We start from the raw sequence: 61,380 nt of genomic DNA on the forward strand, positions 1-61,380 counted from the left end.
ATAAAAGAGTAGTTTGAATGGTCTTTAAGATGCCGAATGGCTATAAAATTATAAAGGGTATGTTAGTATTTTGTAAGTCGATTAAAAGTGTGCACAAACACTTTTTATGTAAAAATTCATACTTCACACATTTTCTGATTTGTATGTGATTGTTTTAATTTTTCAAGTAAAGTTTCTCGTCATGTATTGTAAGCACTATTTACATGGTATCACCAAAATGCAGATGTGATTTCAATAAAATCTCTTGAGACTGATTTTATTTACTTATTATGTAACCTCTTTCATGAACTTTCGTTAAGCAATATGCTTTTCTTTTAAATTTATATATCTTTTTTGTGTGTCCCCAAAGCCACGGTGGTTACCTTTTATTATTTATTTTGTTTTTAGTAAAGCATGAAAATATGAAAAAAAATCCACGATCTTTATTCAATATGTAGCGAAAACCCGGTCATAAGAACAGTGTTTGTCCGAAAGCAGCAGTTTATGCATATTAATAACACTGTTATTCATGCAATATATTTTAAATCCTTAATTTACTGAAAACTGTTTTGTTCTTATCCCAGTATCGTCCGTCGCCTTTATAAAAGCGCGGCGGTAAAATGGTAGAATGGCAGAATAGTAGAAGAGTAAAATGATAGGATGGCGATGGTAGGACTGTATGTTTACCGCCCGCTTAGCTCAGTAGGGAGAGCGTTGATCTACGGATCGCGGGGTCGAGTTCGATCCCCGGGGCATAAGTGCATATGTTCTCCGTGACGATTTGATAAAAGACATTGTGTCTGAAATCATTCGTCCTCCACCTCTGATAATTCATGTGTGGAAGTTGGCAGTTACTTGCGGAGAATATGTTTGGACTGGAACAGAATCCAGGAACACTGGTAAGGTTAACTGCCCACCGTTACATGACTGAAATACTGTTGAAAAAACGGCGTTAAACCCAAAACAAATAAGCAGTATGATTGCGATGGTAGGACAAAAGGATGGCGATATTATGATAGTAGGATGGTGACAGTAGGATAAAAGGAAAGCGAAGCCAAAACTATGCGCTTATATTTGATATGCGCTTATAGACAAGCCGTGTGCGCCTATTTGTGATATATTGGGAATATTGAAAGTGCTAACCTTGGTTGAGAAAACAAAAATAAAACATGGTCATGGACGTGCGCAGTGAACTACTTCCTTTTATTGCCTAGGCCTACAGTATTTTTACATAATGAAAGCATAATAAACATCATAATTTGCAAATATGTTCAATTCTCGGATCATTCAATAATTGTGTAACACTAAGATCGTAGAATTTTGTCCATACTCTTTTCAAAAATTTACAAAAGAATGACAAACTGTTATGACAACGCAAACAACTTTTCTGGCATTCAAACTTTGGAGGCAGTAAACAGTTTTCAGAGCTTCTCGGCCTAGAGTCGCCTACCTAACTTTCAAAACCTCACACAAAAGTATGTAACCACACACCTGAAAAAAAGATATTGCAACATTAACATCACTGTATGTCTATCGTTACAAACCATCTGCAAACCATCTCTAATATCTAGTTTTCTGTTTACAAGGCCTGAATTTTGTGCTCTCCCGGTCGCGGAAACTGATGATGAAAAAAGCTAAATTTGCCAATTTTTCAATCGCTGCAGAAAATTCCCTGAAAACGATAGCCCCAATTACTACACTGTTCCATACTCCAGTAACACTGTAAAATCTGAAAATAAGCCGAAATATATGGGCCATCCGTACCGTTTTTTCACTATTCCACTTTTCCTGAGGCCCCTGCTAAAATGACAACCCCACTTTAAGCTAGCTCAGAGGAAGCATGTATACGCTCCTGCAAGTCATTACGTCATACTATCAAGATCAAGGCTACTCAACTGATTTTCTTTAAATAAGTGAAACTCAATTCTAGCCGCTGAAACTTCAATTCTAGCAATAATTATTATTTAGAAGTTCAAATATGCACTTCATTCCGTAAATTGCCTCTTATTTGTAAATTTGAACCAATTCGACACTAACAGCTGAAAACTGTTTACTGCCTCCTTTTACTTTCATTTACTGAAAAGCATTATCGTAAACAATTATCGTTTATCAGACAATAGACGTTATAATCTTTAACACCCATCAGCTATTCAACAGGTTAACACACTCACCTGTATTTATGATAAACAATTATCATGGTATAATACCGTTAATTACGTCTTTTTGATGCATCTGTTGTTTGTTTACCAGTAATCGGATATGCGCCTACTTTCGAGATAAAATTATGGTAAGGGCATGACATGCGCTTATTATCCCATATGAAATAACGGTAAGGCCGTATATATGCGCTTACTTTTGATATGCGCTTATATTCGAATATGCGCTTATTTACCAGATTCTACAGTATGGCCATCCTACTATCCTACTAATGCTATACTATTATCCTTCTATCCCTATCGTTCAATCCTACTATCATACCATCTTACCATCATATTATCTTACCATCACTGTCCTTCTATCATACACTCTTTCCATCGTATTATCATACCATCGCTATCTAACCATTCGATTACATTACCATTTTACCCTTCTAACATCCTACTATCATAAAAAAAAATCAGGTTTAAACAATCAAATGCAGAAATCCAGTAATAAAAGAATTATTTTACAGTTCTAATCGGATGATTCTAAGAGACGAAAGAGCGATGGATATCATGCAGCTATTAACTAGACGATGAGCGATAGTGGGATATAAACATAACAGTATTCCGCAGGGATGTTTGTTTGTTTTGGGTTTAACGCCGTCTTTCAACAGTATTTCAGTCATGTAACGGCGGGCAGTTAACCTAACCAGTGTTCCTGGATTCTGTACCAGTACAAACCTGTTCTCCGCAAGTAACTGCCAACTTCCCCACATGAATCAGAGGTGGAGGACTAATGATTTCAGACACAATGTCGTTTATCAAATAGTCACGGAGAACATACGCCCCGCCCGAGGATCGAACTCGCGGCCCCGAGATCCGTAGACCAACGCTCTTACCTACTGAGCCGCAGAGATGTATGTCACTTGAAGATATTAATGAATGAATAAAATATATATAGAGGATATTGCATGAGTGTCTTTTCATATTGAATTTATCAAACGAGCTGAATAAAATAATAAAATGCGAGGCTCTGCCGAGACGTAAAAGCTTTATTACACTAGTTTATTTTATGTTTTTCGGTGGTTTATCGAAATATAACGGTGAATTATATCCTGATAAACTCATTGGCCACTCAGTGAAAATTATCAAATCTGATACCCGGATTAACGTCAAAAAGTTTACCGAGCGTACTGAAAGCCGGAAACAATATGACGATGACGTCGTTAAAATGACGTCATCTTTGCGATGCTTCCTGATAAAGTTTCCCGCAAATTTCAACATTTTATTGAAATAAACACAACAAAAGTAGAGTTTTAGACATAAAATAAACAGAAAAATTGTTGGTATCGATGTAATATCACGGTAATTTCACTCGTGAACACCAAAAGTTGTTATTTTCACTCGTGGCTGCGCCACTCGTGAAAATATCACTTTTGGTGCCCACTCGGTGAAATTATAACGTGATATTACACCGAAACCAACAATTATCCTCTATGTATTATCATTTTTATTCAATGGCTTTATTACACTCCCGCAACGTCAAGCATGTGATAAAAGAAGATACAGTCCAATCGAAAAACATAATAGCAGACTTTTTTTTATTGCGTCTGTTCGTCTTTCTTTCAATGAAGTGATGAAATGCACAACACCACTGTTCATGTCACCTTGCTTCTCATACGAATATATGTAGATGTTTGATATATTGTTGATCCTTGCCATCAACGTAATACTTATTTTAGCAATGTCGAAACGTTTGTTGAAGAAATAAAGACAAGTGTTTATTCCGAATATAGTTGGTTTTATATAGTCGTGCAACACAATTCCGTTGACATGGTCAAATATTTAGTGAAGGAGATCAAGTTGCCGTTAAACCTTGGAAACAAGTTTAGTTAGTGACCAAGTGTCATTGCGTGTGAAAAGGGATACTGTGATGCTCTTTAAAGTGTTGAATAAAAAGAAAAGTTGTCAGCAGACAACGAATTTCGCAACAGAAAACGAACAGTTCAGCACATGTACATTCTGAAAGGATGTTGGGGTTGTAATGTAGGTGTAATGTATATCGTTAATATATATATTCAGAGAACAGGAGAATTACAAAGCTAACTACATTTTCATTCAACGTTTCGACTATTTTTATTAGTCTTCTTCAGGAAGTAAACAAATATGATATGAAATAAACAACGTCATGAATATATGACGTCATAAAAGATGACGTTACGTTACAGACATTTTGGCGTAAAAAATACAATGTACAATAGGCTACATAATGTTTACACAAATGTATATCTAAAGTATTGTTTAAAGTATATTATGTCAAAAATTAAAATTAAAAGTGGTTATACTTAATACATAGTAAGATTATAGACATTATTTAAAATAATAATGTTAATAATCATAATAACAGTAAGTACAGGATCACAAAGATACGAAATCACTAATTGTGTTATAGACAAAAAAGAAAATACCAGCAAAAACAGTACTAACTGACATTAAGAAAACCACAGTTTGTGTTACATAACAGAAAACACTATGAAGTGAAGAGACTTATGAAAAATTATACATTACTTTTGAATTCATTCCTTTTGGAAAAATAGTATCTAGTTTGTGAATCCAGTAAGTTTCCTTTAACTTGTAAAAGTTCAGATGTAATATATCTAATAACATGTAAGAAGTGTAAAATGCAATATGTAGGCCAAACTAGCCAGCAAGTTTCAAGACGCATGAATAAACATCGTTTTGATATTACAAGTTTTATCGATCCTGCATTTTCTAGTCACGTAGCAACTCATTTCAATCAAAATGGTCATAGCTTAAATGACTTTAGCTTTATGCCTATTGATGTTATCCATGATGATATGAGGAGGCTTCTAAAGGAAACTTATTGGATTCACAAACTAGATACTATTTTTCCAAAAGGAATGAATCCAAAAGTAATGTATAATTTTTCATAAGTCTCTTCACTTCATAGTGGTTTCTGTTATGTAATACAAACTGTGGTTTTCTTAATGTCAGTTAGTACTGTTTTTGCTGGTATTTTCTTTTTTGTTAATATATATAGTTATATAATACTGGGGTTCAGGAAATGTGGGAAGGTGTGTGACGGTATGTTATGAAACAAAAACAATATCAAGACATTTACGTAACTGAAACGTTAGTTTAAAATGGTATGTGTGTGTGTGGGGGGGGGGGGGAAGCGGGGGAGAGAGAGGGGTGGGGGGGGAGTTGCGGGTGTTGGGGGGGGTGATAAGATACTACAAAACGGGAGATAATTTCATCAAAAATATCATTATGTCAACTTAGTTCATAATTTTTGAATAAGTGAATTATGGTGGCAAAGACAAATGTAAAGTAATAGACATAAACTGGTAGTGAGCGCATTACAAATACTTTATTATAAATGGCGAAGAAAACTGTATGTCACAGTACAATTTGGTAAACGTATTTATAACGTTACGGTTACATAGTATTACGTATGTTATGTGTTAAATGACATGCCCCACGATTTTACTTATTTCAGTACATGTTTCAGTGAAAAAGGAATATCATAGAACCACTACCTAATAAACGTGCATATATGCAACTAACGTATAAAAATACAAATCCGGAAACGTTTTGAAGTCTTTGACAAAGAAACGTATGATCCTTACACCTTTTCAATAGTTTGATTATATTTTTTGTTTTTGCTAAACATACATATAAGTTATCAGTTCAAAATTAATAGGTAATCTGTAACTTACCAGTAGTCAAAATTAAAGAGACAAGGGGACCATAATGGCCCTGTTTCGCTCAACTGAGTTTCAGGGCTAAAACAGGCTAGAGACTGCAACTTTGGAAGAAGAACATAGTATGCTTTAGGTGGCAAAAGTTCCGGAGGCAGTATAAGTTGATTATATAAATACTTTTGACTGATAACAAATAGTTCAAGCACTATATGCTTGTTCGGTCGAAAAACACACACATACAATGGGAACAGGCCGAGGGTGTTTTGGAAGGTCTCTATATAGTTCTCTTGTTACCTCTGTTGGCCATAAAAGGGGCCAATCTGCACAAAACTGGAAGATAATTTAATAGTAATGCTACAGATTGCCAACAAAAACTGAAAAAGCCGTAAGTATAAGAATATAAAGTTATAATTATAAATTCAAACGAAGCAACTGTCGTTTTGTATTTTGTTTCCAAATGCAATTCGGGTTAAGGTCTGTAAAAGCGTTGATAGAAAGAAGTAGTGCAATTCATCTAAAGCCTTATTCGACTGTAGAACATACTTCAACCTTTACCCTGCTAAATTCTACCGGTATATCATTCTATTTGGGTAGTACCATTTATCATTTGAACTGGTGTTTAATGTACTTTTACTGACTGAATAGCGAACAGTGCAGACCATGATCAGACTGCACGGATGTGCAGGCTGATTTTGGTTTGCACTGGTCGCAAAGGCAGAATCACATGCCGCCCGCAACACACTGTATCCCAGTTTAATACAGTTTAGAATAATCAGTCCATAAATAATGCTGGGAAATCATCTATTTCATGTTTAGTTCAGAGATAACGTAACGACTATGATGTGTTCGCAAGCATCAATTTAAGGACCCATTTTTCAGATCAAATAACTTGGCTCTTAATTCTGGGGTTCTCTGTAACTGGTCGTTCCAAAATGTAAGCTCAAAAAGCAAATTTTCCTACCGACCAAGTCCGAGTCAACTATATTTGGTCGGTTTCCGTAATCTTACACAAAAGGTTTTATAGGCATGTATTTAAATGTGATTAGCAAGTACTAAAAAGTTGTCATTATTAAACTGACTACCATATCAACATCGCAACACTGCCGTCGTAATTTGACTTAACATTATTATGGCAGCAGTCATATTTTTACCTTCAAAATTCAAAAGCTTTGACTCTGACATAAGTATAGACGTGAATTTTGAGGTAACGCTCACGATCTAAAAAAGTATGTGGCCAGAACCACAAGTAAATACATGACTTACATGTTAAATTCCGTAAAATCAATGGTACTCGCGGAGATTAAGTTTTCACGGTTTTCAATATATTAAGCTGTTTTGCTAGTATTAGAGATTTTCAACTTACTTCGACGCAAACTGCGGACAGCAGACTGTGTACTTACAGTAGGGTTTTTCTCAAAATATTTAAAGGTTCGCAAAAGAGAAAACATACTTGGAGTATATATGTTTCTTTTACCTATATGTGTAGTAACTTTTGCCTTCATTGTACAAATTAGTGTATTGTGATATAATTGTCTGCTATCATACAATACATACGTTTGAAAATGCATGGACAGTGAACAGGCTACACTTTAGGTAACTCTGCACGTTTGAAAAACCGGAAGTGATGGCGTAACGTCACTTATCCGGAAAACGTAGAATAACGCCTGGATTCGGCGTACGGAAACGAAAATCAGTTTATGAATTAACGGCAGCCTGTGAGTAAATGTATTAAAATGGCACTGTTACTATCTTTCTAAAGTTAAAATATGATATTAAAACATCTTACACGTTAAATAATTCAAAATAATGTCTTAAAGTTAGCTTGAAATAGGCGGTTCACTTTAATCGTAGTCAAATATCTCAAAAATAAGCACACGGACCTATACATTTTATTTCACCATATTATAGGCCATATGTTTATTTACGACTGTGAGAAGTTTTATTAAAATCTACATTGTGGAAATATTTCTATTCGCGAAAATGTTATGAAAATTGCGTTTTTCCCATAGACTCCCATTATGAAAACTTGCGTGAGGTCGAATTTTTTCAAATCAGTCTAGCAAAAAATCAGGCACACGACCCTATCTTTTTTATTTGCTGAATTTTCTTAGTATATTCCGAAGTTTTGAAAAATCAGAGTTAAATCAAATTCTACATTGTAGAAAAAATTTCGATCCTAACATGCAGAACTACCTTAAAACACGTAATTGCAATTTTCAGATGTCATCTAAATACTCTGTCGCATTTTACTTGCGTTAAGTAAATTTATGTTCTCGTATGAAATAAATTGTTTTAATTTTGGTGGGTATCGTCTTGTCTAACATAACGCCTCACTGCTAATCCGCACCTGTATTTGTATTTATAGTCGTATCAGTTCAAATACTAGTCTGACAAGTTTTAATCCCACGGGATTTTCATGGGCAAATTTAGTGCAGTGACAAGTACATTCTTTATCGGAAATCCGTAGAGGACAGATCGTTTACAAAAATTTAAAGAAGTTTACGACGGAAAACTGCAGCGCTACTGTTTCGCAATTGAGATGAGTATACATTATATATTTTCTTTAGATGTCTGCGCTTATAATTTTGATTGCTGAACTTTCTGTTTATACGGCATTTGAATATGTCCTCTGGAAAGTAATGGAGACACGTGTTCATCGTACAATCTGCAAGATATTTGTTATTTGGTTTTATTCAATCACTGACTGAATCAGTCTCAAGTGAATTTTAGTTATACAAAAAAAAAAATAAATAAATAAATAAAATTAACAGACATAGTGAGCTGACAAACACTCACAGGTAAAACATGGGTGTGGTCGAGCGTTTTTTTTTTGTTTGCATGTACATGCGCAAAAATGCAGTATGTTAGTTCCTGTACATTATTCTCGGTCATTATTATTTATGGACTTTAAACATATGTACAATATGCAGGTACTGGTTTCAACCGAGGTGTATTGAGGTTTATGCATTTCTAACGTACATTGTTGCGGAACTATTTTGTAACATGATTTAGTATCGCTGGGATTAATCAAAGAATTTTGCCTAGTAGCAAAATATAATATAATTTCAAAAAAAAAAAAAAAAAAAAAATACAAACTATTATGTCATTAAATCAAATAGAAATATACATTTGGTTGTTTCTTACCAATTGTCAAAATTATGCTTTAAATATCTTGGTTCAAATGATAAAAAGCATGCTGCATAGTCTAGTTACAGCTTAACAGATCCGATGAGAAAGGAGCGACATACAATTAATTGGTTCCATGCCGTTTTTAACAGTATTTCAGTCAGATGGTTGAAGTGTTCGTAGAGACTGCACATAGGAAAATTGGTATGTAATAAGGTAATGTAAGCTTACGCTTTTTACGTGCCCAGGAACGAAATTGGCTATATTAACTTGATTAGCTGCACTGGCAAGAGAGCGTTCCAGTTGGGTTCGTACCATGACATGAAACATTAACAGCTGACAAGAAAGATACGTGTATATTGGATGTTTTCATAATGTAACATATTGGTTAGCTGCTGTTTGTTAGATATCGACAGAAATGTAAGATATATTTTTATTTTATACATCAGCAGGGTAACCTAGATCTCAACTGTTGTAATGTATAACAGTAAATGGTAAGTGATGCTTATGAAAATTAATAACATACTGTCACAATTCTAAGTCGTAGAAATATTTCTTAAAGCACGAAAGCGTCATGCTTAAATCAAATAATTCACGGATTTATAGACATATCATTAATTCATTGTAATGAAATTACAAAGCTCTTTCAGAACTGTTAAACAATATAATGCGGACATGTTCGAAGTAAGGTAAGATGTGCTTTTCATACTTAAGTCTGGTTCTTGTTTCTGGGAGTATTTTACATAAGAATAAAATCCAGCAAAACAACGAAACTTATGGAGAAAGGTGCTATAGAAATAAAAACACAAACATGCTGAGCTAAATGGAATAAGCCACACTATACTTGGGAGTGCCACGAGTGATTTCCCATGGACCAAGTTAATCGAACCGAATCTGCTAATACTTTGCATGGTTCCGTTCTGCAAAAGATTATCATATACAAGGACTTATATAAATTAATACAGATTATTGTTATATTTTGAACAATGTTCAGCTTTAAATGTATTTCTTAATGACTAAAATATGGATCTGGGTTATCAATTTTGTTACACGCTAATGAAATGCATACACATTAATTTTAGACGCAGTTCTAGCCTGTACGCTTTGGTGCGGATAATCTATTACGTCAGCAACTGTAACACCAGCATTAACACGGTCAGTCTCTGGTATAAGGGGCTGCAGAAAACTAATGTCGTCAACCGGCTATTCTCCTAATGTCTTTAAACAGTTTAGCTACAGGAGCGGCGTGGCATGGTCGGGGTCGGCAGCTATTGGGGCACATTGTGTTGAAAGGTAACTGCTGTTAATTTTATTAGATCCGATTTATCTAGGTCCGTTGCATGCATTACTTAACTGCCTGAATGTAAAAGAATAAGTTATAAAAATGCATTGATATGGAAAACGAAATAATCAAGAAATATCGAAAATAGGTGTAAAACAGAATTGAATCAATTATGAGAATAATGTTAATAATAATAATTATAATAACAATAATGTTATGAATAATAATTTCAATAATATGAATGCAAAGAAGGCGTCACAGGAAACTGTTCAAGAATATACTGTTTATGACGTAACAAGTCAGTGACAGTAAGACTTCTAATTGAAAGTCTTATGGCTAATGGTTTCCTATTCGTCCGCCCGTCCGTCCGTTCGTCTGATGTTCGTTCAAAATAAATAGATAATACATTTTGACTGAAACCTCAGCAAAAGGTTTCATGATGACCCTGGCTTATAGTAATCGAACTATTGGATAATATGTACATGTACCTGAATGACATTGTAACATTTAAAGATATACAATATGTAAAGTATTCAGCGAGTTTCATAGATTTTGATACATCTTAAAAATTAAGGTACATAGCAAAAGGGAATTTCCAGATCTTGACTTTAACGGTTTGTCAATGACCTGCTGTACCTATTGAGTAAACGTGTATTCACTGCATACCTCGTGTTGGCGAATTTTATTTTCATAAAATGTTGAGTGGCCCTCAATACACGTAATGTGCATTTCGGTATGGCATATTGTAGATCTTATTAATACTAAAATCTAAAATGCATTACATTCGTTGAAATCTATAGTTATCATCTTATATCATAGAGATCGGTGAAAGCATCTTTGCCTCGTTTCTCATTAGTGCGAAGTACTAGAACCTACAATTTCCTATTAGGTCTGGTATGTTCTGCGCTTATTTTCATAGTTTTCTGCACCTTCGCGCTGCTATGTTGCTTCCAGGCATTTTAGCTGGAGCTTTGTCTTTCATATTTTCTCATCAATTTCATATATATACCATACTATATATTTCAATATGCATAATTTTCATTTAAAAATTTACATAAAGTCACGGCCTTATCCCACATAATTTTTGTTTTGTTTTTGTATATTACTGGTACATTCACTTTTGTTTAGAACGATGAACTCCCTTATGCAGTCAGACCGTACTGTAGACAGCCTCCAAAAATATAACCTGTTTTACTATGGTCACACGTCACGGTCTTGATAAAATATATGTTTTCACAAATACCGGTATTTTTCAGTCCCCAAGGGAGGTTTTGCAGCCGGGTTTGACTGTATATATATATAAAAACCCTAGCACCCACCCATAAATTAAGTAAATTTGTGTTCTCGTATGAAATAAATTGTTTTAATTTTGGTGGGTATCGTCTTGTCTAACATAACGCCTCACTGCTAATCCGCACCTGTATTTGTATTTATAGTCGTATCAGTTCAAATACTAGTCTGACAAGTTTTAATCCCACGGGATTTTCATGGGCAAATTTAGTGCAGTGACAAGTACATTCTTTATCGGAAATCCGTAGAGGACAGATCGTTTACAAAATTCCCTCCACCCTTCCATTACAGTAACTTTGTTGTTTTTAACATATTTCTGCGCCAAGTTTAATCTGTTTCAGGGTCACAATGGTGAATCATACTGCTGATCTTGCCACAAATGTACTGCTGCACCAGACATGTCACGTCGCTTCTGTAATCTATGGTCTCTTGGAGAACAAACTCTTTACAGTGTGTGTGTATAAACTCAATTTTGCTAGTATGCTTCTATTGGTACATTTAATCATCATGGAACAATACGGTTGAATGAAACGGGCTTAAGTTTTAACTGCATGTATTCATTTATAAACATTCCAAATGTCACTGTCTTTTTCTTTTTGGTACTCTTTTTGTTGTTTTTTGTTAAATTTCGTTTGAATTTAAGCACGAAGATAATTATCATGAATTAGTGCGGGTTTACTACACAAAGCGATAGCATGCAGGTTCGCCAAATTCTGGCATTGTATTTGCAGAAATATGAGGAGATGGTCTTAATGTCATTTATTCTTTAAAAAAAAAAACAAAAACAAACATAACTGAAATATTTTTGTAGGACATCGTTTTGTACATCGATTTATAATTCGATGACAGCTCATGAACATTACCCAGTTTTTTCGTGTTGTTTTTGTTCTGTTTGGCACATTTATTTTATCTACTAGAAACATTGATGATAGTAAATACTCGGAAAGCAGGGGGTGGAGAGAGCCTTTTCGCTGGTCAGAGCCTCGGATTCTCCCTACCTCCCCCCTCTTATACAAAAATATCATAAAAAAATAGAAAAGAGTTAGGGTTGGGGCAGCCGGCTCGCAGCATACGATTAACCTGTCTTTCTGGGTAGTTTTTAGATGAAATTAAAACAAAAAAATAATAATTATAATACTAATAATGCGTAAAGATTAAGATAACATGACAAGTATTTGTCATATTACATATGAATTGTCCATTCTGTATTCTGTCTTACTGCATATGTTCATAAATAGTCCGGTATATTTTATGTTTCTTTCAGCATATTGATTGCTTAAGTACATGCATATTTGGAAAGAATTATTATATTTCTGTCTATATATATTTCGAAGGCGTTCTACTGATGCATTGTGTTATTGGGATATTGATTGCTATATGAACAGTAGTTAACCACTATCTTTGAAACCAGTTTAAGTTGTTTGTTTGGTATTAGTTATATAGTAAAGGAAAGAAATAAGGCGTGTATGCGTATATAAACTTGTGTTATACTTTAACGTTTACCCAGGTCATTATGATATCTAGCATTCCATCTTTCATGTATATTCGTATATTTCAGTTTATACATGAAATACCTTAACCGGTCACACAGGTATACGCGTGACATTTAGTTGACCCGATCAAATGGGCATTGGTCAAACATATTTTTAGAAAGAAGTTAATAATAACTATGTCCTCATGTCTAGACAGTCAAAGGTCACATAATTGTTATAAAACCCATAGACCACGGTATCGTGGCGCGCACTGTTAGATACTTGTAGAGTACACACATTATTTTCCAGCCACCAATTCTGCGTCAGGGTGTGCTGTATTGAAAGACATTTTGGGATTATATTACTATTAACTGTTTCATCTAGTTTGACTTGTATATACGTTGATACAGAGAGAGGCTCGCGTGTGATTATTTCTGCATATTCTAGTTAACAATTAATACATTATATAAAACCGACAGTGTGTTTGTTTATTTTCCATCTCTTCTCGTTTCACATACATATGAGCTCTTGATTACCCACCAAAGACACAACGCGAAGGAACAATATTCTATACGATCACGTAACACCAGCCGTAGGGTAACAAGACTCGTTTTGGTGCCGTGACCAGGATTACGTAATCATTACAAGAACTGTGATGGACACAAAATTACGTAATTAACAAACAGTTTCATTAGTGTCAGTGATTCGGGAGGAATATTGGACTAATTACAGACCATCTTCACGTAAGTTAGATTTTTATTGCTTGAATTTCTAGAATGGCGCAAGCTAACCAACAAGCACCGTTACAACAGGGTCTAAACGGGATAGAAAATGAAATGCAAACTCTTAATATGATGGGGCACGGGGAATAGATAGCATCATATCACCTTATGAGGGTGATCCTTCTAAATTCAGGCAGTGGATGAAGGAAATGGACAAGTATGCCATACTTGTCTCCGCAAATCAAGTAAGAAGAAAAATGATTGCTTACCAAAGCAGTAAGGGTGCTGTTTCAGATTTTATTCAAAGGTATCTAGAAACAAACCCTACACATACTTGGGATCAATTAAGAACTGAACTCAGAAATAGATTCAGTGAAATCACTGACCCTCAACACGCATTACGCCTGTTGCGTGATGTGCGGCAAGGCAAACATGAAAATGTTACGGTCTATGCCGAATCCTTATTAGCCCTGGCAAAAGAGGCTTTCACAGGTCAACCAGGTGGTTTAGCAGCGGTAGAAACGCAGCTAATAGGTTTCTTTATTGATGGCCTCGCCCATGACTATCTAAAATTCAAGGTCATGCGCGAAAACCCCCAAACATTACAGGCAGCCGTTCAGTCGGCAAATCAAGAACAAAATTTAAGGAAGAGGTTTTCACTCCGATCTGGGAGAGATTATTGTCACTTTGATAGGCGACTCTCACAAACAGCTCAAAGGCATGAGGAGCCTATGGAAATAGATCATGTACGCCCCACCCGTAGATGTCAGCTATGCAACCGAAAAGGTCACACGGCGAGATATTGTCGTGTACAAAGAGCCCCACCTAATACTGTTAATGCAGTACAATACAAGCAAAGGTTAAACAGAAATGCAGACATTGAGTGCTGGCACTGTGGTCAGAAAGGACATATTCGTATAAGGTGCCCTCAGTTACAAAACACAAATAGACACGCACGACAAAACACACAGCAGCCAAAATACTCACAAACTACACAACAAGCAACCTCACATTTAAACTAACACGCTCCTCACGCTTTGAAGCCGGCTTGGGGAGCTCTAGACAACATAAGCAACTAATTCAAAAATTACATATCAAGTTAATATAGCAGGCAATCCAAATTCATGTTTAGTTAAGATAGGCAAAAATAAATACAGAGCTCTAGTAGATTAGCGGAAGTGAGGTAACACTTATTCATAAACGAGTTTACGACTCGCTACCTTTTGAAACAAATTATCTAAAAAGATCAATATTAATTTGCAGTCAGTCAATGGAGGTCAATTAAAAGTTTTAGGTCAAGTTAATATTCCATTTTACATTGGCGGAACAAAATTAAATCACAATTTCTATGTAGTATCTGATATGACCAAAAATGTTATTTTAGGAAAAGATTGGATGTTTAAATTTGGCGTCCGTATTTACTGCGACTTACACCGTCTCCGTATAGGTAAAACTTATGTGCCTTTAGAATCTGACATACATATTCATTCGATTGCTAGGTTGCACAAAAAGGTTATATTAAAGCCACAAACTGCATACCAATGTATAGGTAAAACTTAAGAAAGATCCTAATTTTCCCCGGCAACATACGAAATTTCACCAGTAACAGAAGGTTTCATAAGCACTGAACCGGGACTTTTGGTAACTACCTGTGTGGTTAATGTCCGTAAAGATAGGAAATTCCCGCTTGTAATTGTAAACAGCACAAACAAGACGATTTGCCTGAAGAAAAATTGTATTGTCGCAAAAGCTGAGGAAGTTAATGAGGTGGATATAATTACATTTGAAAATCAGCAAAATCAATCTTGTGAACCTGACAAAACAAAGTTTATGTCTGAATTCGCTCCGGGCGATATCAACTGTCCAGGTAAATATGCAAAATTGATTGAACCGTTGATAAAACAAAACACTGATTTATTCGCAAAGAGTGATATGTATTTAGGCCAGACTGATTCGGTTACGATGAAAATAGACACTGGTGATGCTAGCCCTATAAAAGCGAAGTCATACTTTACTCCTTTGAAAAATAGACCCATTATTGAAAAAGCAGTTAAGGATATGTTGAAGGCAGGTATTATTGAACGCTCTCGTTCACCTTGGTCTTCAGGAGTCGTTCTAGTCAATAAGAAAGATAATACTAAGCGATTCTGCGTAGACTACCGCCCCTTGAACTTTGTCACAAAGAGAAACTCGTGGCCCCTCCCTAGAATAGATGAAATGCTAGCACGACTCGGGAACGGAAAATTCTTTACGACACTGGACTTGAAAAGTGGTTACTGGCAGGTCATGATGGATCCTAAGGATAAAGAAAAGACAGCATTTCAAACGCCCTTAGGCCTATTTGCCTTCCGTAAAATGCCCTTCGGCCTTTGTAATGCCCCCGGGGTGTTCCAAGAGCTTATGTCAATAGTTCTGCAAGACTGCGAAACATTCGCAATGGCCTATTTAGACGACATAATCATTGTGTCTCCTACACTTGAATCTCACTTAGAACACATAAGCACTGTATTTAATCGCTTAAGGCAGCACAACCTTAAACTTAAGCTAAGTAAGTGCAGCTTTATGCAACCAGAAACAAACTATTTAGGCTTTGTTGTCAGTGAAAAGGGTATAAAACCTGATCCTGAAAAAGTAAAAGCAATACGCAACTTGCCCACACCGGCTTGTGTGCGTGAAGTGAGATCATTCATCGGGATGATGGGTTACTACAGAAGAATGATCCCTGCATTTTCACGCATGGCTGAACCCCTAATTGCACTCACACGCAAATACGCCAGATTTAATTGGACTCCAGAATGTCAACAAAGTTTTCAAGCACTAAAAAATGACCTTACTGCTATTCCACATCTTGTTACCCTGATGTTACGAAAGGTTACGTAATATATACCGATGCGTCGGATACCAGTATCGGGGCAGTCTTGGTGCAAACTTGTGACCCAGAAGACAGCATTTTGCCAAATGTGCCTTGCGAAGGCCAATACACTTTTTGTCTCACAAATTAAGCCGCTCTCAGCAGCGATACTCCACGATAGAGAAGGAGGCTCTTGCATTGAAAATTGGGCTTGAATCTTTTGATGGGTACATTAGAAACGCTCCAGTGATTTGCCGGACAGACCATAAACCACTAGTCCATCTACTTAGCTCACCAATGACCAATAAGAAAGTTCAAATGTGGGCGTTAGCTATTTCAGGCTATGATGTGAAAATTGAATACATCAGTGGGCGTGAGAACACATGTGCTGACATGCTATCCCGCATGCCACACCCTCCTCTCAGTCCTGAGGAAGAGGCGGCAATTGACCGCTGTGTTGACATTAACGATAATACATTCCAGGTCAATGTCATTAACACCAACCTGATCAATCCCAAGGAATTTGTAAGTTATGTCCCAAATCCGCCCGAGGATGTTGCAAAACCAATTTTAGACCGAACAGACATAGACATGTCGAAAGAGCAATTAAAGGACGAATCGTTCAATCAGATAAGAAAGCAGTTACGAGTTCATGACCCAGCCAAAGCTATGAACAAATACGTAGTTTTAGATGATATCCTATATTATATCTCTGACCCAGACGGTGAACCCGTCCTCAGGCTATGTGTCCCATCCCACCTGCGAACCGCAGTACTTAAACAATATCACGAGCTAGGTCATCAGGGTGCGGACAAGTGTTATGACGCTATCAAGCGGAAATATTTCTGATCCAACTTGTACAAACATGTACTTGAATATGTTTCAAAGTGTGTAGTCTGTCAAATGAGATCGCAAAGCACACGAAAACCTCCGCTACAGGACACAGAAATACCTAACTACCCCTTTTCTAAAGTCAGTGTAGATATAACAGGCCCACTACCTCAGACATTGGCTGGAAACAAATATATACTAGCCTTTGTTGATTGGCTTACAGGCTATGCCGAAGTGTTCCCAATTAAGAATAAGACTGCAGAAACAGTCGCTCAAATAATTATTGAGGAGATTTTCCCTCGATACGGAACAATGAATACACTTCTTAGTGATAACGGAGGAGAATTTGTGAATGAGGTAATGGATTACGTAACTAAGGAATTAAACATACCAAAAATTGAAACAAGTTTTTATTCTCCAAATGCTAATGGTAAGGTTGAAAGATTCAACAGGAGTCTAAAAGATATTCTGTCTAAAACAACAGAACCACAAAACTGGGATGTAGGTCTGCAAGCTGCTGTAGCAAGCTATCGCTTCAGCCCTTGCGAAACTACAGGTTTTTCCCCGTTCTTTCTTATGTATGGTCGTGACCCTCAGTTACCTCTTGACAACTTACTCCGCCCGCGCAGGCGATACATGGGTGAACAAGAACATAAAATTGCCCTTGAGCAACAACACAAAGCATTCAGAGTTACTTATCAAAACATGAAAAAGGCTAAACGGAAGCAGGCAGAATATGCAAACCGTAATGCCACAGAGGTTACCTTAGATGTAGGCCAGGCAGTATTTCTAAAGAATAATGCCAGGAAAAGCAAACTTGATCATAGGTACACACCATATTATCGCATTGTTGAGAAAAAGACCCCACTCACTTTTGTACTAAGGCATGTACTTGATGGTACCACCGTCCATGCTCATGCTCGAAACATAAAAGCGGCCAATATAGATGAATGGGAAGCACCCAAGGTCAATATTGATAAAAGAACTAGGAAATCAACGTACGCAGTACCCCCCTCAGACTCTGAATCAACGCAGATAGCGACAATTCTATGTCAGACTCACAAACAGTCCCCCAAAAAGGTGACAAATAGGTTACGTCGCGAAAGAACTGATTCGTCTGCTAGCTCTGACAGCGACCCACCACTAGCAGAAATTCAAAGGAAACTACGTAGAAAAAGAGTACGGGAACAGTTATCGTCCTCTGATAGCACTGATAGTGAATCCGAGCTAACTAAGCTCAAGAAACAAGTGCAATCTAAACGCAATAAATCAATAACTAATGTCCCGACCGATACACCATACTCTTCAGAAAATGAAAACTCTACAAGCGAATCTCCCATGGAGGTTAACATGTTAAATGATCCGGAAATTAAACCTTCACTGCCGCAGTGTAAAACTACTGCTGAAATAGGACAGGTAAAATCGCCTGGAGGTGACATTAAGACAGCTTGTTCAAATTGCACGAACCAGTCGTCCGACGTAAATGACAAAAATGCTCAGGTCAAGACCATACTTGACGCTCTAGCTAAAATGTTGTAGAAAGGCTTCAGTTTATTTTGTATATATTTATGATTTCGTTTTGCATTTGACTCACAGGTCAAAGTAAGACAATAGCGTTTATATACATAAGAGTATATAGCCACAATTATTGTAATTTTAGTGGTCAATTTCGACTGCAATGTATAAACTTTATACAGTATTGTAATGACATTATTTACGAATATACTGCCTTAGGCGAATTAACTTGTGAAGACGGCCGCGGACTGTCATTGATATCTTGACTAAAAATCAACATAGACCAGTTTATGTTAAATTCACTGTATAATGATGTCCTTGTGAAACCAATAGTTGACAAAACAATTCGTTTGTCGTTTCAGGTCATCATTATGATTATTCAGATATATATTGCACTTTTGCTTGTCGTATTTCCCGAAGCCAATACTATCACGTTAAGAGATAACGTGGTGTTTATGAAGAGTAATCAGGTTACTTTCACTCGTAGTGCATGGAAATTAGCACTCACTCTAGACTTAGATCCCTATGACCAATTTATCACTAACATTTCTGAAGATGCTGATAAGATCGAAAGAACTATTAGGCAAACCATATTAAAATATGACGCTATTAAAACAAATCCGAACTTCGTGCTTACACTAAAAAGTTTAGAACAGGAACTGAGTCGACTTAAGTACACTTACTTAAAATTGCGCTCTAAATTCAATAACAACAAATTCATTAGGAATAAGCGATCATTGCTTCCATTTATTGGCTCATTATTTCACGGATTATTTGGCGTGAGCACGGATGATCAAATAAATGCTGTTAGGCGAAATGTTGCAAAACTGGCAGGAACTCAGGAAACAATCTGCATGTACTCGATGAAAGTTTAACAGTACTCAATGTTACGAACAAGGTGTGTCTGAAAATCGTGAAACAATTAATCAAATCCTTACATCCATGGAACAGTTACACACAGATTTGTCTAATTTCGAAGAAAATATTCACAAAGAATTAGTTAAATTCACAGAATTTGTACAAACATACCTTCAACTATCAAACCTGATTCAAAACTTCAAGGAACTAATTTCACGTGGCCTTAGCTTGTATGAACACCTTGAAATACAGTTAGATGCCGTTGCAATGTCTCATCTCGCACCAGCAATTATTGAGCCCGTTTCTCTCGCATCAATACTATCTGAAATTCGATCTAATTTACCGCCAATGTTACAACTACCGTATGATGAAAACACTCAACTGTGGTCTTATTACCAAATATGCTCTGTACTGGAATGTTAGTGGCCAACAAATTATTATTATTTTACATGTCCCTGTACTTGAACAATATGAACGGTTTAACATATATAAAGTGATAAACATGCCCATCGCAATACAAAGTAACAGCTCTCAAACACCAAACACACAAACACTACTTGCAAAATACCAACTTGAGGGCACAGGAATTGCATTTAATACAGATATGACACGATATGCCGTTCTGACTAACAGTGAACTGGCCAGCTGCTCAAATAAGGCCCTAGGTTATTGCGAGGTAAAGTCCGCCCTGTACTCCATACAAATGTCAAAACAATGTATGGTTCATTTATATTTACAAAATCGTAAGGAGATAAATACTTATTGCAACAAGATAGTCATGCCAAATGTTCGCCTACCACTTGCGACGAAAATAACCCCAGGTATTTGGTTATTTATCACTGACCATGCAGTAAGGTTATCTCTCACTTGTCAAGATGTTAGAGGTGTAACTTCGAGTCCATTGATTCTATCACCGCCTGCGGGCATCACTAAGTTACAACGAGGTTGTATAGCGAAAGGTGATTACCTTACTTTAACGGCTCACTCTAACTTTGACCTTCACCGACAAATAACAGACGAAACAGTTCGTCTTATAACCTCAAGTTTTAATATCAGTACAGAGATCCTGTGGGGTGATTTTGTAACAAAATTACCAAACTTTACAAAACAGGAACTACCTGAACACCTTAAGAGTCTACCAGAGATTCCAATGCCCTCTTTAATAAATGAATTAGCAAATTTAAGACAGGTCGAAATGCCTGAAGAGGGAGGATTACCTTTCTGGGTTTATGTTGCAATAATCTTAGTAGTACTTTTAATTTTGGGGATCATTATGTTCATATGTTGCAAATTTGTTAACCGTAAGGTACTTAAGGGTTGGCTTCGCCGAAATTCTGGAAGTAAAGGCAATAATAAATCTGACTACATGGTTGCTTGGAAGAAAGCGGATGCTGCCGACCCCTCGACTAAGGAAAATATCCTGATCTACAATCCAAAGTCGATTGAGGCTTCCGCTCCAACAGCTGGAAATGATTACGTCAAATTGTATCCAGACGTAGAAGAGAAATAATGTCGACATGAATTTATATGACTGATATATTCTGTACATAGTGATATTTGAGTTACAATTGTGGATTACGTATATTCTATATGAACTTGTGTTACTATATGATTTGAACTTTTAACAAGCGGAATGCTTGTACATAATGCAATTGACATGACATGTAAATAATTTTAGTCAGCGACGATGCCTCATTAGTGATGGACACTCTCTCGCAGTTTATCTGTATTTTCATCTAAGTGCGTTTTCTTCCTCCAGTTAACATTTACGACGGTTAAAAGTACGATACATTAGTTATCTAGAATGTGGACAATACCTGTACATTATATTTACAAATACAGCAACAGGACATTAGCTATGAAACGATAACATCTCCAAGCAGACACAAATTACTATTAAACTTTGGTTAAACTTTATATGATTACTCCATGCGAACATAGGTTATAACGAACATGTTATAACACAATATTGGTTTATCTACACGTTATTACTAAGGCCATGAGTATCGTAAACCCCTGTGACGGATATATCAGGCAGATATATGGCAGGGTCGACAGAATGTAAGCCCTTAGTCCTTGGTCAAGTTCGAGATCCAACTAGTCACCACTTCTAGGCCACTTCAACTACTCACCACTACCAAGAAGACCGATGGACACAGATGAAGAAAAATAAATCGCGTGGATTATTTTGTAAAATAAGAAAAAAAAAAAATAACTCGCGTGGATTGTATTTTCATTTAAATACTCTCTCATTTTGTTGTTAGGTTACCTTAATATTTTTAGTAGCTAGTAATTTAATCAAGCATATTTCAGAAATCATAATTTACCCCCGGCAAAACTTTGTCGAAATATTATTGTCAAATATTCGCATATCGCTTACTTGTAATTTACCTTATGTGCACTCAGCATAAAATGTATAGTGGACAAATACTTGTTAACGGTTTAAGGTGTTTGTTTACCGTTTAATTATTTTTGTTGCTCCTATTCTAGCATTTAGATTTTTGATCAGATTTTTGATTGCTGTTTTGCATTTAAGTTAAAAGCATTAAATCAATTAAATATGATTTAATCCTTTTTTTTAGAAAGGGGCGAATGTTATACTTTAACGTTTACCCAGGTCATTATGATATCTAGCATTCCATCTTTCATGTATATTCGTATATTTCAGTTTATACATGAAATACCTTAACCGGTCACACAGGTATACGCGTGACATTTAGTTGACCCGATCAAATGGGCATTGGTCAAACATATTTTTAGAAAGAAGTTAATAATAACTATGTCCTCATGTCTAGACAGTCAAAGGTCACATAATTGTTATAAAACCCATAGACCACGGTATCGTGGCGCGCACTGTTAGATAGATACTTGTAGAGTACACACATTATTTTCCAGCCACCAATTCTGCGTCAGGGTGTGCTGTATTGAAAGACATTTTGGGATTATATTACTATTAACTGTTTCATCTAGTTTGACTTGTATATACGTTGATACAGAGAGAGGCTCGCGTGTGATTATTTCTGCATATTCTAGTTAACAATTAATACATTATATAAAACCGACAGTGTGTTTGTTTATTTTCCATCTCTTCTCGTTTCACATACATATGAGCTCTTGATTACCCACCAAAGACACAACGCGAAGGAACAATATTCTATACGATCACGTAACACCAGCCGTAGGGTAACACTTGATTTTATTAGTAAACATACATTATTTACATTGATCTGATTTCATCAATTTAGAACTATTTTATTGTCGTGACTTAAATGGCGCTTACAAATTGTAATCTTTATACGGGGTACAGTAAAGAAAGTCTTCTTTATTAAAATGTTTGGCTCAAGTCAATTCTAATTTCATTTTAATTTTTGTCCGTGTTGTGAGCAATATTTAGTGATCCACAAAATATTTTATTCTTGTATACTACGGAAGTATCAAAATAAAAGCTCACTTGTCTAGGTTGACCTTCTCGTATCTGCAACCTCGCGCTCGGTTGGTCATCTCTTATTATTGGTGTTACTGGGCGGGCGCTCTTTAACCGTTAGAGGGGGCCTTGTACCATGTGGTCGGCCATTCACCTGGTCCATGGATTGACTGTGTCTTATATAAACAGGGTTGTTCAACTTATCGGCCATACGATTATTAGTGATCAGTCGAAAGTTGCATTTGTTATATGTACGTGTAGGTCCGTACATATTTTTATAATTTGTGGATCACTTTGCTACAAACCTCTAACACATGGGTTATGTTGAAACAGACATGTAAATCCCCCCTGTTTTCTTACGTTTCCAGTCTGCTGGTTAGCTCAGTCAATCGCTTGGATGGATTATATTATTATTGTAGCATAATTTGCTATAACCATTCCCTCGCACCGGTCCGTTTGTTCATATATTACACTGAAACAATTTTTTTCAATATTTTTGTGCGTTTGTTTGCTGAAGACTTTCTTGACTTACATCAGATTTTATTTTGATATCCGTGTTATGTTTCATTTCGTATTTACTTAATCTAGGAAGAATATTTTTGTTGATATATCATCTCATGTCATAGAGATCTCTGAGAGCATCTTTGCCTCGTTTCTCATTAGTGCGAAGTACTAGAACCTACAATTTCCTATTAGGTCTGGTATGTTCTGCGCTTATTTTCATAGTTTTCTGCACCTTCGCGCTGCTATGTTGCTTCCAGGCATTTTAGCTGGAGCTTTGTCTTTCATATTTTCTCATCAATTTCATATATACCATACTATATATTTACAATATGCCATAATTTTCATTTAAAAATTTACAATAAAGTCACGGCCTTATCCCACATAATTTTGTTTTGTTTTTGCTATATTACTTGGTACATTCACCTTTGTCTTAGAACCGATGAACTCCCTTATGCAGTCAGACCCGTACTGTAGACAGCCTCCAAAAATATAACCTGCTTACTATGGTCACACGTCACCGGTCTTGATAAAATATATGTTTTCACAAATACCGGTATTTTTCAGTCCCCAAGGGAGGTTTTGCAGCCGGGTTTGACTGTATATATATGTAAATACCCTAGCACCCATCCATAAATTAAGCAGATTCTTCAATTATCCGTATGCTTTAGCATTTTGTTTTTATATTTTGAGACATTTATGGCGTTACTTAACCTCCGCGCGAATCGAACGACATGACATGTGAAGTTTCGAACCCACTGTACTACGATAATACTTTACCTTAATGTGTCCATGCATTAAAAATACAACTTGAAACTTGGATTTGAAGATAACGGCGATTCCTGGTTTTAATATGTGTCCGTCCATACAATTCCTAGACTTGTTTTTCCTAGCAACAGAATAAGAAAAATAAACGCAGTACAAAATATTATTGTGAAAAAAAAAAAAGAAAAAAAAAAAAACATTCTGAATGAAATGAAAGTCCGTTTAATTTTTGTTGCATAGTATAAATAACGTGTTCTCGTAGACTTCTGTTCGAAAAAGGTCATTGTGTTTCATTAATTTTGATATTGTATCTAATGTTCGATAAAATAGATGTTTTACTAAATGATTTAATTCAACACTTTGTATAAACATACAGGAAGTTCGCATACATGTATCTTTCAACCCCGTCAAAACGAGATCCGATACATTACCACATTTTAACTAAATCATTCTGAATTAGTTATGTATCAGCATGTTTGAAAAAAAAGAAGAAATAGCCATTATGATTAAATCTGATATAAGAATTGCATGTTAAAAGTTAAGTTTTAAATTTACTATCTTAATGTGACTCAGTATATGGATTATCAGTCTTAATCTTTAAGTACCGTTAAAACTGGCTGTCAAACCAAGAGGAGACCGAAAATTGTTATGGTATGTATAGATACTCGACTTTGGGATTTAAACTCATAAAAACTCACGGTATATATTGGTTTAAAAATTTATAATGTAGCCATCTTTTATATCCTGATAACGTGATCGAGAAAACTGAATGAATTCATTACAGTATAAAAATGAATTTGTAGGGTTTGAAATAGTTCAGTATATACATGTATAAGAGACATTTTACCGCGGTGCATTAAACTGTCACGCAGCGTATCGTGCATATTCAAAATTGTGCGTCGTACAATAGCATTTCAGCGACCCGAGTGCAATAGTACGAAACTATGTTTCTAAAATCAATATATACGTTCTTTGATACCAAATATTCAACTAACTTGTAACATATGTTGTTTTGATTACCTGATTAAAAATAGGCGAACCTCTTGCGGCACAGGGGAAGAGTGTGTGTCTCCTTACCAGGTGGTCATTGGTTCAATTCCTTGTTTAAAAGGTATGTTGATTATTGAATTAACACTTTCCATTGCTAGCGAATACTGGCTAGAACCTCGCGAAATTGACTACAAGCGTATAAATAAGTTGGTACACTTCAGATAAAAAGAATAAGTTTGCTATGTCTTGTTTATAAATACGGTAGTCGAAATATTTATATAGATACATTAATAAAAAAGGATAAAAGGTAAAAGGATATATTTTTTTTTAAATGCGCCCACGCTGTTAAGAATGCTTGTAAGACAACATATATGTTTGTTTGTTTGTTTTGGGTTTAACGCCGGTTTTCAACAGTATTTCAGTCCTGTAACGGCGGGCAGTTAACCTAACCAGTGTTCCTGGATTCTGTACCAGTACAAACCTGTTCTCCGCAAGTAACTGCCAACTTCCCCACATGAATTATCAGAGATGGAGGACGAATGATTTCAGACACTGTCTTTTATCAAATCGTCACGGATGTATATCGGTAATTCATATATACAGTTCAACGGATATTAATAAATCTTATAACTGTCTTTTCTCGGATATTTTAAATGGAAACAGTATTACGGCATTAGAACCGGATGCTAAATATGCCACCGTTTAGTTATGCATATACGGTTTGAGAAAACCCCTATAGTAAATTAGCAGTCCGCGGTCCGCATCGAAGTAAGCTGAAAATCTCTATTACACGTAAAGAAAAGATTTAACGGGACTGACTTACTATTTCTATGTCGTCTAGAAAAGAATTAATGTCTACTGATATTCAGATAACATAATTATTCTATACACTATTGCCGATAGTACTTTGCTGGAGACACATTTTTAGACTTTCCAGTTTTTGATGATGGAGAAAAAAACAGGTACCCTTCAGGTATTTTTATTGTAGAACCAGCAATCTTGTTGATAGTATCAAAATACGTGATTAACAATATGTAGAATAAGTATTTTCCATTACCTCTCATGGATAGAATCCGTAAAACCAAGTCTTTTGTTATTTTATTTGGTTGCAATCTATATTTCAAAATGATTTTCTTACAGATTTTATTCATATGAGTTTAACAAGTTTCAAATATTTCGACATTCCAAAATGTTTCAAAAACCAACACAAGACTGAAGGCATGTCATAATATGGAACTACAATCTGTCTTAGGTCTGTTCACTGAAAGAAAGATTTTTGTCATTATAGTCATGTAACAAGTCAGTATGCTGAAAAAGTCTATGTAGTGGTTGAAAGCTATAGGTATTCAATCATCCTTGACACGTTTAAATATACCTTGACTTTTTACAAAAGTTCAAGTTTTGATTTATGGGTACGACACAATTTTGTATGAGCGATGATAATATATAATCTCAAACAGCGAGTAGGTAGATTTTTTATATACCTTAAAAGCTAATAACAATCGATAAGTTATGCAAATAAATACGTAGATGTAACAATTAAACAACAGTACCGAAGAACAAAGCGGTAGTCAAATTTTGAAGTCTTTGATTACACAATCCAATATAAATAATACAGTTCGTATCGCTTTAACTGTCACTTGAGAACAAATTATGACAAATATAGAGATGATCAATATGAAATTATCTATAAACTACGGCCTCTTGATAGGTCAAATACAAACAGAAGTATACATTTTGCGGATATTATCATACCCTAAAATCAAATATAACATAAGCATTATGCATAAACTTCATAGATATATATATGAGAGAATAAGAAATTGGATTAGTCCTTGTGCATATTAGTTTAGTTTTCACATGTTTTTGTGTTACATCATAACTATTTTATTGGAATTAGCAGGTTTGACAGCGCTGTATTGTTCTCTCTCGCAAGTAATACACTAGAGACATACATATAGATTGCTATCTGTCAACGCACCCTTTGATACCCTCATAAGCTGAAAAAAAAAAAAGTGACGTAATATTTGATAAATATTGTAACTCTTCCTTGGTTACTTCGTGACGAAGGACAACACTTTTAAAGGACAAACGTTAACTTTCTGGAGTTGGACAGAAGAATAACACCTCCGCTGTTTACGGTCAGTCATATGATCTTTTCTAATATAAAATTAAGAAAAAAACAAATAACAAATAATCAAATGTATTATTTTCCTTTATTATCTAATGTGTGTAAACACTGTTAGATATTCATTATGTTTTAAGAATAATTTATGTGTTACTAAATGATTCTCGAATTTATCGTCATACGTTTTGACAATTATATACAAAATCCTAATTTAGCAATAGATTATTTTTACAAGTATTATTAATGTGTAGAGAGTTTTTTTAATTTATTCGATTTTGTTCAGGTCTAATTAAGTGTTTTCTTTTACTGTTCAAAATTTCGTCTTCTTGGATTAAAAACTGAGTCGCAAGGTCTGATCACGGAAAGCATTTTGAGTATTCAAGAGTCATTTAGTACTAAATAGAATAAATCAAACATATATAAGTGGAGCTTTCTCAGATTTGTCGGAAAGGTTCTTTGCTAATATCATTCAATTATAGTTAAGTAAAAAGTCAAATGACTCACGCTTTATCGGGTCGCACGCAAGACATGGTCCCCTATCTTAAACGTACACGAAACAATTGGGTTCAAAAGGTATATATCCGAGATTGTTCAGTTCTTATCATATGGACAAAACTGTTTGCTTGAATGTGTCAGATTATCGCGCATTCTAATCGGGTTCATGTATCAAAGGTCAAGGTCATTCTTGCAGATCAATAATTTGACATGCATTTTGAGCAATAGTTTAGCTCGACCAGTCGAAAACTGTTGCACTCGTCGTCAACGTCGGTGTTAGTTTTAGATTAACTTTTTATTGCAAGTTTCCCAGTTTCACAATATCTTATTCAATACTGCTCCTTTTGTCATCAAACTATATTTAAAGGTAGGACCTGGTAAAGGACTTATGATAGCTTAGGGTCTGGTATCCCAACGGGCAGGACCACTGATGTCAAATATTGAAATTGTGCAGGTTAGGGTCTTATGTCAAGCTTCTTAATTTCACTATACTTTCTTAACTACTCCCATTGAAATCATCAAACCTCACAATAGGATTGATATGTGTAAGAGGTACAGTCATTTTGTTTTAGGGTAAGATACCCAAAATGTCAAGGTCATTTGGTCAGATTTTGTTATTGTTTTGTTAATGTTTGAAGGCACGCTTCTTAATACCGATGAGTCTTCTAAAATGTAAAATTTCATGTATCTCTTTTGAGGACCGAGACTGGAATATTGTTTGACGTCATGAATGAAAGTGCTATCAAGACTAAACGCTTTTATTCGCAATCTTGTAGAATAATTAATGATGTTGGTATTTTGCAACTTTTTGCTTTACTTTGTCTTTACATTTTACTGTACGTGTCAATTATTACACATCCATACGGACATTGTTGTAGGGTTTATATTTGGGAAGGCTGCGTGCTTGGACGTGGCAACTCAAATTTTCTGTCCTTGTTTTCAGATTTATAAATATAATGACTTGTGACTTATAAACAGGGTGGACGAATAAGTATCAGTAATAACAGTATACAGTACTTCTATCATAAGAAAATAATTTTACGTCTCTGAATTAAATAATGTAAGGGCTCACGGCTCACAAAAACATTTGAAAAATAACAAAGTTGTTCTGGAAGTTTACTGAAAATCTCTTAGATACTAGCATATTTTAAGCTGAAGAGATTCATTATATCTTAGCTTTAAGGATAACATGGTGTAATAGGCCTCAATTTCACCAAAAGCGCACATACAACTTGATAATGTAAGCTTCAACTAGATGTGTATCCATAGGACACAGGTGCCCCCTCCTGCCACTGTAACATGGTTTTATGACTCGTGTTAAATAATTTTAAGATGTTTGCAACACAAACTTTTTAGAACCTTATGTGTATTTTCACTTAGTTAGCCATAACTCTTGCCTAGCTGAGTAAAATCCTAAAGAGAACACTTCACAGGCTATAAAACAATCCTCTAATGTTACATGATTCTAGTTTATGTATATTTTAACATACATGTTTCACAAACGTTTTTTTTTTTGAGTAAGTATGGACAAGAAGTCTGGTCTTGTGTAATAAAAATATTTAAAAAAAAAATAAGTCAGGGGTCAAAACTCCTACACGACTGAATGAATCCGGACGCGAAACCCAAGGTGCACAACTACACATGCTGACCAACATTCCTGTAAAGTTTTGTGACTCTACGTCAAATACTTTTGGAGCTAAGCGCGACAAAACATTAAAATGACCAATATTTTACTAAGTCAGGAGCCATACCTCCTACACCACTGAATAAATCCGGACAAGAAACCTCAGGTGCACAACTACACATGCTGACCAACATTCCTGTAAAGTTTTTTGACTCTACGTCAAATACTTTTGGAGCTAGGCGAGACACAACATTCTCGGAAGGACGGACGGACGGACAAGCGCAAATCAATATGCCCACATTACTCATGGGGGCACAAAAATGTAAAACGATGGAAATAAGATGCATATTGACAAGTTATATAGTGACAGAAGTTCTCAAAAATTTCTTTTAGATTACCTCTCCTGTTAATTTTGGTTTTTCATGAGTTACTTCCCCTGGAAACTAGAAAAAAAAATGATTTTCTTCTTTTCCCTACGGGGAATTTTAGATTTCATTTTGATGTTTTCTTCAGAATCATCTAAATTAATGCAGCTTTCTACCGCAAAATTTTCTCGAAACTCAAGTTCAGATTCTCATAAACAAAGAAATTTTATATTTCCCATAGGCATCATTGTTAACTTTAATATCGATTATCTCTCCCAAAAATGATAAAATTTGAAAAATCTGTCTGTGAAAAGTTTTTAATTTTCAATATCTTTAAAGTGACTAAATTTCATTTCAATATTACCATCCAGTTACAAGATATGAAATATAGCGATTACACCATGTTATCCTTAATATCAAAATGATAAGATTTCTTATTCTCTTTCTTATAGCATATTGTGAAAATGTGTTCGTCAATCTTTGTACTTTCCATTTTCTTTTTTATTCAGTTTTATTATCATTTTTATTGTGAGTGGAGGAGGAAGCACTTAGATTTGCCATTGTCCTTACGTCTGTCCGTCCGTCCAAATTTGTGTTGTGTTTATCTAAAAAAGTATTTGACCAAGAGTCATCACATCTCATTTTCATTCAGCATGTAAATTTGTGCGTCTGGTCTTTTAATTGGGATTTCTTAAAGCCAAAGAGTCATTGACTTAGTAAAGAATATGCATAAAAGCCTGAAAGTTTGTGTTCATGTATGTACAAAGTATTTGATCTAAGCTTAAAAAGTGTACCGCATATATCTTTCTATTCTATTCTCATTTGGTTTGTTAGTGTTCCTCATACACACCTGTCCACTTTATTGTCACAACTGTACTACAATTCCTGCCCCCACCACAATACACGCACGAAATCTTTTTTCTTTTGAGTTTACTGTTCACTCAAGCAAAATGTGTCGACGAAATGCACGAGAAAGCTTTATAGAAGATTCATTGAAATCGGTCCGTGGTTTTAGATACGAAGTACGGGCAAACTAAAAGCGAATGACTTAAAAACACATAGATGACTAAGTCAAAAAAATGACACGTCTTCTATGAGCAGGAGAGAAATGACTTAAATACCAAATTTACAAATTATAGGAAATGCATGTTTTAAAATGCTTTTTGTGATATTTTTAAAAATATATATAGATTCGACCTCTTGACCAAGATAACGCTCATATACGTAATATATAATGGTAGTAATTTACGTTAAGAAATCGTTATGTGGAAAATATATCTGTTGATAAATGTTAATCATAAAAATAATAATAAATGTTACTTTTAAGGCTGTCCGAGATAAAATAGGTCATCTATTGCAATATAAAAAACAAAGACAAATATCAAACAGGGAATGCCACGGACCAAAAACGCAGCCTCCTCATAACAAAACCCCCAGCACGCAGACGCGTGCACCACACACACACACACGCACACACACACACACACACATAAAGCCAACACATAAGGACAAATCGAACAAACAATGGAACACAGTGGGGCACCGCCTTGGAACGGTCAGTGGCAAAAACACCACTGGGGAGCTTAAACCGGTTTATGGTGCGCACCCAACCTCACTCTTACCCCCACCATGCTCCAAAGACACGGGACAGTGTTAATAAAAGTAATCCCGTCCAGGTGAATCTCTTACACACGTAATGGAAACAAAAAGGCATGGCATGTAAAACACAAAAAATGCTCGTGTATAAATATATAAAAAGCAAACCTTAAGAACCCAAAACGAATGTACTCAATGCCTTTTCAGAAGACAGAACAACAAGAGAAACACCCTTAAGGGCCCGACGAAACAGGCCAAAAGACAAATATCAAAACAGTTCAGTCCTGGTAGGATTTAAAAACTGCTTATCATAGAGTCCTCCCCCTCTTCCGTCAGACGCAATCAAAGAGGGAAGCGTAGTGTCCAACTGTAAACGGGTTGAACACTAAACATGCGGTATGTCTCAAAACAGTTGGGTCGTAACCTCTTTTAATAAAACGTTTGATAATTTTACCAAATACATTTGGAAAATTACCATGACCCAAGATCTTACGAAGTTTGTAAACCACATCCACATAAAAAACGGGTTTAGAAATACCTTCTCGCAGAAGTGTCTTTAAATTACTATTGAATTTTAAAACTAAATCAGAATTACGATAGTAAAATTTAGCAAAATATTTACGCAATTTGTAATAACGGTAGCCTTGCTGAAGAAGTTTAATATATTGATTAAGTTCATTGAAATGCTTGACATGACTACACGCTCTGGCAAACCGAATTAATTGAGAAATATATACCCCATAAGATGTAGCCTGAGGTACATCCCCATCCAAATGGGGAAAACTAAAATTAAAATCATCCCTCTTGTCATAAATTTTGGTATGTATAATATTGTCATAAATAGAGAGATGTAAATCTAAAAATGAAGCATCAGTATCCGAATTGTTAGTTTTAATTAACTGAAGCTCCCTAGGATAAATAGTACCCACCAATTGACCAAAAAACGGATTATCCATATTAAGAATATCATCCAGATAGCGTGATGTATTATTAAATGCAGTTATAATATCTGCCTGCGTATCTGGAGAAAGGCTCAACATAAAGTCTCTTTCATAACAATATAAAAACAAATCTGCGACAAGGGGTGCACAATTTTGTCCCCATGGGAATACCAACAACTTGTCTAAAAACTGCATTCCCAAACCTGATGTAAATGTTGTTCAATAAAAAGGAAATGGCTTTACAAACTTCGTCACAGGTCTACATTGTATAATGTTTAATAATATTGCTAGTAAAAAAAGCTTTATCAAAATTGCAAGCGATAAATGTAGCATTCTCTCTGGCAAAAGTCTTTTGAATTAGGGCAGTTAGTTTGTCATTTATTAAGTTATGTGTTAAAGTGGTATACAAAGTAGAAAAATCGTATGTACTGACTGTAGATCCCTTGTAATTATTTATCCCCCCGCCAAAGGCGAAGGGGATATTAGAAATGCTCTCCGTCCGTGCGTGCGTCCGTGCCCGCGAAATGATGGTTAAGTGACTGCATAACGGTACTTTCTCTTTGATGTCATTCCGTTCTGTTTATGTGACCTTTTTCTTTTTATGTGACTGTTAGAACAATAGAGAGAACAATGGGGGTGTCACATAAATACCGTTTCGTTAGAACGTCCGTCCGTGTGTCCGCAACGATCTTTGTCCGGAGCATAACTCCAAAAGTACTGGAGGGATTTTCTTCAAACTTCATACAATGATAGAACACATTGGGAGGAAGTGCAGTGTGCAAGAACAATAACTCTATCTTGCCTATTTTTTGAGATATTCTCCTATATCATATTTTCTTAAAAAATTTTGTCCGGAGCATAACTCCAAAAGTACTGGAGGGATTTTCTTCAATCTTCATACACTGATAGAACACATCAGGAGGAAGTGCAGTGTGCAAGAACAATAACTCTACCTTGCCTATTTTTGAGTTATTCCCCTTTATCTTATTTTCTTAAAAATTTGTCCGGAGCATAACTCCAAAAGTACTGACTGGAGGGATTTTCTTCAAACTTCATACACTGATAGAACACATTGGGAGGAAGTGCAATGTGCAAGAACAATAACTCTACCTTGCCTATTTTTTGAGTTATTCCCCTTTATCATATTTTCTTAAAAATTTGTCCGGAGCATATCTTTTTCATGCATGAAGGGATTTTGATATATCTTGGCACAAATGTTCACCACCACGAGATGGAGTGTTGTGCGCAAGAACCAGGTCCCTAGTTCTAAGGTCAAGGTCACACTTAGAGGTCAAGGATACAAGAATGAAAACCTTGTCCAGAGTATTTCTTCTTCATGCAAAGAGGGATATTGATATAACTTGGTACAAATGTTTACCACCACGAGACAGAGTGTCATGCACAAGATCCAGGTCTAAGGTCAAGGTCAGACTTAGAGGCCAAAGGTCAGATACAAAAATGACTTTGTCCGAAGCATTTCTTCTTCATGCATGGAGGGATTTTGATGTAACTTGGCACTATTACACACCATCATGAGACGAAGTGTCATGCGCAGTTCCTTTTTTTAGAATTACTTCCCTTTGTTGTTACTTTAAATAGCTTTTATTGTAACTTTTTCATTACTGGTCGTAGGGAAAAATCGAGACCACTTTTCTGTAGTACAACATGCATGCTACATCCAATTTTGAGGTGTATTTTAACCAATCTATACCTAGTAAAGATTTTTGTGTGGACTTTTTTTTAAGATTAACTTCCCTTAGTTGTTACTATAAATAACTTATATTGTAACATTTTTAGCTCACCTGTCACAAAGTGACAAGGTGAGCTTTTGTGATCGTGCGGCGTCCGTCGTCCGTCCGTGCGTCCGAAAACGTTTGCTTGTGACCACTCTAGAGTTCACATTTTTTGTGAGATCTTTATGAAAGTTGGTCAGAATGTTCATCCTGATGATATCTAGGTCAAGTTCGAAACTGAGTTACGTGCCATCAAAACCTAGGTCAGTAGGTCTAAAAATAGAAAAACCTTGTGACCTCTCTAGAGGCCATATATTTCAAAAGATCTTCATGAAAATTAGTCAGATTGTTCACCTTGATGATATCTAGGTCAAGTTTGAAACTGGGTTATGTGCTGTCAACAACTAGGTCAGTAGGTCTAAAAATAGAAAAACCTTGTGACCTCTCTAGAGGCCATATATTTTACAAGATCTTCATGAAAATTGGTCAGAAGGTTTAACTTTGATGATATCTAGGTCAAGTTTGAAACTGGGTCACGTGCCATCAAAAACTAGATCAGTAGGTCAAATAAAAGGAAAACCTTGTGACCTCTCTAAAGGCCATATTTTTCATGGGATCTGTATGAAATTTGGTCTGAATATTCATCTTGATGATATCTAGGTCAAGTTTGAAACTGGGTCACGTGCGGTCAAAAACAAGGTCAGTAGGTCTGAAAATAGAAAAACCTTGTGACCTCTCTAGAGGCCATATATTTCATGAGATCTTCATGAAAATTGGTCAGAATGTGCATCTTGATGATATCAAGGTCAAGTTCGAAAGTGGGTCACCCGCAATCAAAAACTAGGTCAGTAGGTCAAATAATAGAAAAACCTTGTGACCTCTCTAGAGGCCATAATTTTCATGGGATCTGCATGAAAGTTGGTCTGAATGTTCATCTTGGTGATATCTAGGTCAAGTTCGAAACAGGGTCATGTGCGGTCAAAAACTAGGTCAGTAGCTCTAAAAATAGAAAAACCTTGTGACCTCTCTAGAGGCCATACTTGTGAATGGATCTCCATAAAAATTGATCAGAATGTTCATCTTAATGATATCTAGGTCAAGTTCGAAAGTGGGTCACGTCCCATCAAAAAATGGATCTTCATGAAAATTGGTGTGAATGTTTATCTTGATGATATCTAGGTCAAGTTTGAAACTGGGTCAACTGCGGTCAAACACTAGGTCCGTAGGTCTAAAATTAGAAAAATCTTTAAACCTCTCTAGAGGCCATATTTTCCAATGGATCTTCATGAAAATTGATCTGAATATTCACCTTGATGATATCTAGGTCAAGTTCGAAACTGGGTTACGTGCCGTCAAAACCTAGGTCAGTAGGTCTAAAAATAGAAAAACCTTGTGACCTCTCTAGAGGCCATATATTTCAAAAGATCATCATGAAAAGTGGTCAGATTGTTCACCTTGATGATATCTAGGTTAAGTTTGAAACTGGGTCATGTGCTGTCAAAAACTAGGTCAGTAGGTCTAAAAATAGAAAAACCTTGTGACCTCTCTAGAGTCCAAATATTTCAAAAGATCTTCATGAAAGTTTGTCAGAACGTTTACCTTGATGATATCTAGGTCGAGTTTGAAACTGGGTCACGTGTCATCAAAAACTAGGTCAGTAGGTCAAATAAAAGGAAAACCTTGTGACCTCTCTAAAGGCCATATTTTTCATGGGATCTGTATGAAAGTTGGTCAGAATGTTTAACTTGATGATATCTAGGTCAAGTTTGAAACTGGGTCACCTGCAATTAAAAACAAGGCCAGTAGGTCTAAAAGTAGAAAAACCTTGTGACCTCTCTAGAGGCCATATATTCCATGAGATCTTCATGAAAATTGGTCAGACTGTTCATCTTGATGATAGCTAGGTCAAGTTCGAAAGTGGGTCACCCGCAATCAAAAACTAGGTCAGTAGGTCAAATAATAGAAAAACCTTGTGTCCTCTCTAGAGGCCATAATTTTCATGGGATCTGCATGAAAGTTGGTCTGAATGTTCATCTTGGTAATATCTAGGTTAAGTTCGAAACAGGGTCATGTGCGGTCAAAAACTAGGTCAGTAGCTCTAAAAATAGAAAAACCTTGTGACCTCTCTAGAGGCCATACTTGTGAATGGATCTCCATAAAAATTGATCAGAATGTTCATCTTAATGATATCTAGGTCAAGTTCGAAAGTGGGTCACGTGCCATCAAAAAAATGTATCTTCATGAAAATTGGTCAGAATGTTGACCTTGATGATATCTAGGTCAAGTTTGAAACTGGGTCACGTGCCTTAAAAAACTAGGTCAGTAGGTCAAATAATAAAAAAACCTTTTGACCTCTCTAGAGGCCATACTTTTCATGGGATCTGTATGAAAGTTGGTCTGAATGTTTACCTTGATGATATCTAGGTCAAGTTTGAAACTGGGTCAACTGCGGTCAAACACTAGGTCAGTAGGTCTAAAATTAGAAAAATCTTTTGACCACTCTAGAGGCCATATTTTTCAATGGATCTTCATGAAAATTGATCTGAATATTCACCTTGATGATATCTAGGTCATTTTTGAAACTGGGTCACGTGCGGTCAAAAACTAGGCCAGTAGGTATAAAAATAGAAAAACCTTGTGACCTCTCTAGAGGCCATATTTTTCATGATCTTCATGAAAATTAGTGAGAATATTCACCTTGATGATATCTAGGTAAAATTCAAAACAGGGTCACGTACCTTCGAAAACTAGGTCAATAGGTCAAATAATAGAAAAACCTTATGACCTCTCTAGAGACCATATTTCTCAGTGGATCTTCATGAAAATTGGACAGAATTTTTATCTTGATAATATCTAGGTCAAGTTCAAAACTGGGTCACATGGGCTCAAAAACTAGGTCACGATGTGAAATAATAGAAAAAACGACGTCATACTCAAAACTGGGTCATGTGGGAAGAGGTGAGCGATTCAGGACCATCATGGGCCTCTTGTTATAATTGACCATAGGGAAAAAACAAGACCACTTTTCTGTGGTACAGCATGAATGTTACTTTCCAATTTTAGGTGTATTTTAAGATATCTCTACCTGGTAAGGAGTTTTTGTTTGTGGACTTAGAAAAACAAAAGACTTACAATGATTACTAAACAACCACAAAATTAAAATTCCATTTGCAAATACAGCTGCTAGAGTAAAGAAATTTGCTGTGACGGGCGTATATTGTGACATTCTGGCACTCTTGTTCCCTGCTAGTTTTCCATTCCTTCTTTTTACAGTAGCCATATAGAAAAACATCATAGCTATACTGTTCATGAAAATTAATAAAATTTAGCAGTAAACCACCTCACCACTGAAAAATTCTTTCTTCCACATCTTTAAAACCCCTGATGTGGACCACAACTAAACGGTTTTTCAAAGCTTTTCCTAAAATTAATACTTTCAGACACTAACTTGCCAGGAACTTTAGCCTTCAATTATAATATGCCCGGCGGGGGGGATTGGCCATGTCTAACATGGCTCTTGTTAATTGTAAACTTATCCAGGATTTCGCTAGAATTTTTAATCGACCAAAATAAGTGTTTACCAGAGTTTTCGTATACTTTATCGCAGTATCTTTCCACGTCGGCTTTCACAGCAGTTAGACATGATGTTATTAGTTTTGAAATATTTGTAGTTGTACAAGAGCTTGAATTAGCGATGAAGCGAGCTTTATATGGTTGTTTATGCAATTAAGGAATCCAGTACATGGTCAGTAGTTTAATTTGTTGATCGTCTATACGAACTTTTAAATTAGAAACTTCAGTGATGTGATCAGTGACCAACTTATTTTCAACAGAAGGACTCAATGTATAAGTTTTAGTGCTATTTAGTTCGTTTTGTAAAACAGTAATATAATGTAGGCGTTAAATGATGATAATATTGTTGGCCGCCTTGTCTGCTGGAACTAAGACATACTTAGAATGAAATTCTTGGATTTCCTTTTTCAAATGTCTTAAAGTAAACTTGGGTTTTGGTGGAAGTAGGTGTTCATTAGTTTGATAAAATTTTATCCGAGAATCAACAATGTTAAAAGTATTTCGTTTCCAAGACGTTAATGCATTGGGATCAGCGTTCTCACGACGATACCATTTAACACAGAAGGTTTCTATGGATTCCGCAATCTGACCACGACAAGCATCAAAATCAATAGTTGAAGAAATTCTATATTTAGGTCCTTTAAAGAATAAATTACGAATACGTTTGTCTTTAATAATATTAAAATTACCAGTGATGACATGACCTGCATCTGAATAGCAAAATTTTGAGTTTTTACATTCGCAGTAAGAAGGGGTATTTGTTTGAACATCTAAGTCGGAAACAATTTTATTGTAATTGAATATAACATTTCTTACAGGTGCTTTATATTTATAACAGATAATAGGAACTTCGGAGTTTCTGAAATATTTAGGCACAGAATCAATGACACGTTTATCACGAAATATACTGGGTACATATATGAAGTCAATACCTTTATTCAAGAAATAAATTTTAAGAAAATGTCTCTCATGGTCAGATTGGGTGTCAATATGTGGACGGAGAACATGTTGTGTGTAACTTTGAATAAGATATGATACAGTGTAAAACGGATCTGTTTGAATAACATACTGGTCCGCTTCCTCGTCTAGCTTTTTAAGAGACTGTACAGATAAAGATGTAAGACGAGAAAGCATTGAATGTTTACCAGAGTTTGAAAGAATTAAATCGAGGTCTGCAACAGATATATTGACTTTAGATTTGCGCTTAACAATACACACTTATTTTACATTTAAGGTATGTCATCTACGTCGTATCAGATTGTCACGTCTGCAGATGAGTCAGAAAAACCAAATGGATTGGAAGAAGACTTAAAGAAGGCTCATCTTACCATAAATTATTTGAAAAGGCAAAATGGCTCGCTAAAACAAAAACTTGATGATGGCCATCGCAAATTTGAAAGAGAAAAATCTGTTATTCAAATTGAAAAAGGTAGAGAAATAACAAAACAAAAGAAAGACAATGATAAGCTTAAAACAGAACTTAATATACAAAAGAAGGAGAAAGTGAAATTGGCCGACCAATTTCAGAAAAGTCTTGCCGATTGGAAGTCACGTGTTGATTCTCTTGAAGAAAATTTGATACAGAAAGAAAAGGAACTGAGTCGATTGAACCTGGAGTTACAACAGCAAGAAGATAAAAAGATGACATTTATCCAGTATGACAAACAACTAGAACAGTTAACAGAACAATATAGGCAGCTTCAGAATGAGATCGAAGCAGCAAATGACGGGGAAAAAGAGAAAACATTCAATTCAAACGACATGGGACCCCTCATTGTCGAGAAACAGGATGTTCTAATGAAATATATGACTACGCATGTAGAACAAAGCAAATTTTATCAAGAGGAAAACAGGGATGCCTTTCAGCAATTAAATGCAAAATTAGATACATTGAAAAGTAGTGAAGAAAAAAAGGAGCAATCTGTAGGAAGAGAAATCCAGGGGATAGAAAGAACACCATCACCGCCTAAACCCACAACTCGAGGGCAAGTGAGACTTCGACGAGATAAGATAACGGCTAAGTTTCCTGTCACTACCCAGAAAAAACCTTTCACTGTATCAAAAGTTCCAAGTCCTCAATGAACATTGTACAATATAGAAGATCACATCTGCGAAAGTCATAAATTGAACATATATATAAAGTGATACTGATTTGGAGGGAAAAGATTTGCTAGTTTTCATCACTCTTCACAACAACTACAAATTAGAATTCTTCAGAAAGCTTTTTTCTCTTATAAATGTCGATCTTTTAGATAATGTTTCAATGCGATTAAAACCGTTTAAGATACGTGTTTTGAGAGACGTTCGATCCGTTTGGTTATTCAGACTTAGTGAAAAAAGTACAATATATAATCGTGAAAAGAATGTTTAAAATCAGATGGTTCGTTTTATAGCAATTTAACTTTAAGAAATGTAAAATATTTTCTACTGGAAAAAAAGTAATTCGAATGTTCAACGGCCAACTTCTTGCAGCCTACTCAGTATATGGTCATCGGTAGAATACAGCTATACATTTCTGTAGAACACATTCATTTTACTGATTACTGAATTAATCACTGACTATTAAAAGGACATTGACAGCATTATGACACTGTTATAACTGTGCGGCGTGATCTTACTAAATTGTTCTGTACTTCATACATTGAACTGGTCATGGGAAGAACATACTCAAACGTTGAGAATTTAAAATTTGATTTAGATCTACATATGTTTTAAGTTATAAAATATGTTTAATAATTTTGTTTATTAAATTGTTCTTTTACAAAACGTCAATTCGAAAAACATAAACTAAGTAACCGTTTTAACAAGAAATACTTGGTTTTCAAAGGAAAATATTATGATGTTCATTTTATACAAATCAAGAATGAATACACAATATGTTTTAATCGTATAGTAATACAAGCCGTAGTTGCAATATCATATTTAAATATCTATCTGACATTGTTTGAGGATGTTTGGATTTTTAAAACATCATGTACATTTTGACTTAAAAACAGTTTTTCTTGTTCTAAAGGATCACAGTTGTATGTTGAGCATCATTTTCTCATATATGCCATTTAGTTCATAAATGATTAAGATTTTGCACTGAGTAAAGTGCAATTTTATACAGACACATATGTATTTATTGTATAAGAAAGAGAAACAATTATCAACTAAACGTGTTTTGTTGACTGCGCATTATACATTTAGTTAGTTCGGAGGACCGTGTATGTAAACAGCATCTACGTACATGCGAGTTTAGGTTTTCAAATCCAGTTATGGATCTCCAAACTGGACTGGTAACAAACGAGTTTTGTCTATTATTTGCACCTACTTTCTTTTTTTTCGGGCGTATTTAATTAATTATATAAATGTATAAATAAAACGCCTAATCGCAATTTCATTGAGCTATTCTCATTTATGTTTATATATTGTGATTTATTGTGAAAGTAAAATAAATGTATTCTGCATTATACCAATGCTAGATGTTATATACCCTGCGACATAAAAGAAATGCATTTTATGATTTAGAACACTTATTTACGCTCATCTTGCTACATAATCTAGATTTATTCAACACCTTTCATGAACATCACGCTTCCCCTAGCATCAATTAACACAATCGGTGATATTTTTACATTATTTTAGAACGGTGGAAACGTCCTGGCTCTGCTATATCAACAAGTTATAATTTGTATTAAACTTTCAACCACGTAATTTTGATTTACATCAGGGATTATCAAAAATCATGAAATGCCAGATCGGGATGGTCAAGAGCTTTTCCTAGCCACTATAGACAGGGATGCAACGTAAGTAACTGCGGGTCAATGCAATTGTCTTTGGATGTATCTTTTCATTTTCTTTAAAATTAAAAATACTTCCGAATTTCAGGTAATGAATTTAAGTTGAAGCTTCAATGGTTACGAAATTGTAAAAATAAATTTGGAAGGTACTTTACTCTGGAAGCACAGATGTTATGATTAAAAGCTGGCATTGCTCGTGTAATCAAATACGACATGCAGATTGAAGCTTAAATGGTTACTGCGTACATTATGATAAATTATTTGGTGAGAACAGAATCTTAATAGGAGTTTCGTTAAAAAGACGTCATCAGATATTGCTTGTCCTGGTAGCCAAATTCGTGTATCACTATAGGTATTCAATGTTTTACTTTTCTCGTCAGCTATGAACACTGATGTAATAAATAAAATGCATTTGCGAAATCAGAATATATTTGCTTTTCGTGTATTTTTTAAACATTATATCAAATTGTATCTAAACATTCGCTTTTCTTGTTACAAATGTAGATTTCGTTTCATCTGGTTTATTTCATTTGCATAATTTATGTATACGTTCGTTGATTTTCAATGACCAAAACTGCTCCTAGTTTGTACGTTACGCTTCACATTATGTAATGTTTTAATCTAGGCTTGGTATGCAAGAATCATATACTTTGGTTTCATGACCTTCTTTTTCTTCTTTTACAGTATAAGAACTCACTAAGATATTGTCGCTCAATGTCAAATGTTACGTGAATATGCTCTGTTAATCAATATTCAGTACTAAACTATATATACTTTCCATTCAGTTGTCAGAAGTAGGGATTGATGATTCGATTTTAAGATTAGGTATTCAAACGTCAGTTTTAGCAAAGCCAGGGATCTCAAATATAAACCATACTTCCTTGTTAGATATCTTTAAAACTTGGTTGTTATAAAGTCCTGATCGAAAAATCTTGTTTATCTTCATAGAACATTCCAAGAGGTAACGGTAACATTACCTAAGACATATTTTAGGTATCTAGTTATGTCACATACGTGTTTCCTTATTTAGAAAATATTTACTGGTGCGTTTAAATGATACTTTAATAGGGCACATTTGGGAATGGTACTCCGTTCAAAGAACAGAATGAAGAATGCGACATATAGTCGTCACAAGACATAAGACATAAACTAAAATTGTTATTGATCTTATGTAACAGGACTGTATACAAGCAAGCATTTCATTGTGCATAAATATATTTATTACGATAGCTACACAAAGTCAGCATTTCACAAATTTAAACATTTTTTAGAAAGAAAGGATCATCATCACACTATATTTATGTAGTAAGTTTTATGCTTAAACATGTTCCAAATTGCTCAAAATGGATTTGAACGAAACCCAGTTCCTCTCCCTATTTTACAACATCGTATTTACATATATTGTAGCAGACTATTTCAATGTAGATAACAATAAAGTTGATGTTTGAAAGAAGATCTTAAAGTAGAAAAGGAATAACTTTAAGGGTATTGACTGTGTAAATTTATTTGTAAATTAATACAAATTAATAGTAAGTATTATAATGCGACTCATTAGTCTTATATAATGCTTTTTTTTTTACTGAATCAGATACATTCATTTAAAAAGTTTTATATACAAACTTATAAATAAATGTATTTGATTCAGTAAAAGAGGCTTTAAAGAAGACTCATGAATCGCATTATAATACTCTCTATCAATAGATAATGTGTATTACTGGCTGAGTGGCTAATGTCGCTGGCCTTTTATCGATGTGGCTTCGAAACCTCGCTTAGGGTGAGTTTCTTTTCATGTGAGGAAGGTCGGCGGTTCTACCAAGGTGCATATGGTGTTCACTTGGTGAAATATATTACGATCTTACACTGAGAAACAAACACATATCCTCAATCTATTACTTTAAAGCAAACGACACAATTTTAGTTTGTCTAGGCAAATCAACATAAAATAAAAATGATATTCACATATAAATCAATTTATCATGTCTTATAACCAACGAAGTGAATATATTTTAAAAAAAAAACAGTGTTAATTTAAATCATTTATTTATACAAGGATTAAAGGTAGACCTTATGTATGATCAATTACTGTAAAGGTATGTGTACTAACAGTATTATGCATTAGGTTTAGAATAGTAGAACTTATTACATGTAAAACTAAGCACAGTACTAACACCAAAATATTTTTTTTAACAAACGATTGCTACTGCATGGCATACAATTATAAATGTAGTTCTACGTGCACGATTAATTTAAAAAGATATATAAGTAGTATATATTTAAAAATGAAATAGTTTAGTTAAAGGCGGGCATTATAAAATGTAGATATGGCTTATTTATATCAATCAAATTCTTCACGTTCTATATTGAGAATGTGTATCAGTACGTAAAATAAACTGTTGCATACAGATAATTGTGGAAATACCGATAAATATATTTTTATCGCATTTTCAACTATAATGTACGTGTATTCAACTGCAGCACTTATTTGTTGTTCATTAAGAATAAACTAAATTTGAAGAAACAAACTACGAGTACATTTAAATCATATCTGTAGCTGCGATGGATAAGACATTTTACTACCATATCTAGGATTTATTTTCTCACGAACTCTTTCATTCCTGTACTATTTTATTATCAATGTAGTCTTTTATATATATATGGATACGTGTTTACATAATGTTTCGAAATGTATTCATAAGCACAGAACTGTGTTATAAATGTCATTTTTCCAATAACGGATTATAGTTTAAACATAGTTTATTTCAAACAAAATTGCAATATTTACAATTCATGATACATGGTACATAAGATAATGCCTGAAAAACGTATTATGAATTACATTTACAAACAAATGTTTTATAAAAATGCAAAAATAACTATACCTCCATAGCAATGAGAACATACTTTCTTGTTTTCACTGTATTTGTTTGGGAAATGGATTTTAGTTTTGCGTGCTTTGGTGGAAATAAAACACGGTTTTGAGTTCATTTGCGTAATAGGCCGAAGGCCTGAGTGATTAATTACGACGCATCTGAACGAAAAACGTGTTTTATTTGTTAAAAAAGCACGCAAAACTAAAATCTATTTCCAGTCTAATACCACACCAGGAAGGGATAGTAATCTGGGATCCGTTTTAGGCGTAAATGGACAGAGTAAACCGGAATAGTCAAAAGTAGGTCATTTTGCGAAACGTGTTAAATCGACAAGACAATACACGGTAAAATCCATCTTTGTTTATAAAAAAGAAATCGTAAAAGTGTTAGAATCCATTTTAAAACACAGTCATTTGATCAAACAACCAAACGTTATACAACCTGTGATCCGGGCCAATGGCTTATTTATGTTTATAACGTTGACATTGATCCTTTACAGTAACTATTAAATACTGAGTCAATGTTAATGTGATTGTTTCTATAAATAAAAGTTTGAAAATCACCACTTATTTTGCGCTTGCTAAGCTAAATTGTGAATATTAAGCGCTTCACATTTGTTTAGTCTTGACAGACGAGGAGAGAAATGGTCTAGACGAGGCCTTATTAGTGGTTGAGTTTTGTCAATTTGTGGTCATTTTTGACAGGATATGAAATATGTAGTTTTATTTCTTCATCCCGATCTTTTCAGATCATTCAGCACGACATTTGTTGTGTTAATTGTATTGTTTAATATTTTAGTTTGAACATTTCGACTTTAATGGTTCCAATACTGTTGGGTATTTTTAATCACCCTTTGTATATGGATCTGCTTTTTAATTTTGCCTTTTGCCAGTTTTTATGATATGCAGACCCCATAACCTCGGATTCCCACTCTAAATTCCTATTCCATTTCATTTACCGCTCGTTTTTCATAAAACTACACTGTTAGGGTATTATTATAGGGTCTGACTATACTGCCGTATGAACAAATCTGTGGATGTCTCTTAATTGTTTTTAGTACTTGTAACAAGTGCAATTATTGAGTACTGCTCCACCTTGGACTAGAAGGCATGACGGTAGCATGCATTTCTGCTGCCTTCCATAAACAGACTCGATCAAAGCGAGCTTACAACATCTACATTTTGTCGACCTGTTGATTTTTTAATCGCAAATAACAAAGTGATCTTATAAAGGGGGTTTGCGATCACTGGAATATCGAAGAAAAACAGTCTTCAGGATAAAAGTAAATCATAGCGTAGTTAAGAGGAAGTCTTAATGCAGGGTTCTACTTTGACATTAACATTTGTTTTTGAATTTCATGGTTTTCACAGCAGTCACCACCCTTCCTCTGTTATCTAATATATAGATGTGTAATTTGTTCCGTACCAGTGATCACAGGTTTAATAGTTAACTAAAAATCTACTTTTAACAAATTGCAAACTGTTAAATGACTGTGTAAGCTTTTCCAATGTTTCCTCCAGATTGTCATTTATACTTTCAATTTCAATATCCCTTTTTGTTTGGCGTAATTTGTTCCATTATAATAAATCTGGTGTGCTAAATTGAACATATTTTTGTTTAATTGTTTTAAGTATTCGATAAAACTGCTCTCAGTTCACGTCGATCACGCGGTACGGGTATTGGTACATGTATTGGTATTGGCCGGGCTTAATTGTATGCTATCCATACCATAACTTCAATTTTCTCAAACGTGCAGAATTACCATAAAGAAGAATGCCATCAGCTTTATGTTACAGTGTTTGAAATTTAAAATGTGCTTACATTTGTTAGTCTTAGATATGATGAATAAAATGATATATTGGTTATATGCTTTCAAATATTGTCAAATTATTCAAAAACGCATGCACCATGTTGGTCATGCAGTAAATAGTATGGTCTAAATTGACTTTAAACGATATATCGATACAATACAAGCGAAAACAATTCTTTTTATGTCTTTTTATACGTTTCTGTTTGAACATATACACGGATATTTGCTTACGAAAATCACTACCGTTTCTTTACAGCGTTTCGAGAGAAACCTCTTCAACTAGGGTTTTATTTTGTTATGTATTTTACGAAATTAATCAAAGCATTTGAATAAACTTTCAAAATGATAGTTTACCTTGATATCAGAATTATGCATATTGATTTGTACTAGTTTGTAGCAGAACCCTAACATGGTAGAACTTATAAGATGATAGATATGATCTTCATTTAACAGGCATTAAACTTTGAGATAAGAACATTGAAAGCAGAATATTACATGAAGAGAATGAAGAAAAATATAGTTTAAACTATGGAGAAAAAAGATATATGACTACGATGAGGATAAATGCGGTTGATCATACAATGAAAAGAAGACACTATAAATAAAAAAAAACGACGAAGTTATGCTTATCTCTGACAGCCTTTGAATTTATAGATTTCATACAAAAACAGTATTATAAATATATCATTTATAACTTGCATTCATTCTCATTACTTTCCGTCCTCTTACTTGCAAACAAAAATTTCTGTTTTCGTTGCTGATGTCGTCCTTTTAGATAGAAACCGACCGTTTCACTTTTTATCAACAAAAACATTTTCGCAAATTGTTTGTTTCAATTAACTCAAAGTTTACATTCATCCCTAAAGGAGAATCATTTGACAATTTATTCCGAAAGGAGAATCAATAAATAACAGATTGGCAACTGCGCTAAAGGTTGTTGGGAATGAGTGGTCACACGAGACAACCTTACATTTAATTTCCATACTTATCTCTTTTATTCAAAGACCACCTAACTAGCCGGATATACTTTTAAACTAACACATATGAAGTATTTATCAAATATTTAGCAATTGTAATAGCTTATTTTACTTTATGATTTTTCAGTTCTTCATATAATACACTTGATGATTCAAGTAAAATTGTATGATCCCTATTTTATCTGGTCGAGGCAATCCAGAATATAATCTGTGATTATACAGACTCAGACTGCAGCCTCATTTTCAAAACATCTATATTGCCGATGAAAGATATGCATGTTTTAGTACATGACATGACCAAAAGTGGATGCGTGTACCTAGTATTATTTATTGAAATCAAATTTAAGCATAAGAATTTATTAAACTTTACTTCTGCTAAGTGTGAACCAGGCTATAGTAGTCACCATATACGAAATTGAAATCAAATGGCTCTTATGATATTTACAATTGTATATTTATACACTAATACAAATAAAACAGGAATAAATGTCATAGCAAAAATGTACATGTACATATAATTTGATAAGCAAGAAATAACAACAGTTTACGTATTTTGTGAACTTTAAAGTCCTGTTCCGATTGTCAGCTGTTATTTCAAACATTTTACATCGAAGATAAAGCCATTTATAAGTATTAGAAGTGAATAATGATTGAAAAATATCATATATAGAAAACAGCCTGGGACGTTCATACTTGTACTGGTACGCATCAGTTAAAATTTTCTTCTTTATTTCTATAAGCGTTTGTGGTGTCAAAATTAAGAGTAAGCCTTACATTTTCAACAATACTAGTAAACACAAGCTATCAATCATAAATGTGTAGATTATGATTCGATTTATAATAAGTTATCGACAAATAGTAGACACGTGGTATGGATAGGAATTAACTACACGTACGTACATGTATGCTAATACAACATCCCTATTAACTTACTTACTTACTTCTGAATATTTTTACTTTTCATATACATTGTGTTTCTTTGTACAGCAGCTTGTTTAATGTTGCCTTACGTTAACTTGTATATATCAAAATTTAATTTTAAGACAGAAGGCAACCGCCACCTCCGCCACTGCTTCTTCTTCGCAAAATATTTACCTCTGCCTCTAGATTCTTCGTCTTTTCTTCTAATTTTGCTATGTCGTTGGAATGTCTCTCTCTCTCGTCTGCAATAAGCTGGGTATACTGTGCTGTTAAACTGTTGACCCGTCTTTCGGCTTCTGCGCGATCTCTCTCAATCATACCTTCAAAATAATGTCTATTCATTTCTTCTCGAGATCGATGTTCCTCAGTCATCCTTCTAATATCGGCATTGAATTGTTGTCTTTGTGATTCGTTTTCTGTTTTCATCATTTGGAACTGCTTTTCTGTAAGATTCTTTTGTTCCTGCCATTGACTCATTATAATTTGCATTTTCTCCTCTTCACGCTTCATATATTCTTTCCGGTCGTCTTCTATCCGTTTGTTGTGTTCTTCTGTTCTTTTCTTCTCCTCTTCCATTCTCCGCGTAAAAAGTTCTTGTTGTTTCTCTTGTGCATTTTTATTTTCTTTATGAATGCGTTCAATTTCTCCTGTAAAAAGGAAGGGATTGTAAGATATCATTGATGAAAAGAATGAGATAAACAGAAAAGTTAGCACAGCTTTCGGTAAAATTCCTGCAATGTCTCATCGCCATATACTGTATTACTTTGTATTCTGTTACCTATTAATAAAACTGCATGAAGGCTATGTTATTTTACTAAGGAATGGGATTGTTTCTGCATAAGATGTCATAAGTGCGTAAGTTTTTGTCAGCTATTAGATAATTAAGACAGTTAAATTCCATGATATCGATGCAGTGTATTACTACTATGTGCAAATACTCCATTAACTGCATTATTGTAAATAATTCATTTAGAATATCTATACCAAGTAAACTAAAAATATGTCATGCTATGGTACTTTGTAAATGTTTATGATTCCAAACGGAATAAGATTTTAATTAACAAGTACTATTGTTACAGAAGTATGCGACATTTCCAATATATGTTGCGAGGAAACAAACCATATCTCGTCAATTGACAAAACAAGCCATGCGGTTTACAACAAAATAACACAAATGATATATTTCGTAATTAAGTATTTATACACATTACTTTGTTTTTCCTCTAAAGTAAGTTTCTGGTCACCCAACATTATCTCACTTTCATATTCTGCCTCCTTTTCCATGAAAATCCGTAGCACTTCCAATGCCTAAATATAGAATACAACAAAGCGTTTCTACAAGTACGAAAACATTGATATTCATTTTGTTTTTTGTTTTGTCTTATTTTTATTGGATTTAACGTAGCACCGACATAGTTATAAGTCATATGGCGACTTTCCAGCTTTGATGGTGGATGAAGACAAGAACCCAGGTGTTCCTTTGTGTATTATATCATCACGGGCGGGCACCTGGGTAGAACCATCAACCTTCAGTAAGCCAACTGTATGGCCTCCTTACATAAAAAATTTAACGTCCCGAGTAAGGCTTGAACTCACATTGGTGAGGGGCAAGTTATTTGCCAGCGGTCTTAGCCACTAGGCCCCTATTGTTCATTTTGTGTCGTCAACAACAAGAACAGGAAACCATCTTAAAACAAGGAGCATCATTTTGAATATACTTGTAAAAGTAGTTATTAAAAATACAACTCCTTGGACTGATGAACAGACACATATATCATACCGAACCCACAACATACCAATATTTATGAATAAACTTAAAGTGACGTGTTCAGTCTTTTTGGTGACACTGGTCTCTATTAAAATTTGGTACACATGGTATATTGCACAACTTGCTTTTCTACAAAATTATCGACATTCAAATAGTTGCAAAGCATTATTATAATTGGAAATGCCCTCCATGGCCAAGTTATTAAAGTTGCAGACTTCGAATCACTTGCCATTCATCGCACGGGATTCGAAATCTTGATTTGGGTGTAGAATTCTTTCATATACTGGCTTGCGAAAGACCGTTGATTCTACCCAGGTGCTATCCCGTGTCTGAAATAATGCAATGCATGACGGGGCACTGGAGCCTTCCTCCACCATCAAAAGCTGGAAACTCGGTTTTTAGACTATAACTGTGTCGGTGTGACATTAAACCAAACAACAACAACTACAAATGCGGTGTCTTTTTTTAATTATAAACAGATCCATAATTCCAAAAACGTTTCAATGAGTATTTTGAGATAATACGTTTTACTTGTTCCATTACTTCTTAACGTAGTATTACACTTTATGTAAGGGACCACCTCGGTAGCCTAGTGGTAGAGCGTCCGCTTCGAGTGCGGGAGGTCGTGGGTTCGATCCCCGGCCGCGTCATACCAAAGACGTAAAAAATGGTACTAGTAGCTTCCTCGCTTGGCGCTCAGCATTAAGAGGATAGTGCTAGGACTGGTCAGCCCGGTGTCAGTATAATGTGACTGGGTGGGATATCATACCACGTGTCTACGGCGTGATATTCCAGTGAGGCAGCACTATAAAGTTGGGCATTGTGCTCACTGCTACAAGTAGACACCGTCGTTTATATGACTGAAAAATTGTTGAAAAAGACGTTAAACCCGAACACACACACACACACACACGCACGCACGCACGCACGCACGCACACACACATTTTATGTAAAACCGTATGTAAATGACGAACTTAAAATTGTCCACATTTAAATCAGTTAATTCAGTGAAACTTACTTCGTACTGATCAGTATCTTCCATGCACACAATATACTTTCTCTTTAATTTGTCCATGTCAAATTTGTACAAAGGGTATCCACCAGCCACATTGTATTTGTTCTTCTTTGAATTTTCTCCAATGACGTTTTCGTACATCTGCTTCAACTCCTTTTCGCAGTAAACACGTATCATCTTCAAATTTTCGTTTTTCAGCTCTGTCCAGATCTTGTCCATCTCATCCTTATTAACAAAAGAACATACTTTTGCCAGATTTGAAATATAAAATTCATTGTATTGTATTGCAGTTACAAATACACTTAATGTAATCTGACGATTTATAAGGTTATTCTTACTTCCTTATTATCAGCATTATATTCATATTGAAACTAATAAATGGAAGGAGAATTACACAATTACACTGCACTTCAATCTTAGCCCAAACAATATAAATAAAACCTAAAACTTTCAAAAGCTGAATTGTTTTCTAATTTAAATTTGACAGAAAATCAAAGGACTTTTGTCAAGCTCATTCAGAGTGCGATGACCATGTGACTGACATACAAAACAAGACCAGGGGCCGTATTCATAAAGCATCTTAAATATAAGTTTTGACTTAAGTTGAAGATTTTACTTAAGTTTTTGGAGATTTCAGCTTAAGTCTAAGTAAAAAAACTTAAGTCCTATTCATAAAACAGCTTAAACTTAAGATACGTAAGAAATGACTTAAGTCAGAAAACAAAATAGCGTCGTGAGTACGATTAAAGTGTTGTTTTTCAGATAAAAGCACTTTAAACATAATTGTGCATGTTGTATCTGTCTGAAATTAATGTTGTTTTTTTAATGTTTTCGTCCACAAAAAAGCCAAGAATTACTTATTAAGTTGTTTTATGAATAACAAATATACTTGAGTAAAATAAATTTCTTACTTAAGTAATACTTAAGTAAATAATCAATTTCTTATGTTTATACTTAAGATGCTTTATGAATACGGCCCCAGGTGTCTTAATTTTTGTCGTCAGTTTCTCAACTTCCTTTTATACCGATATCAATTAATATTTCATTAATATAACATTTCAGCAGATTGATTCCAGGTGCAGTTCTAAAGGTGTAAATCATTGAGTAAAAATAAGCAACTCATCTATTTGAAGACATATTTTAAAAACTATACCAATAATGTAAATATATTTATTTTAAATCGTCATAAAATTATGATTATTTGACGTATAAAGCTGAAAGTTTCGCTGTTTTAAAGGCTAAAGGCCATAAAATTTGAACAAATCGAATACATGTATAATAAAAACTTCCTTATTATGATAGTGATATGTTTGAGCAATGAAAAAAAAACCTGATAATGAATATACATCTATGACATTTTTTGATTACAGGTATCGAAAGAAAGTATACAAGAAGAACATATTATTAAATTACAATTGCTCGTTTCTCGTGCACTTCTGCATCAAATACAGCTTCTTGTCTGAACTGTGACAGAGAAGCCTGCTTGACTTCATGGTACAATTCACTGAATCTTCGGGTTTGCAAAACAGGTAGTTGAACAATTTTAACATTTTCCTTGAAGGTTTCAATGGCTTCTGTAGCCATTCTTTCATTTTCTTTATTTGCAACAACCATTATTGCGTCATCAACATCAGGGACAGCACCTGTCCGAATAGCCTTGAGGTAAGCTTCGAGCAAAGAGGTAAACACTGCAAAAATAATATGTGTCAAAGTACATTGACATAGATATAATACTGCTTCAGACAAGACATTTTGGATGCATTGATTTATATTAAGTATACTTCCGATTAACTGAAGACGGAACTATAAAAGTATTCATGAAGTGATCCCAAATATGGAGAAAAATTACAGCTTTGTATGAAGGTCCACGATCATTGAGATCTTACTCCAGAACTTGCATTGTAAGCATATAGTATTGAAATAACAAAGTTTTTTTTCCTTCATTGAAACAGACATTTTTTGATGTTTGTTTAAAGTAATATCTCGTGTATTTATTTTAATAGCAAAAATTGGTGTCGTTTTCAAAACGCCTAGTACTTACTTGGTCCATTGACGGGTTTACTACTCAGAAGGACTTTCGGCCTGCAAGTATGTAAATACTCAACGAACATTTCCGTATCTTGCAAGAAGGCCTTGGACAAGTCATTTATATCTGCCGTTTCTAACTTGGACATGACATTTCTATCCCCGGGTCTGTCAAACACGAAGCATTTACGGACTGGAAAGTAATTCCTAATACTTTCTCTCGGCATGTTAAATCTTTTCGTAGAGCCATCGTTGCCTGGTTTCAGTTGGAGGCAGTATTCTAAGTATTCATCTGGTGTATATTCTTTGCCACTTATTTGCATATTAAGCGAGAAGTCTCGCAAACAAAGAACAAGTGTTGGTAAGATCAAGTCTAACTGTTGATCGCTTTGGTCATCTTCATTGCTATTTCTGAAGGAAATGTTTTTTGAAATTTCAGTGATAAATCTTAAATTAAGTAAAGGAGATAACTGTACTGTGAATACAAGTCAAAATATACAGGTGTTCCATGGTAAAGTTAACACTTGAACGCATGCGAATTAAATCTGCTTATCTGAATATTGCTGGGACGGTAAAGTGGGATATATACCAAATGATTATAAAACATTTGATAGCATATGACATACTGCATAAATTCAAACTTATTCAGTTCTTTAGCTTTACTACATGAGCTTACTATTAAACTTAATATGATGGAACGTTATTGCGTATTTTTTTTATCTAGCTATGGATTTAATTAGAAGCGTTTATACAAAATTTCTAAACGAAATGAAATATTCAAATTATAAAGACTCATTTATATTGCTTCAAGGATACGTCAGTTTTTCGATGACATCCTGATTGAAGACAGACATCATATTATAAACAAGGATGTTGCAAAGCAGCGTAGCCAGAACGAAAAGTTTATTGTCATGCCAAACGTCACCCTGGAAAATACAATCATTTGTTACACAATATCCTCTGTAAAATATGAGATTTAAAATATTGATTCCACTGAACATTCCGTACTATACCCTGTAGACATCATTAATTGTTGTGCAATTTGATTTTATCATGTATATCTGATTATTTTCTCCAGGCTTCGGAATTTTTACAGATGTCAAGTTCACCATTTTCAGTAATTATTATTATACTTATTAGTCAATAGTCATAACTTTGCCAGACGGAAACAAAACTGTATATTTTATAACATATGGATGATTAAATGACAAAGATGCAAACTGTTTCAGTAATTGATTTTCATAATATATCTGTTTGTCAAAATGAATGGTTTGAATAGTCTTACATACCTCAGCATTTTTGATATGTTTCAATACGGTCAAATTTACAAAAACATAACAATAAAAAAGATAAAAAATACAAATGATGATATTAGCGAAATAGACATGAACTTAAGAATGTCTAAGTACTGAAGGAATTGTCTTAATTCGTCTTGAGGAAAGAAAGAAAATTTTGATAAAATTTAGTTGATAATTTTCGCACCATTTTTCATAGATTTTAGGTAGCATATTAAAGCGTATATTATTTGTACAGATATATTAATTTCTTGTATAGCCAGAACGTGCAACAATAAAATACTTATGTACATTTCGTTACCGCTCATGAAAATCAAAACGAATCGTTTACTATTTTGCTTGGTTGTGTTCTGTGGCTTCCAAAAACACGTATCAATTTAACATGCCATTAAACACAAAATTACCCAACTTTTTAAAGGGAATTCTTATAGTATTTATAGCATCTTTCTGCGCAGCCGACACTTTGGAAAATTGAAGTGAGGTCAACATTTGTTGAAACATGTGACAGACAATCTTAAATATGAGGAATCTTTAATAAAATAACATTTTTTAATAAGTTTTACCAGTAATACAAGAGATCACAGAGTGATCTTGGCGCCCACCAATGTGCCATTTTTGAGTGTTCCAAATTTCAAGACTTACTGACTAGCTCAAGGTCAAATTTCATTTCCGTACACAACGAAAGCTGTAGGTTGAAAAATGTGAAAGTAGGTCACTAGATCAATTTCAAGGACAAAGTTCTTTGTACACAAAACTATGCATGTGCATCAAGTTTGAAGGCTGTAGTTTGAGAAATTTGAAAGTAGGTCACTAGGTCAATCTTAAGGTCAAAGTTTATTTCGGTACACAAAACTATGCAAGTGGTCCAAATCTGAAGGCTGTAGCTTGAAAACTGTGGAAGTAGGTCACTAGGTCAATGTCAAGGTCAAAGTTTGTTCGGTACACAATCCTATGCATGTGGTCTAAATTTGAAGCCTGTAGCTACAGAAATGTGAAAGTAGGTCACTAGGTCAATCTTAAGGTCAAAGTTCATTTCGGTACACAAAATTATGCAAGTGGTCCAAATTTGAAGGCTGTAGCTCAAGAAATGTGAAAGTAGGTCACTAGGTCAAAATCAAGGTCAAATTTTATTTCGGAACACAGAACTATGCATGTGGTCCAAATTTGAAGCCTGTACCTACAAAAATGTGAAAGTAGGTCACTAGGTCAATGTAAAGGTCAAAGTTTGTTTCGGTACACAAAACTATGCAGGTGGTCCAAATTTGAAGGCTGTAGCTTGAGAAATGTGAAAGTAGGTAACTAGGTCAAAATCAAGGTCAAATTTCATTTCGGAACACGAAACTATGCATGTGGTCCAAATTTGAAGCCTGTACCTTCAAAAATGTGAAAGTAGGTCACTAGGTCAATGTCAAGGTCAAAGTTCTTTTCAGTGCACAAAACTATACATGTGGTCCAAATTTGAAGGCTGTAGCTACAGAAATGTGAAAGTAGGTCACTAGGTCAAAATCAAGGTCAACTCATGTCAAGGTTCATCTTGCCACTCAAAACCATACAAATTTGTATGTTGTAGGTTAATGACAAGAAGATTTTAAAATCTTTTCCCTATATAAGTCTATATGAACCATGTGACCCCCAGGACGGGGCCATATTTGAACAAACATGGTAGAGAATCACTAGATGATGCTACAATACAAATGCCAAAGCCCTGGGCTTTTTGGTTTGGACAAGAAGATTTTCAAAGTTTTTCCCTATATAAGTCTATGTAAACCATGTGACCCCCGGGGCGGGGCCATATTTGACCCTAGGGGGATAATTTGAACAATCTTAGTAGAAGACCACTAGATGATGTCACATACAAAATATCAAAGCCCTAGGCCCTGTGGTTTTGAACAAGACGTTTTTCCAAGTTTTTCCCTATATAAGTCTATATAAACCAAGTGCCCCCAGGGCGGGGCCATATTAGACCCCAGGGAAATAATTTGAATCAACTTGGTAGAGGACCACTAGATGATGCTTCATACCAAATATCAAAGCCCTAGGCTCTGTGGTTTTGGACAAGAAGATTTTCAAAGTTTTTCCCTATATAAATCTATGTAAATTATAGAAATAAACAAAGGGCCATAACTCACTAAAAATTGTTGAACCAGTCTGATTTTCAGGGGGACACAACTAGGGTACCAATACATCATTCTGATAAAGTTTGGTCAAAATCCCCCTAGTAGTTTCTGAGGAGATGCGATAACGAGAAATTGTTAACGGACGGAAGGACGGACGGACGGACGGACGTTCTAACGAAACGGTCTTTATGTGACTCCCCCATTGTTCTCTCTATTGTTCTAACAGTCACATAAAAAGAAAAATAGTCACATAAACAGAACGGAATGAATGACATCAAAGAGAAAGTACCGTTATGCAGTCACTTAACCATCATTTCGCGGGCACGGACGGACTGACGGACGGACGGAAGGACGACGGACCACGGACGCAGAGTGATTTGAATAGCCCACCATCTGATGATGGTGGGCTAAAAATGTTGATACTGGTTTATGTTGTAATGACATGTATCATCCCTGACATGTATCATGCACTTTACCATTTGTGGCTGTTTTTTGACAGCGCATTTCAGTAAAAGGCAGTATTGTTAATATAATGTTAGACAATTACCTTTGTATTGATAAGACAATATCTCCTTTCAAATTTTCCAATCATATATGTGAATTTGAAAACAAATCTATGAAAGGAAAAAATCTGTAGGAATTCTCTGTAAGAGGCAGTAGAAATGAGAAGTATAACAGGAACGGACTGGTTAATAAACAAATGTTCAGACATTGCGGATGTTTTATTAGCTCATCTGATTTTTTGAGAGAAAAAATGATGAGTTATTGTCATCACTTGATCGGCGTCGGCGTCGGCGCTGCCTGGTTAAGTTTTATGTTTAGGTCAGCTTTTCTCCAAAACTCACAAAGCTATTGCTTTGAAACTTGCAACACTTGTTCATCATCATAAGCTAACTCGGTACAGCAAGAAACATAACTCCATCTTACTTTTTGCAAGAATTATGGCCCCTTTTGTACTTAGAAAATATCAGATGTCTTGGTTAAGTTTTATGTTAAGGATAACTTTTCTCCTAAGCTATCAAAGCTATTGCTTTGAAACTTCCAACACTTGTTCACCATCATAAGCTGACCCTGTACATCAAGAAACATAACTCCATCCTGCTTTCTGCAAGAATTATTGCCCCATTTGGACATAGAAAATCAGTTTTCTTGGTTAAGTTTTATGTTTAAGTCAGCTTTTCTCCTAAACTATCAAAGCTATTGCTTTAAAACATGCAACACTTGTTCACCATCATAGGCTGACCCTGTGCAGCCAGAAACATAACTTATGTAAATTATGGCCCCTTTTGGACTTTTGGAAATATAAGATTTCTTGGTTATGTTTTATGTTTAGGTCAACTTTTTCTCTTAAACTATCAAAGCTATTGCTTTGAAACTTGTAACACTTGTTCACCATCTAAGCTGACCCTGTACATCAAGAAACATAACTCCATTCTGCTTTTTGCAATAATTATTGCCCCTTTTGGACTTAGAAAATCAGTTGTCTTGGTTGAGTATTATGTTTAAGTCAGCTTTTCTCATAAACTATCAAAGCTATTGCTTTAAAACTTGCAACAGTTTTTCACCATCATAAGCGGACGCTGTACGTCAAGAAACAGAACTCTATCCTGCTTTTTGCAAGAATGATGGCTCTTTTTAGACTTAGAAAATCATGGGTAGGACAGTAGTATTTCTATTATACAAAAAAAAAATCAGAAGAGCGTCAGCACCCGCAAGGCGGTGCTCTTGTTTTTAGATATAAGTTAGAACTTTGAGAAAGTAATGTATATATGTGTGTAGAATCAAGATAAATTCAATACTTTGTCCTTATATTTTGTTAAGACAAGTTGCAAGGTACCTTTGATAAAGGTATTTTTAGAACCAGACATACCTTAGCAGCATCGCCAAGACCTTCCGTGTCCAGCATTAATATGACAGTCCCCTCTTGCTCTGGATGGACCTGGCATAATGCCCAAATACCTTTTGTTACCGACTCTATTGTATTTCCAAGCAGGAATCCTTCAATAAAAATGCATAACTCGATAAGTATTTACTCTGTAAAATGTGAAACAGGGAAAATGGTTTAGTGTCTATTGATGCTACAGGTCAAAGAATTAGGCTGTTTTTCGTAAAAAAACCTAGGCTAAGATAGACAGACCAGCTTCTATGTGCGTGAGCATGAGTGAAAGAGAGTTCTAAGGGGTTTTTTCTCGCTTTTGTGCCTTTGTTTGTACTGGTACTTGGCGATTATTTGGCACCTTAATGGCTGCCTTTTAGTCATATCAAAGCACATTTAACAATGTTTATCATAAATCTGTTTTTTATAAAGCTTGTGTAATAGATATAAAATATGAAAATGACTTATTTTTGAGAAACAGCGTTTAATAGAATATGATTTTTTTAAAAGCAGACAAAAAGGAATGCTAAAAGAATTTACATATATTTTCCTGCTTTTCTTTAAAATACAGTGTATATGTAGCATACCCTCTTTCCTTCCTGCCACACAGTTCATTAAGTACGACTTTCCTGTTCGGCAAAGTCCTGCTATGGCAACTACTACTAACGGTGCATCTATTTGCTTTAACTGATCTAAGACATCCTGATCCGTTTCAAACTTTCCATCTTTCAAGGTGCGCACCAAACACACGGGATTTTTGAATATTGGTAAACTACAAAAGTAATTAATAATGCTAATTTAAAAGGTTTATTCAAACTCAAACTTTTTTGTGGAAAAAGACAACAAAAACAATGAGCTCACCGCACCAAGAGCTGAAAATAAGTGTACAATACTCAAATCTCCAAACAGTTGATTTTAAGAAAATATACTAAAAGTTTAAACTAGATATTAAATAAATGCATAAAGGACGTTGGAACTGTTTTCCCCACAGTTCTTCTTTTGAAAGACATTCTAAAGTAAGACTTTTAAGGATTTTCGTATTGACTTTATTAATCTTACCTTCGGAAAAACTTTTCTCTTGTCGACATCGTTTTAATCTGAAAATGCAAGAACATAAGTATTATATTCATATATTAACCGTTTAAAATGTATACAAATACCATCGTATTAAAAATAATCTGCTATTTGTCTTCAATGTAGATCTGAAATTGAATAAGAAGACAGCGTAAACCTATATGTCAGAAGAAAAACCGAAAATGAAAATTTACAAACTGAACGTGATTATGACTAAAAGGGTATATTGCATGCATAAATATAAGCTCAATGTCCTTTCAAAAGATGGATGTCGGTTCAAACAGTTATAATATTTACCGGAAACTGGAACAACTGATACGTATAAGACCTTCCTGTCGGAAATGAATAAACTGTTTGTTCTATTTCTAAAGCTCGTTTTTAAAAGAAACCATTAAGGTGACTATAGACTTTTGGTTCCTTGTGTCAGGAAAATGTTCTTGAAATAGTTTTATGTGTCCGTTTGTTATCATACATCAATCGCACATCGCATAACATTTATGACAAATTAACATTACTATACCTGAGTAGAATAACTTGTACGAGTTTTGGTTCATTGCTACGCTTCACGCTCAGTTTGTGCCGAATATATATCTAAACTAGAGTAATTGTATACCGAAAAACGATATTAACACGAAGCCAGTCAAGAAAAACCGAAATGTACATGTGAAAGGAAACCCAAATTAAACACGAGATGTATGAAATAAATTCACGATGTATATACTAACCGATGTACAGTAAATGGGAACCAAATTAACCCTAGATGTACATTGAATGGAACCCAGATAACCTTAAAGGAATGTTAAGTGATAGAAAGGATTAAGTTACAGAAAATGGTTAATAAGATTAATACTATTCGTCCGCTTAAAAGGCATGTGTCGAAAAGTAATCTTTTGCCGTGACAAACACTGTACATTAGGCTCCATTTCTGGTACCTTTTTTAGAATATAAATACCCGAGATTTCATTGCGTTGGCGAGCATTTGAGTGGAAATGAAAGAAACATGGGAATATTTATGTAGACTAATCACTGAATATAGCCATGTCGCTTTAGGGACTCCGTACAAGTTAACAATTTATAATCGAAAATAGCTAGTTTATAATTCTTTTTAAATTTGATAAATCTACTAGAAAACATTATAACTCCTTTCTGGAGAAGTACTGTTTCAAAATCATATTAAAACTCATCAACTTTAAGATACGTGCGGTCCTGATGACAAAACAATATGTAGAAAACAGTTGTGACCCCTGATTGTTATCAATGGTTATTAAGAGCATGTGTAATGGTACATTTTTATAAAGGTATTTTTTGTAAACATCATTTAACAAATGTACGTACGAAAAATCTAAACAACTTGCGAAAAAATGTTTCCGTATATATGTCTATATAAACCATGTGCCCCCAGGGAGGCCATATTTGTCTATGGGATAATTGAAGAATTGGTAGAGAATCACTAGTGATGCTAATATAATAAAGCCTAGGTACGGTATTTACAATGAAGATTTCATTCTTTTTCTAATATATGTTATATAAACTGTGACCACGGTAAAGGCCAATTTGACCCTATGGGGATATATTGAACATCTTGGTAGAGACCACTAGATGAAGCATGTTCAACTAATACTTAATATCAAAGCCCTAGGCCTTACGGTTTTGGACAAGAAGATTTTCAATTTTTTCCCTATATAAGTCTTTATAAACCATGTGACCCCCGGGGCAGGGCCATATTTGATCCTATGGGGATATATTGAACAATCTTGGTAGAGACCCACTAGATGATGCTACATACCAAATATCAAAGCCCTAGGCCTTGTGGTTTTGGACAAGAAAATTTTTGAAGTTTTTCCTTTTGGTTGCCATGGCAATCAGAGTTCTGCATGGAATTAATTTCTTTGAAACATTTTGAAAGGGGACCACCCAAGAAT

At 34.8% G+C, this 61,380-nt stretch overlaps 2 protein-coding genes across 2 annotated transcripts; one reads left to right on the forward strand and one right to left on the reverse strand.

The window, feature by feature from the left end:
* Positions 1-27,430: 27,430 nt before the first annotated feature.
* Positions 27,431-41,381, forward strand: LOC123544268 (RUN and FYVE domain-containing protein 2-like). Its single transcript, XM_045330335.2, has 2 exons — positions 27,431-27,613; positions 39,162-41,381. The coding sequence occupies exon 2, from the start codon at positions 39,164-39,166 to the stop codon at positions 40,007-40,009; it is 846 nt and encodes a 281-aa protein (XP_045186270.2). The 5' UTR covers positions 27,431-27,613; positions 39,162-39,163; the 3' UTR covers positions 40,010-41,381.
* A 1,470-nt stretch (positions 41,382-42,851) lies between these two features.
* On the reverse strand, positions 42,852-59,548 carry LOC123544265 (guanylate-binding protein 1-like). Its single transcript, XM_053534382.1, has 9 exons — positions 59,444-59,548; positions 58,972-59,156; positions 58,379-58,506; positions 53,913-54,022; positions 53,113-53,543; positions 52,485-52,759; positions 51,075-51,296; positions 49,499-49,595; positions 42,852-48,934 (listed from the first exon to the last, which is right to left on the reverse strand). The coding sequence occupies exons 1-9, from the start codon at positions 59,512-59,514 to the stop codon at positions 48,405-48,407; spliced, it is 2,049 nt and encodes a 682-aa protein (XP_053390357.1). The 5' UTR covers positions 59,515-59,548; the 3' UTR covers positions 42,852-48,404.
* Between the last annotated feature and the right edge of the window lie 1,832 nt (positions 59,549-61,380).

This window comes from Mercenaria mercenaria, unplaced genomic scaffold (assembly GCF_021730395.1).
Source record: "Mercenaria mercenaria strain notata unplaced genomic scaffold, MADL_Memer_1 contig_3637, whole genome shotgun sequence".
Taxonomy (NCBI): domain Eukaryota; kingdom Metazoa; phylum Mollusca; class Bivalvia; order Venerida; family Veneridae; genus Mercenaria; species Mercenaria mercenaria.

Coding starts and splice junctions, on each gene's coding strand:
- LOC123544268 (XM_045330335.2), top strand. CDS start 39,164: ATGTCATCTACGTCGTATCAGATTGTCACGTCTGCAGATGAGTCAGAA.
- LOC123544265 (XM_053534382.1), bottom strand. CDS start 59,514: ATGAATATAATACTTATGTTCTTGCATTTTCAGATTAAAACGATGTCG. Junction 58,507..58,971: donor TGTGGCAGGAAGGAAAGAGG/GTATGCTACATA, acceptor TTTTTATTGAAG/GATTCCTGCTTGGAAATACA. Junction 48,935..49,498: donor TACTTTAGAGGAAAAACAAA/GTAATGTGTATA, acceptor TCCTTTTTACAG/GAGAAATTGAACGCATTCAT.